Source organism: Canis aureus, chromosome 23 (genome assembly GCF_053574225.1).
Source record: "Canis aureus isolate CA01 chromosome 23, VMU_Caureus_v.1.0, whole genome shotgun sequence".
NCBI classification, from domain to species: Eukaryota; Metazoa; Chordata; class Mammalia; order Carnivora; family Canidae; genus Canis; species Canis aureus.
The window spans coordinates 20,897,080-20,969,168 of record NC_135633.1 but is presented as its reverse complement, the minus strand read 5'-3'; the positions used below and the strand labels follow the sequence as shown (position 1 = coordinate 20,969,168).

Sequence of the window (72,089 nt, the reverse complement as noted above, 5' to 3'; positions counted from 1 at the left end):
ATATGTGTGCATTAAGTTATACATATTTGTTATTATTATAGATAACTAAAATGTATCATGTAGAAAATAATTACTGTGTTTATAGAAATTATTTACATTTAATTCTCACAGCAAATGGATAAACTGGATACTTATATCCTCATCTGATAGATGTGGAAACTAAGGCTTATACATTTAATTTCTTACTCAAGATGATCTATATATTAATTCATAGAGCTCAGATTCAAAACAAGATGTCTGTCCTCAAAACTTATGCTATCATCATCATCATCATCATCATTACCATCATTTCTATTATATACATAAGGGCATTGTCAGCGAGGTCCACTAAGATGTTTGATATGTGAATCAGAACTTTGAAAAAAAAAGCCTCAGTTGCTTACAGAGATTTAGAATTCATCAACAATTGAAAGATAGTTGAAGTCAGAAGAGATAAGGTCATTCAGAGAGAATGTGGAGACTCAGAAAGTGAAAAGAGGAAAATGTCAATTAAATGATGAGCAGAAGGAAAAAGAAGATAAAGGAAGAGATGTGGGGGGGCGGGGAAGGAGTAAGAGAAGGCAAGGGAGAAAACATCTTTAAGAGAATCTATAAAAAAATAAAAAATAAAAATAATAAAAAAAAAGAGAAAAAGAGCATCTATAGTTTTAATTATGACTGAGGGGTCAAGTAAGCTAAACAAAAGCTCAATTAATATGTTTGGTCATCGAAAGCGCCCTTTGAGGGCAGCCCTGTTGGCGCAGTGGTTTAGCGCCGCCTGCAGCCCAGGGCGTGATCCTGGAGACCTTGGATCGAGTCCCACGTCTGGCTCTCTGCATGGAGCCTGCTTCTCCCTCTGCCTGTGTCTCTGCCTCTCTCTCTCTGTCTCTATGAATAAATAAATAAAATCTTAAAAAAAAAAGAATTCCTATCCTAACAGGTAGGAAAATATTCTTCAAAAAAAAAAAAAGCTCCCTTTGAATGGTACAGAGTAGATTCATTGAAAAGATGAAAAACACATTATATGGAGATGCTTAGAGTGAAGGGGAATATGACAAATATATTTATTCTTTATTAGCAGGAAAAGCAATGTAGCAGATAGGAAAGATAAAGGGGAAAAAGAAGTTATAATTGTTAGAGAAATAACCAGAGAAGTAGTATGTGGAGTTGAGCACAAGGGAATACCCTTATAATAGTGAAGACAACTCTTTTTTTTTTTTTTTTTTTTTAAGACAATTCTTCCCTATGAAGAAAGGATGGATTACTTCAGGTTTGTAGGCATGTGTGTTTGGAGAGGTGCGTGGTTGAACTTATTTATGTTGAGGCTTTTAATTTCTCTGGTATGATCAGAAAGACAAAATCCTGAGAGTGATGAGATGGAACTGGGTTGGGTTAGGGTAGGGACTAGAAAAGAATAATGTTTCCTCAGCTAGAGAAGGGATATCGGAAAGACACAAGGAAAAAATAAAGAGAGGAGGCCAGTGTTTGCAGAAGAAACTTTTGTATTTGTTGTAATTATTCTCTAGTTAATCTTAGTGGCTGGAATATATATGAGGCAAAATCAAATATTAAATGACTTCAAGTTCAGGAAGTTAGATTTGAAAGAACCAAATTGTTTCCATACAAATTTTAGGATTATTTGTTCTGGCTCTGTCAGAATGTCGATGGTATTTTGATAGGAATTTCATTGAATGTGGAGATTGCTCTGGATAGCATAGAGATTCTTCACGATATTTATTCTTCCAATCCATAAGTATGGAATGTTTTTCCATTTCTTTTTGTCTTCCTCAAATTCTTTCATAAGTGTTCTGTAGTTTTTAGAGTACAGATCCTTTTCCTCTTTGGTTAGGTTGATTCCTAGGTATCTTATGGTTTGTGGTGCAATTGTAAATGGGATCGATTCCTTAATTTCTCTTTCTCCTGTCTTCTTGTTAGTGTATAGAAATGCAACTGATTTCTATGCATTGATTTTATATCCTGCTACATTTCTGAATTCCTATATGAGTTCTAGCAATTTTGGGGTGGAGTCCTTTGGGCTTTCCACATAAAGTATGTCTCAGTGAAGAGTGAGAGTTTGACTTCTTTGTTAATTTGAATATCTTTTATTTCTTTTTGTTGTCTGGTTGCTGAGGCTAGGACTTCTAGTGCTATGTTGAACAGCAATGGTGAGAGTGGACATCCCTGTTGTATTCCTGACTTAGGGGAAAAATCTGTCAGTTCTTTCCCATTGAGAATGATATTCACTGTGGCTTTTTGTAGATGACTTTTATGGTATTGAGGTATGTTCCCTCTATCCCTATACTGTGGAGAGTTTTAATCAAGAAAGGATGCTGTAAAAAAAAGGAAAGGATGCTGTATTTTGTCAAATGCTTTCTCTGCATCAATCTGGAGGATCATATGGTTCTTGTTCTTTCTTTTATTAATGCTATATGCAAATCACACTGAATGATTTGTGAATGTTGAACCACCCTTGCAGCCCAGGATTAGATCCCACTTGGTTTTGGTACATAATTCTTTTAATGTACATTAATAATTCTTTAATGTAATGTACTATTGGCTAGTATCCTGATGAGAACTTTGGCATCCATATTCATCAGGGATATTCGTTTATAATTCTCCTTTTTGATCGGGTCTTTGTCTTTGTCGGGTTTGGGGATCAAGATAATGCTGGCCCCATAGAACAAGTTTGGAAATTTCCTTTCCATTTCTAGTTTTTGAAACAGCTTCAGGGCCTGAGTGGCTCAGTGATTGAGCATCTGCCTTCAGCTCAGGGTGTCATCCTGGACCTTGGAATTGAGTCTTACATAGGGCTCTCTGCAGGAAGCCTGCTTCTCCCTCTGCCTGTCTCTGACTCTCTCTGTGTCTCTCATGAATAAATAAATAAATAAATCTTAAAAAAGAAATAGCTTCAGAATAATAGATATTATTTCTTCTTAAAATGTTTGGTAGAACTCCCTGGGAAGCCATCTGGCCATGGACTCTTGTTTTTTTTGGGAGGTTTTTGATGACTGCTTCAATTTCCTTGCTGGTTGACAGTCTGTTCAGGTTTTCTATTTCTTCCTGTTTCAGCTTTAGTAGTTTATATGTTTCCAGGAATGCATCCATTTCTTCCAACTTGCATTTTTCACAGAGCTGGAATAAATAATCCTAAAATTTGTATGGAACCAGAAAAGACCCTGAATAGCCAGAGGAACGCTGAAAAAGAAAACCAAAGCTGGTGGCATCACAATTCCAGACTTCATGCTCTACTACAAACCTGTAATCATGAAGACAATATGGTACTGACACAAAAAACAAATAGATCAATGAAACAGAATAGAGAACCTAGAAATGAACCCTCAACTCTGTGGCCAACTAATCTTCGGCAAAGCAGGAAAGACTATCAATGGAAAAAAGACAGTCTCTTTAACAAATGGTGCTGGGAAAATTAGACAGCAATATGCAGAAGAATGAAACTGGACCTTTAAACTGTACACAAAGATAAACTCAAAATGGATGAAGGACCTAAACATGAGATGAGAATCCATCAAAATCCTAAAGGAGAACATAGGTAGCAACCTCTCTGACCTCAGCTGCTGCAACTTCTTGCTAGACACATTTTCAAAAGCAAGGGAAACAAAAGCAAAAATAAACTATTGGAACTTCATCAAGATTAAAAGCTATTGCAAAGCAAAGGAAACAGTCTACAAAACCAAAATTCAACCTACAGAATGGGAAGAAGATATTTGCAAATGACATATCAGATAAAGGGCTAGTATCCAAGATGTATAAAGAAGTGATCAAACTCAACACCCAAAAACAAATATTCTAGTTAAGAAATGGGCAGAAGACACGAACAGACATTTCTCCAAAGTAGACACACACGACCAAAAGACACATGAAAAAATGCTCCCCATTACTTGGCATCAGGGAACTACAAATCAAAATTACAGTGAGATACCACCTCACAGCAATCAGAATGGCTAAAATTAACATGACAGGAAACAAGAAATGTTGACAAGGATGTGGAGAAAGGGGAACCCTCTTACACTTGGTGGGAATGCAAGCTAGTGCAGCCACTCTGGAGAACAGTATGGAGTTTCCTCAAGCAGTTATAAATAGAGCTACCCTGTAATCCAGCAATTGCACTATTAGGTATTTACCCCAAAGAGACAAATGTAGTGATCCAAAGGGGGCACCTGCACCCCAATGTTCATGGCAGCAATGTCCACCATAGCCAAATTGTGGATAGAGCCAAAATGGCTATTGACAGAGGAATGGATAAAGATGTGAGATATGTATATATATACAAATATAAATGGAATATTACTTAGTCATCAGAAAGGACAAATACTTATCATTTGCATCAATGTGGATAGAACTGGAGGGTATTATGCTGAGTGAAATAGTTCAATTGGAGAAAGACAATTATCATAAGGTTTCACTCATTTGTGGAATATAAGAAACTGTGCAGAATATCATAGGGGAAGGGAGGGAAAACTGAATGAGAAATCACCAGAGAGGGAGGAAAACCATGAAAGACTCTTAACTACAGGAAACAAACTAAAGGTTGCTGGAGGGGAGGTGGGTGAGGGTTGGGGTAATTTGGTGATGGGCACTAAGTTGGGCACATAATGTGATGAGCACTGGATGTTATACATAACTGATAAATTATTGAATACTACATATGAAACTAAGTATGTACTGTATTTTGGTTAACTGAATTTAAATTAAAAAAAAAAGAGTAGAACCAAATAAAAAACCAAACAGAAAAGAGTTTTGAGGAGTGTCAAACTGCCAGTAATCCTAACCAACTAACTTACCAACTAATTAGAATGTAGTCAAGAAAAGTGTCATATTTGATGAGTAGCAAGTTAGGAAGATTTAGAAAAGGCAGTTTCAGTAGAGTCATGGTAAAAATTGAAAAATGGTAAAGTGGTAAAAAGGGAAAAATGGATGAAAAATTTCAGCATGAATATATTTGATAATGAAAGAAGACAGAGTGATTGGAACATTTGACACGTAATGAAAAAAATGTAGTCAGTGGCTAGAAAGGGTAGCAGCACTAAAGAAAGTCTCTGTGTGTGTGTGCGTGCATGCGCACATGCACATGCATATATTTTAATATAGAGGATAATATATTTGAAGTAAAATAAATGGAGGAAAAAAGGTAAATATAACAAAAGAATGCCAACTTGTATTGATATCTCTGAATGACAACAAATAAGCTTCCTGCTTTTGCTATTAATTCTTTAAAAGTAGTGTGGACTTATTGAAGACTACATCAGAAACTAAGGATGTACTATATGTTGTCTAATTGAATTTAAACTAAAAAAATGAAAAAATAAAAGTAAAGTGGACTTATTCTTCAACTATGTGGTCATTTAATCTTCAACAAAGCAGAAAAGAATATCCAATGGGGAAAAAGACAGTCTCTCTACAAATGTTGGAAAAAGTGGACGGCAACATGCAGAAGAATGAAAACTGGACCATTTTCTTTCACCATACAAAAAATACATTTGAAATGAATTGATGACCTAAATTAAGAACTGAAACCATGAGAAACTTAGAGGAGAACACCATCAGTAAACTTTTTGACATCAGCCATAGCAACGTCTTAGTAGATATGCCTCCTGAGACAAGAGAAGCAAAAGCAAAAATAAACTAGTGTGACTTCATAAAAATAAAAAGCTTCTACACAGCAAGGAAAACAATCAACAAAACTAAAAGGCAACCTATGTAATAGGAGAAGATATTTGCAAATTACATATCTGATAAAGGGTTAGTATCCAAAAATCTATAAAGAACTTATGAAACTTAACATCCAAATAATCCAGTTGAAAAGTGGGCAGAAGACATGAATAGACATTTTTCCGGTAGAGGCATACAGATGTCCAACAGACACATGAAAAGATGCCCAACATCACTCATCATCAGGGAAATACAAATCAACACTACAATGAGATATTAGCTCACACCAGTCAGAATGACTAAAATCAACAACACAAGAAACAACAGATGTTGGTGAGGATGTGGGGAAAGGAGAACCCTCCTGCACTGTTGGTGAGAATCCAAACTGGTGCAGCTACTCTGGAAAACAGAATGCAAGTTCCTCAAAAGTTAAAAATAGAACTACCCTATGACCTAGCAGTGCCATTACTAGGTATTTACCCAAAGAATACAAAAATAATAATTCAAAGGGATACATGTACTCAAATATTTATAGCAGCATTATCTACAACAGCCAGACTATAAAACAGCCCAAGTGTCCATCGACAGATGAATGGGTAAAGAAGATATATATAAGAAGATTATACACACACACACACACACACACACACACACCATGGGATATTACTCAGCTATCAAAAAGAGTTAAATATTGCCATTTGCAACAACATGGATGGGGCTATAGAAGTCAGTCAGAGAAAGACAAATACCAGATGATCTCACTCACATGTGGCATGTAAGAAACAAAACAAATGAGTATAGGGAAAGAAAAGAAAGAGAGAGAGAGGCAAACTAAGAAACAGACTCAACTACAGGGAACAAACTGATGGTTCCTAAAGGGGATATGGATGGGGGTGGATTAAATAGGTGATAGGGATTAAGGAGTGCACTTGTGATGAGCACCAGGTGTTGTATGGAAGTTTTGAAATGGTAAATTTACACCTGAAACTAATATTACACTGTATATTAACTAATTGGAATTTAAATAGAAAGTTAAAAAAATTAAAGTAATGTGGATTTCCTGAGGAATTTGATTCTAGAATATGACTTGATGATTATTTGTTGAATGAATAGAGCAATGAATAATACCTATTTTCTTTATGGCTAGTGGATTTGGTGTCATAGTTTCTTCTTATTCCAAGACCAAAACAGAATTCTTTTATTTACTCTTAAAGTTTTATATTTTGTCTTTGTTTTTTTTGACAATTACTCCATCTGTAATATATTTTATCTATATTATGAGGTAGTGATGTAAATTTTATTTTTATGAAAGAACAGTAAAATACAGATATTTATTTAATAATCTTTCCTTTCTCAACTGAATTGAAATACCAACATAGTTATTTATTATGTACTCTTATCCATTAATATGACTTATGATTTTAATGAGATTCTTGATATAGAACCATCCTTGCATTCATGAAATACAACCCACTTTGTAATGATGTATTATTTTCTTAATGTGGTATTGTTTTCACTCATTAATATTTTTCAACAATAACAGTATTTGTAATTATTTTCTATAAATTCAGTCTTTATAGATTTGGGATGGTTTCCTTTTAAAAAATATGCAAGGATAATTAAGTAAAATTTCTGTAATGGATGGTTTTGTTTTTGTTTGGGTGAAGTGGAGAGAGATTGTATGCCATTTGATTTTTAGTCCTCTTTTGTCTTACAGATACCCTAAATTTTCTGCTTTTACTTCTTTATCCTTTTCCTAATTCCCAAGGTTGCTTCTCTCCTAGAAATCATGCCTTTCCAAGACTGTTACTTTGAATCACACGCATTTTTAAACTCTTTCCTGTGGTAAGTGCTCTGATCTTTCAGGTTTGTGTGTGTGTGTGTGTGTGTGTGTGGGGGGGGTGTTTCTATTGAAAAAGGACTTTCTCTTTCACGTGAGGATTATAGATCAGTCTTGATTTTTCTATTAGCATCTCTTTTCTTTTTTCCACTCAATTTTCATTGAACTGTTATAGCTTTCTGAAAATATTTATATTAGGAATATGAGAAATAGTTTTCTGGGATCTGGTGGGATTTTTTCCTCCCTAATTCAGGTAATTTAAAGCTTAGGCATTGTCTGTCTTCTAGTTATAAGTTTGTGATTTTTATATAGTTTAATTATTTTTATTGTTTTTATTTATTTCCATCAAAAGATATGTTATGAGATTGAAATTTACACAGCCATCATTTAGCTTCACATTGTCACATTTCTTAAACATATAACTTGATGTTTTTTAATCAATTTTGAAAAATTCTCAACTATTACCTCTTAAATATTCCTTTCAACCTATTTTCTCTTTTCTCTCCCTCTGAGACTTCACTTATACTTGGTGGACTTTTTTCCCACATATTCCACATGTGTCATTTTTATTTCTTATCTTTTGTCTTTCTATCCTTCGATCTGGATATTTTCTTCTGTTCACCTTCCTGTTCACTGGTCCTATCTTGTCCACATCTAATATGCTGTTAAACCATCTTTTGTCTTCTCATTTTAGTAATTTTATTTTTTAGATTTAAAAATTCTTTATTTTTTCAAAATGTTTTTAATTCTCTGATTAAATTATTTAACCTCTTATCTAATATAAATATTTTTTTAACTGACAGTATTTGAAAGATTATATCTGATAACACAAATATTTGGATTTCCCATGTTGGCTCATGTTATTTATCTCCCTCATTCTCTCCGTATCCTTCACTTTCTTCCTTTCTTCTTCACTTCTCCCTCTCCCTTTATCTTCATCTTTTCTTTTAAGAAGTAGTTCCAGTTTTCATATTTTATTTTGCTTAGTCTAGCACATTGTGCATGGAATTTAAAAAGCTAATTTGAGATTCTGAATATGTTACTTTCTCCAAGAGACAGTTTATTTTGCTTTTGTCAGGGATCTAGGAAAAGAGAAGACGTCTTATGCAAATCAGATTGCGTTGATTAAATGAGATGGTTCATTTATTTCCATTTCACTCTCCATTCTAAAGGTATAGCTCTTCATGTATCCCAAGTAAAATGTGGGAGTATTTATTGGTTCACATTTGGTAAGCCTTAAGCTCTGATTTTTACTTCCCTCACCCCCACTATTTTAAGACTGCTGAAAAATTTTCCTCAACTTTTCAGCTCTTCAGGCCCCAGTTTCTGTTGAGTTTATCAGACTCTTAGCTACTTCTTTAGAATCCACAAATGCTTCATGGGAAAAAATAATGCTGACTGTCAGCTCCACCATACTGTGCTTCTTCTTGCCCAAGATTTTTGTCTCATGGATTTATAATTGTTTTCAGTGGAAATGTTGGTCTAAAATAGGTATCCAACAATTATTAGAATTGGAAAACCAACTAGGGGTGGTGGAAGGGGAGGTGGGCAGGGGGTGGGGTTGACTGGGTGACAGGCACTGAGGTGGGCACTTGACGGGATGAGCACTGGGTGTTATTCTATGTTGACAAATTGAACACCAATCAAAATAAATTTATAGTAAAAAAGAATTGGAAATCTATATTTGTGTTTTTATATTCCTCAATTGATGTTATTATTTGCCTCTTATCCCTTAAAGTTCAAAAATACCTATGTTCCTTGGTAAAACTACATAGGTATCATATATTTCTCATTAATATACTTCTATTTGTCATTTGTTATTATATTTGCAATTTTTGCATCCATAATTGAAGGTGAAATTTTTGTCACTGTATATGTTCTCTTTACCAGACTTTTGCATTTGAATTTGACATGTATTATAAAATAAAATAGAAAATATAGAGCTGAATTAGATATTTGATAGTTATGTTTTTAATATCATTTTTCCTAAGCTCAGAATTTGCCGATGTTTTGTGGATCCATATTTTTGTAGAGAATATGATTCTATGCTATATTAGATTTTATCTTAGTACCTTTGGTGGGAATGCCTATTGCAAAGAAACTTTATTTTTATTTTTAGATGTGGGCGAGAAAGTATGTATCCAGGGCACCTTGGTGGCTCAGTTGGTTAATTATCTGCCTTCAGCTCAGGTCATGATCCCAGGGTCCTGGGATAGAGCCCTGCATCCAGCTTCTTCCTCAGTGAGGAGACTGCATCTCCCTCTTCTCATTGCTGGTGCTCTCTGTCACTATCTTTGTCTCTGTCTCTGTCTCTCATATAAATAAGTAAAATCTTTTTTTTTTTTTAAGAGAGCATGTAGCCCTCATAACTGAGGATGGGTGTGACAATGATAAGGACTATGTGGAAAGCTGTAAAGAAACATCTTGAGTGTCTGGATAGAACCTCACGTGATTTTAGGTAAATAAAATCTATACATTGTCATTGTTTTTATAAGTATTTTGTAGAAACTCTTTTTTGTAAGCATGCTGGGTTTATTTTTACTTACAAATAACACATTCTAATAATAATTTGATATCAAAAGTGGGGTTTTGAAAGTAGCAGTAAAATATAGAATTAACTGAGTCAAGTAGATGGGGTGGAGGAAAGAAAGAACTCACTCTTATTGCTAAGTTAGGATTTTTTTTTTAAATTTAGCTATTAGTATAACTACTTTGCCTCATGTATCTGGGGATTATATTCTAAGTCTATTTACTGAGGCTACTAAATTATGGGAAATGTTAGAAAAATACACTATGTTGAATTGTGTTGGTAACATTTTATAATTTTCATGAAGATCTTTTCTCTCCTCCTCTGTTCTTTTCTTCTTCCCTTCCTCCCCCCTCCTCTTTCTTCTTCTCCTTCTCCTCCACTTTCTCCTTCTCTTTTTCTTCTTCTTCTCTTCATTCTCCTCTTCCTCTTTCTATTCTTTTTAAGATTTTGAATCCAGAAATTTTAAAGAAATAATATAAAATCTTAAACCACAGTTAATTCATTTAGGTAATATATTGTGGTTCAATTATCTTAAAAGAGTGCTCTTTTCTAAGACAACATAATTATACTTCCCAAATGTTATTTTTAAAAATAAACTTATATATTAAAGCATAACAGATCTGCAGAGAAGTACACAACTTATATGTGTATGGCCCAGTGAATTTTCATATCATAAGCATAGCCATGTGATCAGCATCCATCTTAAGAAAGAAAATTATCAGCATCCTTGAAAGTCATTCCTTGTCTTTTCTCATCCCTACACACCTTTAAGGTAACTACTTTATGAGATAGTTTATTTTCTTTAAAGCATATACAAAGATAAAAGGGAAGAAAACATTAAAGACAATCTGGTAGTTGGTACACATAACTCTATGCTAGTTGCCAGAACTTGACCTAGACTGAATTAATTTCTCCTTACCTCACCTCCACTGCTAAAATGAGAGGTCCTTTTTTTTTTTTAAATATATTTATTTATTTATTTATTTATTTATTTATTTATTTATTTATGAGAGACACAGACACAGAGGGGGGCTGCTGAGACACAGGCAGAGGGAGAAGCAGGCTTCATGCAGAAAGCCCAATGTGGGACTCAATCCCGGGACTCCAGGATCACTACCTGAGCTGGAGGCAGATGCTTAACCACAGAGCCACCCAGGCCTCCCTAAAATGAAAAGTCCTAATCTGGCTGAATATCAACTTTTGGCAGCAGTCTTGGTTAAATATGTTTTGACTTTCCTTTTTTTTTTTTTTTTTTAATTTGAGCAAGGCAGTAACACTGGAAGCTTTTTGTAATCATCTTAAGATCATAAGTGGGGAACCCTGGGTGGCGCAGCGGTTTGGCCCAGGGCGCGATCCTGGAGACCCGGGATCGGATCCCAGGTCGGGCTCCCGGTGCATGGAGCCTGCTTCTCTCTCTCTGCCTGTGTCTCTGCCTCTCTCTCTCTCTCTCTCTCTCTCTGTGACTATCATAAATAAATAAAAATTTAAAAAAGAAAAAAAGATCATAAGTGGAGTCTTTCTCAAGATAAGGGTGACACTTAGAATAACAGAATTCACATCGGGCTCCTGGTGCATGGAGCCTGCTTCTCCCTCTGCCTGTGTCTCTGCCTCTCTCTCTCTCTCTGTGACTATCATAAATAAATAAAAAAAAAATTAAAAAAAAATGAAAGAAAGAAAACTCAGGCTTCTTGTCATATTAAACCACTGGATAAATAATATTCTGAATCTAGCCCTTATCAGTTACAAAAGCAATAGATTTCAAAAAGTTTGAGATGGATTTTGTTACTTGAAACTGTCAACATCCTATTTTTTTTTATCCCCTATATAATTTAAATATTAAGAATTATCTATAAGCACCTGGGTGACTTAGTTAAATGTCTGCCTTCCACTCAGGTCTTGACCTCAGGGTCCTGGGATACAGCCCCATGTGGTGGACTCACTGCTCAGCAGGGAATCTGCTTCTCCTCTCCCTCTGCCCTTCCCCTCCCCAGTTTGTGCTCTTTTTTTCTCTCAAATAAATAAATAATAAAATAGTTATCTATTCCTTGATGTTTATATAGAATACATCTGTAAAACTATATGTGCCAGAGCCTTATCAATTATGAATATTTAAAAGCCAGTATAGTATTTCCTATGGTTTTCAGTCTCTTTATATTATTGCTTTTAAAAAAATTGGTAACTCAGAACTTTTTAAATATTGTTTTTTTGTGGGATGCCTGGGTGGCTTAGTGGTTGAGCATCTGCCTTCAGCTCAGGGCGAGATCCTGGGGTTCTACGATCGAGTCCCACATTGGGCTCCCTGTGAGGAGTCTGCTTTTTCCCTCTGCCTATGTCTCTGCCTTCTCTCTGTGTCTCTCATAAATAAATAAATAAAATCTTTAAAAAATTGTTTTTTGCCTCTAGAAATTCAACATTTTTTCTAAATGAGTACATATATTCTCTTATAATTTTTAAACCACTCTCTATTAACAGATATATGAGCTGTTCTTGTTATGTTTTTTTTCTACTTTACCAAGCTCTTAGAATCCAATATCAGTAATTAATTAGCAATTTGATATCATTGAAGCAAAGACACTTCTAAGGAAAACAGGAAGGATATTGGGACAAACATAAGGTAGGCTTTAAATAAATATTCATCTAGAGTATTTGGAGTTTATTTAATTGGATATAGGAAACCATTTACTTTGGAGGAGTCATCAGTGGAGTACAAGATGTATTTGATTCTAGGGTGTGAAAACAAGTTAGAAGGGTATTGAAGTGATACAAGCAGAATTGAATGACATACTAGACTAGCCAGAATGATAATGGCAATGAAAAGTTAGAGATTTGAGAGATGACTAAAAAGATGAACTTGATGATTGATCAACTTGAGGGAACAAGAGGATAAAAGAAGTCAAAGCTGATTTTATATTTTTTTGGTCATGATGCGTAGGTAAAAATGGCAGTGGTATTTCCAGGAATGGGGTCCCTTAAGTTAATAATTATTTATGGAGTAAAATTAAATTCCAAATATGTTGATTTTGAGGCAGAAGCAAAACATTCTATTGCAAATATTGCAGTGATGTGCATGGAGCTAGACTATGTTAAGTGAAATAAGTCGGTTTGAGAAAGACAAATAACATATGACTCATATGTGGAATTTAAGAAACAAAACAGAGGAACATAGGAGAAGGGGAAATAAAAAGAGAGAGAGAAGTAAATCATAAAACACTCTTAAATATAGAGAACAAACTGAGGGTCGATGGAGACAGGTGGGCAGGGAATGGGCTAAATGGACGATGGGCATTAAGGAAGGCACTTGTGATGTGCAGTATGTGTTATATATAAGTGACGAATCACTAAATTCTATACCTGAAACCAATTTTACCATATATGTTAACTAACTAGGATTTATATAAAAACTTGAAAAAAATATCCAGAAGAAAATTGAAAATGTAGAATTCAAGCTTAGAAATAGTGGTCAGTTGTCAGATAACCTTTGAGGCAGTCTAGATATAAGTGATAGTTGAGCCAAAGGACTTAAATCAGATCCGTAAAGAATAATATATAAAGAAGAAGAGCAGCAAACCAACTTTCAGGAATTCTAAGATATTGCAGATATTTGCACTCATGCTGCTTAGCCTCCTGTCCACTTGATTCCACACTACGGAAAGGTAGCATATTTGTTTCTTTTCTGTGTAATACGATTAGCCTCTGCCTTACATTTTCCCAAATCTTAATTCAGTGGTGCATTCCATTTATGCCTTGTTCTGTGGACTCAGACAGAGTCTGGTTCCAGACTGTCTCTCTAAAAATAGAATCTGTACTCCTATTCAGAAGGACAATATCAGATTTGGGTTCTAGAATTAGATTACCTGGGACTGAATCGTGATTCAATAATTTACTAGCTCTGTAGCCTTGAAAGTTTTTTATATATATTCACTTAACCTTAGAACCCATATTTATAAAATGGGACTAGTAGTAGTCTACCTCTTTAAGTCTCTTCTGAGGGGTAAGTAAGTTAATAAATATTAAATGCTTATAAGGGTGCCTGAAGCATGTTAAGTGGCATGTATGTAAGCTTTTTAGTCTGTGTTGTTATTATTATGATTACATTAATGGTGGTGGTAGTAGTAGTAGTCATAGTATGCTCTGCTACCCAATGTACAAGATCTTATACATGATACCTAGGTTCCTTTATCTCTTACTAAATATTCTACATTATACATATAATCTAGTAATCTGAGTGCTAATGATAAATTTAGGGCAACCATATAGTCAGCAGTAGCACCAGAATCAAATTGACTTTTGTACCATGTTTGCCCTGCTAGCAGATCTGCTACATGCCCCTTAAATCTGGTTGGTTGTTCTACTTGAATTTTGAATACTCTCTTTTATTACAAATATCCTCCTTAAACTTAAAAAGTGTAGCTGGGGCCTTACTACAAGGCTTAGTTCTTTTCAGTTTATTTTCTAACTAAAAGTGGTGTGAAAACCTTCACTTCAGCTTATTTTAGGACCATGCCATTTATGAACATGTTTGGAATTGAGGATAATTTCCTTTGTCTCTTGAGCATTGCACCAAGATTTCTCTGTGCCAAGTTCATCTACATGATCGGATTTTTCAGTGCTATAGCTGGAATTATGACTGAAATAAGATTGAAGATGTAAAAGCTCAGATGCTAGAACAAAACTCTAGGGCTTTAGATTCCAATTCTGACAATTGATATCTGAGTGACTAGTAGTTACTGAGCATGTCTACCCTTAATTCCCCCAGCTGTAAAATAGAGATTGAAAATACTTCCTCAAAGGAGAGAAAATGAGTGAAAACATCAGTGAGGGTGACAAAACATGAGAGACACCTAGCTCTGGGAAATGAGCAAGGGGTAGTGGAAGGGGAGGTGGGCAGGGATTGGGGTGACTGGGTGATGGGCACTGAGGGAGCGCTTGACAGGATGAACACTGGATGTTATGGTGTATGTTGGCAAATTGAACTCCAATACAAAAAAAATTAAAAAAAAGAAAATATTTCCTCATAGGAATATTATGATGATTAAATAAGCTAACACAGATAAAGCATTTAGAACTGTGCCAGACATGTAGTAAGCACTCAGTAAGTGTTAGTCATTATCATCAGGCACAGCTGAGACTCCCTGGTTGAAGAAGGCAGCCTTCTTCATTTTGCCTTTATCAAGTCTCCATCTCAGGAGACTTTTCTTAGTATAGGTTCCTGAAAGCACAGCCTAAGAAAAGAACTTTGGCGCAGATAGCTTATTTGACAAGTGATTCCAGAAGTGGTGTAAGGAAGCAGTAAGACAAGATACAATTAAACACCAATGAAGTTGGATTGATGAAGTTGTTACTCTAGGCCAGGCATTCTCTATGGGGACAAAACAGATGCCAAAGTTCTTAGAAGAGAGAAATCTTAAATATACCAATGGTTTGTAGCCCTCTAGAGAGTTGCAGTATATAAATAGATGCACAATATACCTGTGCTGTTAAAATTTCATGAGGATTGATGATTAAGAAAACAATTCTGAAAAAGCTGCTTAGGGGATATAATAGTAATAGTAATAGTAATAGTAATAGTAATAGTAATAGTAATAATCAATAGTAACAAACATGGTATAGACAATGGGGACTTAACTCCCTAGAGCTCAACGTGTAAGAAGCATACAGAGTGCCTCCCAAAAATATTTGGTGCCTTTATTCATTAGTTTCCATTGCCCTCTGGTGAAAGATTGCCCCTGGGCATTGACTTGGTCATACTTCCAACATCTTGGGGAGAATGCCAAAAGACAGGCAGGAGGTCCTTAAAGTAGAATGTCAGCAGTGCCAAGCAAGTCAGAATTGTCCACTTCAGCTGACATGGAGGTCAGAGATAAGCTGAGATTGGGTGTTATGGAGCTGTAAAATTCACTAATATCCAGTTCAGAAGTTCAAGCTCCTGCTTAGTACTGGCTTTTTGTTGTTGTTGTTGTTGATGATGTTGAACAGGGCACTGGACACTCAAGTATCGTTATGTTACATTTATGAATGTCAAATTTTTTCATGTACCTTTTCCTCTTTGTCATGTGACATATTTGTACCAGGGACAGGATTATGATCCATGGATATAAATTTTTATTCTCTTTGTTTATCCTGTTTGGATTGATACTTAAGAAGCCTCTTTAAAAATACTATTGAAAAAACCAAGAACTGGTAGGTACAACTTATCTGTTGATCCTCTAGCCATATTTGAACCTCCTACTCTATTATAAACAAATTTGTCATTGATCTCTATGTTTTGATTTTGAATTACAAAAGCAAAAGTGTTTTTTATTGATTAAACAAGCTCACCTCATTCTCAGACTGCTAATCCAGGTAAATAGAAAATATTTATTGAGAAGAAAAAAATTAAATTGAACCAAAGACAATTCCTCTGAAAACTTAATAGTAATTTAGCAATATGTAAATACATTGACATCAAATTGGTTGAGAAGCCATATCGAGTATGATACTCAGCCTTACTGAATGGATCAAGCAAGGAAAAAGTGCGCTTAAAAACTATGTAATAACGATATGCACCTTAATACTAACTGGCACACCTACTGGGAAGCATCTGAGAGCTGTTAGTCTAACAAGGTGCACTGTTTATTATTGCACTCGTTTATAAAGTTTGTGAAAATTGAACATTCAGAATGCATGTGTTTTCTTTCTGATAACAGGTAAACAGGAATAAACATCAATGGGAGAAGGAAACCAAACTACCGTGGCTGAATTTATCTTGCTGGGTCTTTCACAGGATCCAAAGATCCAGATCTTGCTGTTCTGTGTTTTCCTGATCATTTACCTCCTCTCTATGTTTGGAAACCTGCTCATAATAATCCTTATTCAGACTGACTCTCGACTTCACACTCCCATGTACTTCTTCCTCAAAAACTTGTCCTTTGCTGACCTCTGTTTCTCTACAAGCATTGTGCCTCAGATGTTGGTCCACTTCCTTGTAAAAAGGAAAAGCATTTCCTTTGCTGGATGCTCACTACAGATCATTGTCTTCCTTCTTGCAGGGTGTACAGAGTGTGCACTTCTGGCAGTGATGTCTTATGACCGCTATGTGGCTGTCTGCAAGCCCCTGCATTATTCCACTGTCATGACCCAAAAAGTTTGTGTCCAGTTTGCTATAGTGTCTTGGGTCAGTGGGGCATTTGTATGTTCAGTGGACAGTGCATTTACACTGTGTCTCCCTTACCAGGGACAGAATGTAATTAGTCATTATTTTTGTGAACCTCCTGCACTCCTGAAGCTGGCTTCAGCAGACACCTACAAGGCTGAGATGGCCCTCTTTTCAATGGGTGTCATTATCCTCTTAGCACCTCTCTCCCTCATCCTTGTCTCCTACTGGCATATTATCTCCACAGTGATTCAGATGCAGTCTGTAGAAGGGAGGCTCAAGGTCTTCTCTACTTGTGGCTCCCATCTCACTGTTGTGGTTCTCTACTATGGGTCTGGGATATTTGCCTATATGAGACCGAATTCCAAGACAATGAATGAAAAGGATCAGGTCATCTCTGTGTTCTATTCAGTTATGACTTCCATGTTGAACCCCATCATTTACAGCTTGAGGAACAAGGATGTGAAGGGGGCTCTCAGGAACCTGGTTAGAAGATAGTCTACCTTCAGAGACAGTGATTTTTGATATTTTTCTTAAGTACTTGGAAGATTGTGATTGACAACAATATCTCTACTATCTTTATCCTTTCTTGCTCTCACTTTATATGCCTCAGTTGATTTTCTTCTCCACAAATATTCATTAAATGCCTATTCTGTGCAAGCACTGTCTCCAGAACATCACAATATGAGTAAAACTTTGTGCCTCCCTTAAAAGGTTTCATTACCTCTGGGACAAGAGACAGCCATGCTCTGTCCTAAGGGGAGGTTGCACTCTTTCATTGTCCAATGGTCTCTTTCTGCCATTTAGTCCCTGGGGGAAATATTTTCCTAGCAGAGTACACTCACCCTTAAAATGTTGGACCAAGAAAAAAAACTGATTGATCTCCCTGAACCTATTTCTAGCATCCTTTACCCACTAAATGAGCTGGGAAGTCCAAGTTGTCACCTATGGGCTTGCTGAGGTTCTGTTTCCACATCCTGACTCAATCAACGGTAACTGTTAAAAGGCCAGCATTCAAGTCAGACATAAGGTATCTTATGGGATCTGTGGAATTCTACCCATAGATGGACTACCTCCAGTTGCCTTATTTCTAATTAAGTGATGGAACACTATAGTGTTTCTGTAACTCTCAAGTCCTTGCTCCAATGAATTTAACTGTACTGCATCATTACTCTTTCTAAAGCATTCATTTCTTCTTTCTCTTTTCTCTGTCCTCCATTTTTTGGTGGATGATTTTATGCATAGCATGTGCAGGTGTGAAAGAGTAGGCAAGTATGTACAATTGTCTGTGTGGATAAGTTGTCTGTGACAAGTAAGCTTGACCATGTAGAATTCTTTACCAATAGTATTGAATCTGGTTGCTTCTCCGCCCTTTGCTAAGTACTACTTTATCTTAGGCCAATTTCATATGTCAATTAATTGTTTTCCATACCCTCCTCATCTCTGTAGCTGTCTGCAATCTCTCATACCAATCAGTTTGAGAGTGCTTTCAAATTTATCATTCTTTGTTTTAGAGGAAGTGGAGAGGATAGATAAATTCAACCTCAGAAAATAAAATTAAATGTTTCCTTTTCGGATTATGTATGGAATAATTCAAGAGGTATTAAAAAACAAATAAATCACATGTATTTCCTCCTCCAGGAATAAGACTGGCCAACATTTCAATTTTATCCTCTCAGAATTCTCTCTCTCTCTCTCTCTCTTTCTTTCTCAAGAGGGCATGCAGTGGTGATAAGATTATACAAATTTATATTGCTTCATGTACATGAGGAACTTTAACATCTCATTGCTTTGAATGGTGTTTCTTTTTCCTTATGTATTTCACCAACCCCTAGTGAAAGGAATCTGAATAAAATTGCTACAAATCTTCTTCTTAGTGGATATGGACCTATAGAAGGCTGTCAGCCCAAGAAGCTTGGAGGACAATAGCATAATATTTAAATCAATTATAGAAACTTTTGGGTTTGTTGATAGGAATAAGAACTCCAAAACATTATTATACGATTTGGTACTGAAAGTGATTGGTATGAACAACCACCGAAATATTTTTGGATAGGAAAAATTAATCACTTAATTGGGGTGAGATTGGCAAATGGGGGGTAGATGTAAAGAAGGGAAAGAGAGAAAAGAGAAAGTAAAAGGCATAAGGCCAAGATCAAGATATTAATAAGTTTGGTTTCTCTTGAGTCCTCTCTACTTGGTTTGCATATGGCTGCCTTCTCTCTGTGTCCTCACAGGGCCTTTCTTCCATGTGCATGTACCCCAAAAGTCTCTTTGTGTGTCTAAATTTCCTTTTCTAATAAAGATGCCACTCAGATTAGACTAGGGCCCACCATGAGCAAATTTAACTTAATCACCTCTTTAAAAGCCCTATCTCTTTTAGCTGGTCACATAGGACTCCTCCTTACCAGTTTACCTGCCCCCCAACTCCCTGCCGTTGGGAGGTCACCTAAACCTACCAGGAAGTTCTATTGGCCTGAGTCACCTTTATCAAGAGTCTTAGCTAATTCTCTCCTATAGGATTCATATATGGCTAAGTGGAGTCATGCTTAATCCTATTTTGTTAAGTTCTGGGAGCATGGAATGCTGTCTCTTCTCTTCAACTAGGGAAACTATGCCAATCCGTAATTGACCTTTAGATTTTTTAATTTGTGAAGAAAGTACTTGTTCTAACATTCATCAAATTCCAAATGAGACACATGAAGTTCTCCAGTAGTACTTTTGAAGTTCTTGTCCCTTAAGGTGAGGGGAAGCACCTTATTTTCTCATGGATGGAAGAGTAAACGACTACCCTGAAAAATATCTTCAGGATATTCTTCTCCACCAGCTTCCAACTAACTCTCTTTCATACCCTAGAAAGGCTTAAGATTTAATGACTATAAATCATTTACTGATCACCTCCATGTAAGTAAGTCCTCCCTAATGTTTAGAATTTGGACGTACATGGCAAATATGGTCTTATTTTTTATTTCAAATAATATTTCTATTCCATTGCATTAGTGTAGATGCAGTATCTACCTGAAGTTCCAGGAAATTCAGTCAAGTAGTACAATTTAAAAACAATAATATACCATGTTATATTTACTTATTCTCCATTAGACTCATCATTCAACCATTTTTTATTTTTCTATTTTTTATTGGAGTTCAATTTGCCAACATAGAGCATAACACCCAGTGCTCATCCCATCAAGTTCCCCCCTCAGTGCCCATCACCCAGTCACCCCCACCACCCACCCACCTCCCTTTCCACCACCGCTTGTTCATTTCCCAGAGTTAGGAGTCTCTCATGTTCTGTCTCCCTCTCTGATATTTCCCACTCATTTTCTCTCCTTTCCCCTTTATTCCCTTTCACTATTTTTTATATTCCCCAAATGAATGAGACCATATAATGTTTGTCCTTCTCTGATTGGCTTATTTCACTCAGCATAATACCCTCCAGTTCCATCCACGTCAAAGCAAATGGTGGGTATTTGTCGTTTCTAATGGCTGAGTAATATTCCATTGTATACATAGACCACATCTTCTTTATCCATTCATCTTTCGATGGACACCGAGTCTCCTTCCACAGTTTGGCTATTGTGGACATTGCTGCTATAAACATCAGGATGCAGGTGTCCCAGTGTTTCACTGCATCTGTATCTTTGGGGTAAATCCCCAGCAGTGCAATTGCTGGGTTGTAGGGCAGATCTATTTTTAACTCTTTGAGGAACCTCCACACAGTTTTCCAGAGTGGCTGCACCAGTTGACATTCCGACCAACAGTGCAAGAGGGTTCCCCTTTCTCCGCATCCTCTCCAACATTTGTTGTTTCCTGCCTTGTTAATTTTCCCCATTCTCACTGGTGTGAGGTGGTATCTCATTTTTAAAATCTCTTCATCATTTTTACATTCTAGTAAACTTAAGACTATACCTCTGAATACTCATTTATCTTAAATATTATTGTCTTATGATATAGCAATTAGGGCAATGCCCTCTACATATCCTTTGACCCTTATCATTTCAGAGCAGCTTGACTTCCAAGAGCCATTATCTGCATCTTTTGCATTGGGACTTTCTTTGGCTGGTATGTCAATTCATGCATAGAGGGCCGGAATGGCCCAGGGAATTAATGTTCCCTGCAGCAAACAGGCCTTAATTGATGATTGATGAGAGTTGGTGTACAAATCACCCAGATCCCTCACACCTTAGGAGTGATATGCCTCTGAGACACTTGTTATACTCTCATTCTCAGAGTTCCCAAGGAGAATTAAGATCCTGTTGCCCACAGTAACTTGATGACAGAACCTTTATTTGCTCTTTTGCTTTTCTGTTCCACTTCACCATCCTACTAATTTTTCTTGAAATCACTTCCTAAATAAACTCTTTTTCACTCACATCTTTGCTCAGGTTCAACTTCTGAGGGATCTCATTGTTTATAATTATGTTTTCCTTGCTACAAATTGTCTCAAATGCATACTATCTGCCTAATCCATTGATGTTCATTGAAAAATGTGTCCTTTGGGGATCTGAGTGAGGGAGGTAGAAATGGAGGGAGGGAGAAACTGGGGAAAGCTCTGACTTGGACTAGCTTCTGTACCATTAGGTGATATTTTTCCATTTTTCTGGTTCAGGGAGTCTTTTTTAGTCAGGAATTAGTTGTAAATAAAACTTAGTCTAAATTCTTTGGATATGTCAAATTTTAAGTTTCCAAATTTAAAGTAAAACTTATTTTTAAATATATTCTTTGTTAAATTATACAGTTGGTGGACATTTCATCTAAATATTGTTCTAAAACCTTTGTTATCTCTAGTTTACTGACCTGAAGTCAATTTTAAAAAATACTTATATTTTCATGGATATTTATTTATTTATTTATTTAATGACTTACTTAGTGATATCCAGATCAAATATTTAACAACAATTACAGAAGGTAAAGGTATTATGTAGAGATGAAATTGGATTATAGATCATTGTTACTATTTACTGTTATTTTAAAATTTTACATTTTTACTATTCAAGTATAGTTGACATACAATGTCAGTTGACATACAATGTCTTTTTTATGGCAAAAAAGAGGCTATTTAGAGATATGGTTTAAAAATGAAAGAAAAACATAGTAATCCAACAATTCTATAGATTACTCAGTATTCACCACAATACGTATATTCACCATCTGTTACCATAAAATGTTATTAAAATATTATTGACTATATTCTCTATGCTATACTTTTCATCTCCCGGACTTATTTTACAACTGAAAGTCTGTACCTCTTAATTTCTTTACCTATTCCCTGTGTACCCCCCCAACTCCCAACTCCTCTGAATCAGTTTGTTCTCTGTATTTATGTTTCTGTTTTTTTGTTTGTTCATCTGTTTTGATTTTTAGATTCCATATACAGATCATAGGGTATTTGTCTTGTTCTTGTCTGACATATTTCACTTAGCAGAATACCCTCTAGGTCTATCCATGTTGTTGCAAATGGCAAGATATCATTCCTTTTTATGGCTGAATAATATTTTATTTTATATATGTCAAATATTTTTTATCCATTCATTTATGGATGGACACTTGGATTGCTTCTATTATCTTAGCTATTATAAATAGTGTTGCAATAAAAAAGAAACATATATGTCTGTTCAGGTTAGTGTTTTCATTTATTTGGATCAATAACCCTACTGGAATTACTGGATCATATGATATTTCTATTTTTAATTTTTTGAGAAACCTCCATACTGTTTTCCATAGTGGTTGTACCCATTTTCATTCCCACCAATAGTGCATGAGGGTTCTCTTTCTCCACATCCTCACCAATTACTTGTTATTTCTTGTCATTTTGATACTGGACCTTTTTTTTTAATTTTTATTTATTTATTTATGATAGTCACAGAGAGAGAGGCAGAGACACAGGCAGAGGGAGAAGCAGGCTCCATGCACTGGGAGCCCGATGTGGGATTTGATCCCGGGTCTCCAGGATCGCGCCCTGGGCCAAAGGCAAGCGCCAAACCGCTGGGCCACCCAGGGATCCCTGATACTGGACCTTTTGACAAATGTGAGGTGATATCTTTTTGTGGTATTTTTCTGATAATTTGTGATAATAACCATCTTTTCATGTGTCTGTTGGCTCTCTGTATGTCTTCTTGTGAAAAATGTCAAACACAGCTGGAGGTATCATAATCCTAGACTTCAAGATATACTACAAAGATGTAGTAACCAAAGCAGTATGGTTCTGGCACAAAAATAAACACATAGATCAATGAAACAGAATAGAGAGCTTAGAAATAAACCCATGTGATTAATCTATGACAAATGAGGCATGAATATACAATGGGGAAAAGATAATCTTTTCATTTAATGGTGCTGGGAAAACTGGGTAGCTATATGCAAAAGAATGAAACTGGACCACTTTCTTTTACCAAACACAGAAATACACTCAAAATGGATTAGAGACTTAAATGTGAGACCTGGCCATAAAACTCTTAAAACATAGGCACTAATCTCTTGGACATCAGCCTGAGCAACATATTTATGGATATGTCTCCTCAGGCAAAGGAAACAAAAGCAAAAATAGATATTGGGACTACAAAATAAAAAGCTTCTTCACCGTGGCAGAAACTATCAACAAAACAAAAAGGTAACCTGGTGAATAGGAGAAGATACTTGCAGATGATATATTCAATAGGGGGTAATATAAAATATATATAAAGAACTTATACAGCTCAAGAGCAAAAAAGCAAACAATCCAATTAAAAAGTGGGTAGAAACCTGAATAGACATTTTTTCATGGATCATTTAGTTGGAATTTGAGAGCAGCTGTGATAGAAATTTTCATTCATTCACTCATTTATTAATTTAGTAAACATTTATTGAGTACCAACCATGTGCAGTTACCATGCTAGAAGCTAGAAATGTGATTGGGAATAAAACAGGCTTAGTTCTTGTCCTTCTGAACTTTATATGCTAATGTAGTATGCTACCAGATTAACCCTGAGCTCAGAAGGAAAAAGAAACTACTCATGTTAGTATGGAACAGAAAAAGCTTTAGTCTTTTTGCACCAAAGAAGGAGGAATATTGGGATTTAGTGAGTTTAAAACACACCCAGTAAGACAAAATAATACATACTACTGGATTTTTCAAAGAGGTCTTTGGTGATTTGGGACCAAGTATATCAATTCAGCTCATGTAGGGTACTTGGCAGGAGATGACACATGGGCAGAGGAGTATAATGAAGAACTGAAGTGTGCCATGAAGTGAAACCTGAGCCATAAGAAACACGTATACTTGATACAGCAGCATCTCTTTCCTTTCAGACTACACCAGAATGGAGAGGATTCTTGTTAGCCTGGGAATCACCTATTGAAAATGTTGATTGGCTCCACCAATGGAAACAGCATGGGTGTCCAAACCACCCCATACAGGGAAGCAGTTAAGGACAACTCCCTAAATAAGAAATATGCACTGAACAGCTAATGAGTGAGAAATACAATTTTGTTGGGTTATGCTACTATTATTTCTGGGTTCTCTGATTGAGTTATGATACTGTTATTTCTGGGATTTCTGATGTAGCAGGTGGCAAGTCTTATCTTCACATACAGTGAATGAGCAATTGAAAGTAGAAGTATATCCAGTTATTATAAATGCTTTTTGAAAAAATTATGGCAAAAAAGAGGCTATTTAGAGATTTGGTTTAAAAAAAAAGAAAAAACAAAGTATTGTTTGTTTGAAAAGAGAAATCTTTATCATATTTGGAGGCTGACTAATGTTGGAGGGGGAACTTTTTTTTCTGTATATTTTTTATTGGAGTTCGATTTGCCAACATATAGCCTAACACCCAGTGCTCATCCTGTCAAGAGCCCCCCTCAGTACCTGTCACCCAGTCACCCCATCCCCCACCCACCTCCCCTTCCACCACCCCTTGTTAATTTCCCAGAGTTAAGAGTCTCTCATGTGCTGTCACAGAGGGAGAACTTATAACACAAGAAGAGCATACAAATGACAGAGCAAACAGACAGAAAATGACCATGAGAAATAGAATATTGGTAATAACTATAAGGCCAATTTCATAAAAGAAACTGTGGGACTGTCCTACAACTGATAAAAAACCAACTTAAGAACTGGGGACAGAGCAATGACCATGAAAAGAATCCTTGCTTCCTGGTCTATCCAGTCAGCAATTTAGAAATGGGCCATCAGTGCCTCCTTAAGAATCCTGGAGTATCTGGACTCATTTAGTGAGAGAACAGAGTAGGAAACCCAGGCCAGGAAACATGCCCAAGAGGACTCATTAACATCCTGTTTCCAGGACCAGCATTTCCAAGGGAGACCATTTCAGCTGAGCAGTAAGTCCCTGGGAATGTAGGAGTGGAATAAAGTAGAGAGAGTGGGGTCACGGGATAAGGAGCCAGAACAGCCTCCCCAAGGACAGGCACAGCAAGGTCTCCCTTGGGTAGCTCTTCCCATATCTACTTCCTCCAGATTCCTGCTGCTTTCATCTTTGCTCCAGACCCCAGCAAGAGTAAATGACAGTCTGAGCATCTGGACCCAAGCACTGAGTCTGACAACTTCTCCAGAAGAGCTGGATGGGTTCTCACCTGGAGAACTGAGTGATGGAAGCAGTTTCTCCTAATTCTCCACAGCTGTGAGAACAGGAAACCCATCTCTGAAGGAAGAGCTCCACAGAAACTGCCCAAGGACTGTATTTGTCCTCTGTCTCTATTACATCTCCAGACAAGACCTCTAGAGGAACAGAAGGACCAGAAGCGGCCCTGACGCCTGCCTTGGTCAGACTCCTCAGACTCTTAACTCAACTTGGCAAAATTTAAACCAGTTGGAAACTGCTGGAAAAGCTCACTCTTTCCCCATTTCTATAGGACAATCTTTGACTCTCCACCCCCAGGGCAGTTTGCATGGTTGGGCAGCTCGGCTTCTCACTACCTGAGGTAAAGACTTTCTCTCTCTTTCAGGGAAGTAAGTATCCTCTAGACATGTTGAGTTGAGAAACAGGGCCCAAAGCAGACCCTAAGAACTTAAGCTACTTTGTCTTCCAGGTTCTATGTACTCTGTCCTAATGCCCCGTAGTCTTGGTTTCTAAACATGAAGAAAAATGAATGAAAATGAAGAAAGACATGCTACATCCCAGGTCTGAGTGTCTGCTTCCTGGTGGGAGTATCAGTACCTGTCCTTAGAGCCCAGGCTTTGCTGGCCTCTGATAGGGGACTTTTGCACCTCTCAGGTAATAAATGCCTCCAAATCAAAGGGCCAGCTAAAAAGCCAGATGCCTGTCGTATGCTCTAAAACTTTTCCACCATTAAAGTCCTGTGAACCCAGAAGAGACCAGTAAAAGAACCAGTGAAATGTCCTAATATAGAAGCCACAATATAGGAGAAAGACTTACAGAATGATTTGCTTCCCTTACAGATTCTTTGATGCATGGTCAAAATTGGACTATCGGGCTAGTTCCCATGATGCATGACCTTGATAGTTGTTAATCCCAGGTCCCTGTTTCTTCTGACATTTCTCTGGGGGTGGGTGCCTACCCTAATGGCAGCTTTCCAGAAGAGCAGTTCATCCTCCTTATCTCTGTGGCCCTTCAATCCAGTGTAGATATTCTGTCCCAGCAGGAGGAAGAGCAGGGATCTGGGTCAGGTGCAAGAGAAGGAGGGTAGACTTATTGAGCCTGATTACAACATGTAGCACATGCTCTTTTGCTGCCAGCGCCTTTCAGTCATTTCTCCCAAAGACAAACATTCTGATCGTCCTGGGCACGGCCTCCTCTTCACAGAGTTTTGAATCCTCCCAGGCTTGCATGTTTTCATAACCTATAATAAAACACCTACGTTGTCACTGAGCCTAAAGTTTTAGCTCATAAAAGCAACACCACATCAAACACACCAAACCCTCGACTCAGTCTAGAATCCCTTCTGCACATGGAGAGTGTGGAGGTTATTGGTCCAGAGGGATGACTGAGGTGGACATAGTTTAGCTCTTCCTGTGAGGCTTACATCTACAACCTTGAGTGCTACAAACAAATGTAGACCTAAGGTATATGGACCATGAAGTGGAAGTGCTTTGTGAAGTCACACTTCTGTACGTGCTTTAGGATTTTATATTCAGAACAGGTCTCTTAGGACACTAACTGGGGATTTAAATCATGAGACAACCATTATACTTAAAACATAGTTACAAAAGTAACCAAGGGCTTGGGTTCCAGGATATTGCTTTCTATTGAGAGAGAGATGATTTAATCATTCTGGAATGATGCATATCGAGACTTGATGTCCTGCATGATATTTTCATGTAGTGACCTCTTAATATTTAGCTATTGCTGTGATGTTTGCTCTCCATTCAGATGGTTCTTTCCTCAAGATACAATTAAAAGTGTCAGAACCTGAGAGATAAAGAGGTCAAGTCCATGTCCAGTAGGAAAGACATCGCCTCACTGGATTCACTTTGGCCATCATCAGGAGCCTGTGATGTTACAAACGAGGGGCCACCTTAGCCAACATTCACTGAGAATGTGTTTGCTTCTAGGGAACTAAAGAAACAACACGGAATGGAGTACTGGAACTCCACCTTGGGCAGTGGCTTTATATTGATGGGGATTCTGAATGACAGTGGGTCTCCTGAACTGCTCTGTGCCACAATCACTGTCCTATACATGTTGGCTCTGACCAGCAATGGCCTGCTGCTCTTGGTCATCACAGTGGATTCCCGGCTCCATGTGCCCATGTACTTCCTGCTCGGCCAGCTCTCACTCATGGACCTCCTCTTCACATCTGTTGTCACTCCCAAGGCCCTCGTGGATTTTCTGCAGAGTGAAAACACGATCTCCTTTGGAGGCTGTGCCCTTCAGATGTTTCTGGCATTGACGCTGGGTGGTGCAGAGGACTTGCTGCTGGCCTTCATGGCCTATGACAGATATGTGGCCATATGTCATCCTCTGAACTACATGGTTTTCATGAGGCCAAGGGTCTGCTCACTCATGGTGGCCACGGCCTGGATCCTGGCATTTCTGAGTGCTCTAGGCCATACCTTGTATACCATGCACTACCCTTTCTGTAAAGTTCGGAAGATCAGGCACCTGCTCTGTGAGATCCCTCCTTTGCTGAAGTTGGCCTGTGCAGATACCTCCCGATATGAACTCTTGGTGTATGTGACAGGAGTGACTTTCCTTTTGATGCCTCTTTCTGCCATTGTTGCCTCCTATGCACTAATTCTGTGTACTGTGCTTCACATGCCCTCAAATGAGGGGAAGCAGAAAGCCCTAGTCACCTGCTCCTCCCACCTGACAGTCGTTGGGATGTTCTATGGAGCTGCCACATTCATGTATGTCCTGCCCAGTTCCCTCCACAACCCCAGGCAGGACAACATCATCTCTCTTTTCTACACGGTTGTCACTCCAGCACTGAACCCCCTTATCTATAGCCTGAGGAATCAGGAGGTCATGGGAGCCTTGAGAAGGGTCCTGGGAAAATATATGTTGCCAACACACTGTACCTTCTAAAGAGGATTCATGGCTTGTCTCTCACCATTTCTTTTCCCAATCAAAAATTGTACACAACTGGTCTTTATGTGGTACTCTGTTCAAGTAGATAGAAACACTTAAATAATTTCTATTTCAATATAGTTGTGAGCATTGACACCTTAAGCTGTACTCACATGGGACACACCACCTTGACCTTGTAAAAGGAACTAGATGTTCATATTGTAAAAGATACTAGAAGAAGTAAAGCATGAACTGAGTATCATAGACTCACTTCATGGTAGGGCATCATCCTGACATGATTACCAAGTAAGTCGACATGGTTAGGGGACCAAGTTTCAGTTTCAATATCATGCAGCAGTGAGAAACAGCATTAGTTTTAGGGTGACCAAGTTCAGTAACCTCTAAATAACAGAGGAGGACTGCTCTTTTCGGCAATTAAAGTTAGAAATAAATACCCTCATAAGATAAAGTGGCCTTCTTTATTAGGTTTTTCAAGCAATTATTTAGAAATAGTAATAGTTTTGTAACTGCATTTGTACTCAAGACTTTAGAAGTAGTCCATATTGAATAAAGATAATACCTATTTTGAGATAGTGAATAATGAAAATAGTGCATTGTTATAGTGTTTAAAAATAAACAAGAGATGAATAATATAGAATGTGAAGGTACCAGATTTGATTCAATATAGACACAGTAACAGAGACATCTGTTGCATAGACTACTTGAATTAAAAAAATGTGATTTAAAAAATGTGATTTTACATGTGTAAGGATATATTTGAAACATCAAAACAGTTGCAAGAAGCTCATATTCTTTTTTTTATTGGAGTTCAATTTGCCAACATAGAGCATAAAACCCAGTGCTCATCCCATCAAGTGCCCACCTCAGTGCCCATCACCCAGTCACCCCCACCACCCACCCACCTCCCTTTCCACCACCCCTTGTTCGTTTCCCAGAGTTAGGAGTCTCTCATGTTCTGTCTCCCTCTCTGATATTTCCCACTCATTTTCTCTCCTTTCCCCTTTATTCCCTTTCACTATTTTTTATATTCCCCAAATGAATGAGGCCATATAATGTTTGTCCTTCTCTGATTGACTTATTTCATTCAGCATAATACCCTCCAGGTCCATCCACGTCAAAGCAAATGGTGGGTATTTGTTGTTTCTAATGGCTGAGTAATATTCCATTGTATACATATACCACATCTTTTTTTAAATTTTTATTTAAATTTTTATTTTTTGTCTCTTTTTTAAATAATAAATTCATTTTTTATTTGTGTTCAATTTGCCAACATACAGAATAACACCCAGTGCTCATCCCATCAAGTGTCCCCCTCTGTGCCCGTTACCCAGTCACCCCCACCACCCACCCTCCTCCCCTTCCACCACCCCCAGTTCGTTTCCCAGAGTTAGGAGTCTTAATGTTCTGTCTCCCTTTCTGATATTTCCTACCCATTTCTTCTCCCTTCCCTTCTATTCCTGTTCACTATTATTTATATTCCCCAAATGAATGAGAACATATAATGCTTGTTCCTCTCCGAATGACTTATTTAACTCAGCATAATACCCTCCAGTTCCATCCACATCGAAGCAAATGGTGGGTATTTGTTGTTTCTAATGGCTGAGTAATATTCCATTGTATACATAAACCACATCTTCTTTATCCATTCATCTTTTGATGGACACCGAGGCTATTCCACAGTTTGGCTATTGTGGACATTACTGCTATAAACATCGGGGTGCTGGTGTCCTGGTGTTTCACTGCATCTGTATCTTTTGGGTAAATCCCCAGCAGTGCAATTGCTGGGTCATAGGGCAGTTATATTGGGACTTCATCAAGATAAGAAGCTTCTGCACAGCAAAAGAAACAGTCAACAAAACTAAAAGACAACCTATAGAATGGGAGAAGATATATGCAAATGACGTATCAGATAAAGGGCTAGTATCCAAGATCCATAAAGAATTTATTAACTCAACAGCAAAAAAACAAACAATCTAATCATGAAATGGGCAAAAGACATGAACAGAAATCTCACAGAGGAAGACATAGACATGGCCAACAAACACATGAGAGAATGTTCTGCATCACTGGCCATCAGGGAAATACAAATCAAAACCACAATGAGATCCCACCTCACACCAGTGAGAATGGGGCAAATTAACAAGGCAGGAAACCACAAATGTTGGAGAGGATGTGGAGAAAGGGGAACCCTCCTGCACTGTTGGTGGGAATGTGAACTGGTGCAGCCACTCTGGAAAACTGTGTGGAGGTTCCTCAAAGAGTTAAAAATAGACCTTCCCTACGACCCAGCAATTGCACTGTTGGGGATTTCCCCCAAAGATACAGATGCAATGAAACGCCGGGACACCTGCACCCCGATGTTTCTAGCAGCAATGTCCACAATAGCCAAACTGTGGAAGGAGCCTCGGTGTCCATCAAAAGATGAATGGATAAAGAAGATGTGGTCTATGTATACAATGGTTATTAACCATTAGAAACGACAAATACCCACCATTTGCTTCGATGTGGATGGAACTGGAGGGTATTATGCTGAGTTAAATAAGTCATTCGGAGAAGGACAAAAATTATATGTTCTCATTCATTTGGGGAACATAAAAGTGAAAGCGAATAAAAGGGAAAGGAGAAAAAATGAGTGGCAAGTATCAGAAAGGGAGACAAAACAGGGAAGACTCCTAACTCTGGGAATCGAACTAGGGGTGGTGGAAGGGGAGGTGGGTGGGGGGGTGGCGGTGACTGGGTGACAGGCACTGAGGTGGGCACTTGATGGGATGAGCACTGGGTGTTATTCTGTATGTTGGCAAATTGAACACCAATAAAAAATAAATTTATAAAAAAAGAAAGAAATGGGGTCTTGAAATTGAAGAGGCCTAGGATGAGGGTGGGGGGTGAGAATAGGTTTGTGGGCCCCCCCTTACACGGCAACCAGAACTAACCTCCACCCTAGCTACCTACCCCCAGTGTATTCAGCCTCAGCTTCCTCACCAACACTTATAGAATGCCACCCAGGTCCAGGTTCCTGGATGGGAGGACCCCTGCTCCAAGCTACTTTCACTTGAGGGTATAGTAATTTGTGGTCACAAAGGGCATCTTGCTGACCACAGCCATTTGCTGCTTTTGCCATACCTCTGTCAGTAGTGGGGTACCTGGCCGACTGTACTCAGAGGGCATATAACCCATGGCCACATTCTTTTTTAGGAAGGGAGAGGGGCAGCCACAGGTCACTGTACCAATCACGGTGCCCTCCATATTCAGGATGGGGCTGTGTACCCACACAGGTGCCCCCTCGCATGTTAACCCCACATGTCTCTGCCGCACCTTGCCCTTCAGCTGGCCAGTGATGACCGAGTCTCCAGGGAAGTCCATGGCAGCTTGGTGGCGCTTCCCCAGTGTCCAACTAAGGCTGCCTTCCACAGGTGTGGTGTGCTCATCGATGTCACTCCCATACAGGCAGAGGCCTGCCTCTAGGCGCAGGCTGTCCCGAGCTGCCAGCCCTGCCAGCTTCACCTCTGGGTTTTCCAGCAGAGCTGCAGCTAGGTGGACTGCCGCTGCTGCTGGCACTGAGATTCCCACACCATTCTCTCCTGTGTGGCCATAGCGGGTCACGCTGCAGCCTGACACACCAAACACCTCCATCACAGCACTGGTTATGAAGGGCAATTTCTTCAGGTCATCTGCCACGCCAGCCTGCAACACCTGGGCCGCAGTGGGGCCTTGCAGGGCTAGCAAGGCATTATCCACTACCTCCAGGCTCACATCATTGCCCATGTTTTGAAGCTCCCTGACTTTGCCCTGAATGAGGGCCAAGTCCTTGTCCCAGCAGCCAGCGTTGGACAACACATACAGGTGCCCCTCAGAGGCGCTGGTCACAATCAAGTCATCTTTGATGCCTCCAGCCTTATTGGTAAACAGCAACTGTGTCCCCTGGTTTGGCCTTAGCTCTGCAATATCTCCAACCACTAGACTCTCCATCAGCTTCACCCGGTCACAACCAAGTATCTTGGTCTGCAACATGTGGGACACGTCAAAGAATGAGCAGTGCTGGAGTGTATGCAGGTGTGAATCAATGTGACTGTCCTGGTACTGTACAGGCAGACTCCAGCCTGCCAACGCCGCCATCTTCCTGCCATGAGCCGGGTGGAAGTCATAAAGAGGTGTCCTTCGGAGCACATCCTGCGGGTGGCTGGGTTCAGGGCCACCAGTGTCCTGACCTCCACCCTTCTCCCTCGCCCACCTCCAAAATCAGCACCATGCTCCAGCACCCTCTACCCCACCTGTGCCCAACTGAGCCTCTTGTTTGTTCTTTAAACATTTGATATAATTCCCCTGGGAAGCCATCTGGCCCTGGACTTTTGTGTCTTGGGAGGTTTTTGATGACTGCTTCAATTTCCTCCCTGGTTATTGGTCTGTTCAGGTTTTCTATTTCTTCCTGTTCCAGTTTTGGTAGTTTGTGGCTTTCCAGGAATGCGTCCATTTCTTATAGATTGCCTGATTTATTGGCGTATAGCTGTTCATAATATGTTTTTAAAATCGTTTGTATTTCCTTGGTGTTGGTGGTGATCTCTCCTTTCTCATTCATGATTTCATTAATTTGAGTCTTCTCTCTCTTCTTTTTAATAAGGTTAAATAATGGTTTATCTATCTTATTAATTCTTTCAAAGAACCAACTCCTGGTTTTGTTGATCTGTTCCACAGTTCTGGTCTCGATTTCGTTCAGTTCTGCTTGAGTCTTAATTAACTCTCTTCTTCTGCTGGGTGTAGGATCTATTTGCTGTTTTTTCTCCAGTTCCTTTAGGTGCAAGGTTAGCTTGTGTATTTGAGTTTTTTTTCCAATTTTTTGAGGGATGCTTGTATTGTGATGTATTTCCCTCTCAGGACTGCTTTTTATGTATCCCAAAGATTTTAAATGGTTGTATCTTCATTCTCATTAGTTTCCATGAATCTTTTTAATTCTTTTCTAATTTCCTGGTTGACCCTTTCATCTTTTAACAGGATGGTCTTTAACCTCCACATGTTTGAATTTCTTCCAAACTTCTTCTTGTGATTTAGTTCTAGTTTCAAAGCATTATGATCTGAAAATATGCAGGGGACAATCCCAATCTTTTGGTATCAGTTAACACCTGATTTGTGACCCAGTATGTGGTCTATTCTGGAGAAAGTTCCATGTGCACTTGAGAAGAATGTGAATTCAGTTGCATTTGGATGTAAAGTTCTGTAAACATCTGTGAAATCCATCTGGTCCATTTAAGCTCTTGTTTCTTTGGAGATGTTGTGCTTAGAAGACCTGTCGATTGTAGAAAGTGCTATATTCAAGTCACGAAGTGTGTTATTTTCTAAGTATGTCTTAACTTTGATTATTAATTGATTGATATAGTTGGCAGCTCCCACATTCAGGGCATAAATATTCATGATTGTTAGGTCCTCTTGTTGGATAGACCCTTTAAGTATGATAGAGTGTCCCTCTTCATCTTTTACTACAGTCTCTGGGATAAATTTTAATTTATCTGATATGAGGATTACTACCCCTGCTTTCTTTTGAGGACCATTTGAATGGTAAATGGTTCTCCAACCCTTGATTTTCAGGCTGTAGGTGTCCTTAGGTGTAAAATGAGTCTCTTGTAGACAGCAAATAGATGGGTCTTGCTTTTTTATCCAGTCTGAAACCCCGAGCCTTTTGATGGGGTCATTAAGCCCATTCATGTTCAGAGTTACTATTGAAAGATATGAATTTAGTGTCATCATGATATCTATTCAGTCCCCATTTTTGTGGATTGTTTCCTTGGACTTCCTCTTTCTTTTACAGAGTCCTCCTTAATATTTCTTGCAGAGCTGGTTTGGTGGTCACATATTCTTTCAGTTTCTGCCTATCTTGGAAGCTATTTACCTCTCCTTCTATTCTGAATGAGAGCCTTCCTGGATAGAGTATTCTTGGCTGCATGTTCTTCTCATTTAGGACCCTGAATATATCCTGCCAGCCCTTTCTGGCCTGCCAGGTCTCTATGGAGAGGTCTGCTGTCATCCTAATGCATCTCCCCATAAAAGTTAGGAATTTCTTGTCTCTTGCTGCTTTAAGGATCTTCTCATTTTTCAATTTGCAAGTTTCACTATTAAATGTCGAGGTGTTGAGTGGTTTTTATTGATTTTAGCGGGGGGGAATCTCTCTATCTCCTGGACCTGAATGTCTGGTTCCCTTCCCAAGTTAGGGAAATTCTCAGCTATTATCAGTTCGAATACACTTTCTGGTTCTCTGTCCCTTTCGGTGCCCTCTGGAACCCCAATTAAACGTAGAGTTTTCCTTCTGAGACTGTCATTTATTTCCCTTAACCTTTCCTCATGGTCTTTTAATTGCTTTTTTCTTTTTTCCTCAGCTTCCTTCCTTGCCATGAACTTGTCTTCTATGTCACTCACTCTTTCTTCTACCTCATTAACTATTGTCTTTAGGACCTCCAGTTTGTATTGCATCTCATTTAATTGATTTTAATTACGGCCTGATTAGATCTAAATTCTGCAGTCATGAAGTTTCTTGAATCTTTTATGCTCTTTTCCAGAACCACCAGTAGCTTTACAATTGTGTTTCTGAATTGGCTTTCTGACATTGAATTGTAATCCAAAATCTGTAAATCTGTGGCAGAGAGTACTGTTTCTGATTCTTTCTTTTGTGGTAAGTTCTTCTTTCTAGTCATTTTGCTCAGTGCAGCGTGCCTAAAAACACGTTGTACTGGAAAAAGGAAGAAAGAAAAGAAAAAGCAAAGAGAAAACAAAAACAAAAACAAAACAAGGATGGGTATCCTCTGGTTCTATATACGGTAAGTCCCTCAACTTCCCCTGGAGCTTTCCAGCACTGCTTGGTCAAGAACTTGCTCTTCCCCTGTCCTTCCAGCTGGTCCTCTGGGGGAGGGGCCTGCTGTACTGACTCAGGTGTGTTCACCTTGGGGAGCTGCCCCCCCCACCCCCGCCAGGTGCCTGGCTCAGTGGGAGCTGTTTACCCCATGAGGCCTCTGTTCCCTGGTGCCCCCCGATCCATCCCAGGCACAGGGTTACACCAGGAGGGACAACACCTATGGCAGTGGCCAGCTCTCCGCCCTGAAGTCAGCTCCCCCAGTAAGCACCCACAGTGTCCCAGTCCACACTGGCCTGGATGCTCTGAGGGTGAGGGTGGAGGTGGGGCACTGATCTGCACAACTTGGGGGCACCCAGTGGCAGGAGCGACCTCGCTGTCCTGTGCCCTCCCGGCCCCGCCTGCCCCAGGGGAGCGCAGGATCCTGGGGTGTGTCCCCTGCGCCCTGGGGTCCGGGGCCTGAGCTCCTGGAATCATGCTCCGGGCCCGCGGCTCCAGAAGGCAGCAGCCCCCAGCCCCCTCCCCGGAGCCCCCGCCTGAGCTGCTCCCGAGGCCCCGCCGGGCGCTCCAGCCCTTTACCCGCTGGGCCCGCGGTGTGGGGCGCTCTCCCCCGGGGGCGCTTCCTCTGTTAGTGACCCCGGGGACCTGGGGGCTCCTCTGCCCCTCCTGCGGTTCTGCCCGAGTTCCCTGCGAGCGCCTTTCCCTCTGGGAAGAATCTGGTGTGGATTTTTAAAGTTCCTGCTTCTCCGAGGCTGGGCTTTCCTGTCCCGGAGGCTCTCTCCACCCGGCCTTAGCTGGCTCCTCGCGGGGGCCCCTCCCCCACAGGATTCTTTTTTATTTTATTTTTTTTTCTCCATCTTCCTACCTTGTTAGAAGACCAAACTCTTCTCACTGTAGCGTTCCAGCTGCTCTCTCTTCAAATCTCAGGCCAAATTCGAAGGTTTTTTCAGGATGATTTGAAAGTTATCTAGGTAAGTTGGTGGGGCCAGGTGACTTGGGGACCCTAATACTCTGCTATCTTGCCCTCTCAAATGAACAGTTTTGGCCAATTTAGTAAACATCAAAGAGATGTAGCAGATATTTTCCTTATATTACTTATTTTATCCTAATGATTTTTTGTAGCCCTTTAGAGATGAAGATTATGAACAATTTGATAGTAATGTGTGTGTTAACCTTTGTTTTCAGTTTCCTTTTAAAAACCTGACAGGATTTGTTGGCTAGGGAAGTGTTTACACAGTTGGTGTAAATCCATCTTTTTCCTTTGTATTCTTCAGAAGATCATATCCTTATAATTCTCAATCTTAATTCAGAATATATTTACATATATTTCTTTTAGTTTTCCTTAATAATTTCATAAGTGATACTTAAGTTTTTAATTTTTTGCAACTTATTTTGGTACATGAAGTATGGTGAGGCTTTAAGTTAATTGTGCTTCCAAATAGCTGATTTTCCTATTAGCATTCTTAATAATCCTGAAATGTTATTAATTTATTGTTATTATTACTTTTACAATTGTTTGGCTATATACTATCTTCTTACAACAAGAAAGAGTATCTCTAGGCTAGTTCTGTAGTTGGAGTGGTCTATTAAGACTTTCCTCTAAAAAAAAAAAGACATTTCTCTCTCATTTTTCCTCATCAACTTTTTTTTTTTTTAGTTTTATTATCTATTTAATCTTCCTGGGTAACTTTCGAATCATTAGCTTTATGTCCCCAAAATTCCATCGGTATATTCATTGCAACTGTATTTAACTCAAATCGATTGGAGATTTTGACTTTTTTGCAATATAGTCTTACCATGCCATTACATCACCCTAATACAACCTGTGGCTCTCTGAAAATACCATTTCAAAACACCTTCACTCTCAGCTTAGGACTTTGTATCATACATCCTTAAGAAAAGAGGAGTCTTACAGGAGTTCCTCATCTTTCCACTAACAAATTACCAGCACATCTGCACACAGCTTTTAGTTTTTTAAAAAAGCTTGTTTGAGGACAAACATTCCTGTTGTGCTTTTGATACCTAGCTCTCTTACTACTTGAAGAAATTGGTCTTGGAATTACTTGTTCTCCTCTGGATCATCTCTATCTCTATTGGAACATTTGTTAGAGGTTACAGACATGCACTAAGGTGCATGCCTACCCCCTAGCCCCTGCATTACAGTTGTGATTGTCAACAAAGCAAAGGTTTATGACTCAGCTTTTTGACAAAAAAAGTTGGTACATTTTATAAAATGGTAAATGTGAATTTTAATATCATTACCTATGAGGACCAATGAGCATGAAAGGGCTTAGAGATTAAACACTACATTCCAATGGTATACAATAAATTTTTATAATCCTCATACTTCAAACATTTGAAAACAATTTTGTGAGAATACTTCCAACAGGACTAACTAAACAGGATTTGTCATTAATGTTCTTATTCTCCAGCTCTTTGTGTGTCTTTCCCGAGATGACTTTCTGTCTTGAATTGTGCTTCCTTCTTAACTTGCCTAAATCATCCTGCTCACTTTTCCAAACTCATTTTTCCCTCTTTAAATGCTAAGTAGGAAGACTTGCAATTCAAGGCCTCAGGCGATATGTCATTCATTTTGAATTAAAATTTAAAGAGCATGTATTTTACAGCTTAATAAAATGAAAAAAATAGAATAAAATTGGGAATGCAAAATGGTTCAGTCATGGTGGAAAACAGTTTGCCGGTTTCTTATAAACTTAAGATACGTGTATACAACTGAGCAGGTTCACTCTGAGGTATTTACCACAGTGAACAGTCAATTTATACTCATTCGAAAATCTTTCCATGGATGTTTATAATGTTTTTTATGATTCACGGGTGGAAACATCACAAATGTCCTTCAACTGATGAATGGATAAGAAATTATGATACATCCATACAACTGGATACTACTCAAATAAATGGGAATGGTAAAAATCAACTGCAATGTAGGAATATGGTTAAATCTCAAGCATATTATGCTAAGTGGAAGTAGCTAGACTCAAAATGTATGGTACCATTTTCCTGACACTGTGGAAAAGGCCAGACACTGGTGACAGTCAACAGATCTGACAGTGGCAGGGCTTAGGTGAGTGCTTAGTGAGAATTTAGGGGTTGATGAAATTTGATACTTGGATTTGATAGTGATTACATAATATACAAATTTGTCAAAATTTGCAGAACCGTGTACTAAAAAGGTGAATTTTACTGCATGCAAATTTTACCTCAATAAAAATGTTTAAAATAGGAAATGATATCTGTGTAAACGAATGAGGCTTTTAATATTCTGCTTCCATAGCTTTCTTTTAGCACACACAGAAAAATTCTATTTCCATCAAATTATTTTTTTTTAAACTTTTTATTGAAGTTCAATTTGCCAACATGTAGCATAACACCCAGTGCTCATCCCGCCAAGTGTCCCGCTCAGTGCCCATCACCCAGTCACCCCAACCCCCCGCCCACCTCCCCTTCCACTACCTCTTGTTCATTTATCAGAGTTAGGTGTCTCTCATGTTTTGTCACCCTCAATGATATTTTCACTCCTCTCCCTTTATTCCCTTTCACCTATTTTTATATTCCCCAAATGAATGAGAACACATAATGTTTGTCCTTTTCCGATTGATTTGTTTCACTCAGCCTAATACCCTCCAGGTCCCTCCACGTCGATGCAAAAGGTGGGTATTTGTCGCATCAAATTATTTTTGTCAAGATTTTAGTTTTACTATTTTAATATATTGGATACTAACCCTTTATCAAATATGTCACTTGCAAATACCTTCTCCCATTCCGTTGGTTGCTTTTTAGTTCTGTTGGTTGTTCACTTTGCTGTGCAGAAGCTTTTATTTTGATGAAGCCCAATAGTTTATTTTTGCTTTTGTTTCCCTTGCCTCAGGAGACATATCTAGAAACAAACTGCCCCAGCTGATGTCAAAGTTGTTACTGCCTCTGTTCTTCTCTAGGATTTTTATGGTTCCTGTCTCACATTCAGGTCTATAATCCACTCAGAATTTATTTTTGTGTATGGTGTAAGAAGTGATCCAGTTTCATTCTTTTGCATGTTGTCCAGTTTTCCCAACACCATTTATGGAAGAGACTGTCTTTTTTCCATTGGATATTCTTTTTTGCTTGTTAAAGATTAATTTACCATATAGTTGTGGGTCCATTTCTGTTGTGGTTCTGTTCTGTTGATCTTTGTGTCTATGTGTGTGCTTGTAGCATACTGTTTTGGTCATTACAGCTTTGTAATATAACTTATAGTCCAGAAGTGTGATGCCTCCAGCGTTGCTTTTCTTTTTCAAGACTGTTTTGCCTATTTATTGCTTTTTGTGGTTCGATACCAATTTTGAGATTATTTGTTCTAGCTCTGTGAAAAATGTTGCTAGTATTTTGATAGGGATTGCATGAAATATGTAGGTTGCTTTGGGTAGTATAGACATTTTAACAGTATTTGTTCTTCTAATCCATGAGCATGGAATGCCTTTGCATCTTTGTGTGATCTTCATTTGCTTCCAAAAGCATTTTAAAATGCAAAAATATATATTTCAATTAATGAAGTTTACCAATTTATTTAGTAAATCAATTCCTTTCTTTACCATGCACCCTGTGTTATATAATTCCCTAGGCATGATGTTTTTCTTGCTGAAATTACAGATTTTATTGGGTGAATCTTTGGCAATACATTTTTTATTGTTGGTTATTAATTTGTCTTCCCTCTTTTTTGTTAAGGTTTTATTTATACATGAGAGACACACACAGACACACACACACACACAGAGAAAGAGAGAGAGAGAGAGGGAGGCAGAGCCATAGGAAAGGGAGAAGTAGGCTCTCTGCAGGAGTCCGCTGTGGGAGTCGATTCCGGATCCCGGGATCATGCCCTGAGTCAAAGGCAAGCGCTCAACCTCTGAGCCACCCAAGTGTCCCACAAGTAAAGATTTTAATTGACAATGACATTCTGCAGTTTCTTTTTTTTATTTTAATAAATTTATTTTTTATTGGCGTTCAATTTGTCAACATACAGAATAACACCCAGTGCTCATCCTGTCAAGTGCCCACCTCAGTGCCTGCCACCCAGTCACCCCATCCCCCGCCCACCTCCCCTTCCACCACCCCTAGTTCGTTTCCCAGAGTTAGGAGTCTTTCATGTTGTCTCCCTTTCTGATATTTCCCACTTATTTTTTTTCTCCTTTCCCCTTTATTCACTTTCATTATTTTTTATATCCCCCAAATGAACATTCTGCAGTTTCAATACTGTGTGTATTTATTTTTCTTTTTTCTTTTTTGGCTCAATGATTACAACCTGATTCACTCTCTATTGAAGTATCACTGAGTCAGACAACAGTAACACCAAGTCTCACATGCCATGCACAGGCCGAATAGAAAGCCAAGGTAAATGAAGGGAAGATTCCATAACTATAAGCTCCATAGGACACATCTTAAGGACTGAAAATAATGTCCAGGTAGGGAGGATCACAAAGGAAGTGGTGGGGGTGGTAGGTGGGGAAAGATCTAGAAGGAGTATCCTACACTGACACAAAACCCACCTTAAGATCTTGGGACTGAGCAATGACCATGAAAAGAAGCCTTGCTTCTTGGTCTATGCAGTCAGCAATTTAGAAATGGGCCATCAGTGCCTCGTTAGGGTAGCATAGAATCCTGGAGTTTCTGGGCTCATTTAGTGAGAGAACAAAGAAGGGATACCAGGCCAGGAAACATGCCCAAGAGGACTCATTAACATCCTGTTTCCAGGACTAGCATTTCCAAGGGAGACCATTTCAGCTGAGCAGTAGGTCCCTGGGAATGTAGAAGTGGAATAAAGTAGAGAGAGTGGGGTCACGGGATAAGGAGCCAAGCTTCCCCAAGGACAGGCACAGCAAGGTCTCCCTTGGGTAGCTTTTCCCAGATCTACTTCCTCCAGATTCCTACTGCTTTCATCTTTGCTCCAGACCCCAGCAAGAGTAAATGACAGTCTGAGCATCTGGACCCAAGCACTGAGTCTGACAACTTCTCCAGAAGAGCTGGATGGGTTCTCACCTGGAGAACTGAGTGATGGCAGCAGTTTCTCCTAATTCTCCACAGCTGTGAGAACAGGAAACCCATCTCTGAAGGAAGAGCTCCACGGAAACTGCCCAAGGACTGTATTTGTCCTCTGTCTCTATTACATCTCCAGACAAGACCTCTAGAGGAACAGAAGGACCAGAAGCGGCCCTGACGCCTGCCTTGGTCAGACTCCTCAGACTCTTAACTCAACTTGGCAAAATTTAAACCAGTTGGAAACTGCTGGAAAAGCTCACTCTTTCCCCATTTCTATAGGACAATCTTTGACTCTCCACCCCAGGGCAGTTTTCATGGTTGGGCAGCTCGGCTTCTCACTACCTGAGGTAAAAACTTTGTCTCTCTTTCAGGGAAGTATGCATCCTCTGACATGTTGAGTTGAGAAACGGGGCTCAAAGAAGACTCTAAGAACTTAAGCTACTCTGTCTTCAAAGGTTCTCTGTACTCTGTCCTAAGGCCCCATAGTCTTGTTTTTCTAAACATGAAGAAAAATGAATGAAAATGAAGAAAGAGTCTATGCTACATCCCAGGTCTGAGTGTCTGCTTCCTGGTGGGAGTATCAGTACCTGTCCTTAGAGCCCAGGCTTTGCCAGCCTCTGATAGGGGACTTTTGCACCTCTCTGGTAATAAATGCCTCCAAATCAAAGGCCATCTAAAAATCAATGATCTGCCTGTCATATGCTCTAAAACTTTTCCACCATTAAAGTCCTGTGAACCTGGAAGAGACCACTAAAAGAACCAGTGAGGTGACTAAAAATAGAAGCCACAATATAGGGGAAAGACTTAGAGAAAGATATGTTTCCCTTACAGTTTCTTTGGCGCACAGTCAGAATTGGAGTATTGGGCTAGTTCCCATGATGCATGACCTTGATAGTTGTTAATCCCAGGTCCCTGTATCTTCTGCCTTTTCTCTGGGGGGTGGGTGCCATACCCTAACGGCTGCATTCCAGAAGAAGAGATCCTTATCCCTGTGGCACTTCAGTACAGTGTAGATATTCTGTCCCAGCAGGAGGGAGAGCAGGGATCTGGGTCAGGTGCAAGAGAAGGAGGGTAGACTTATTGAGCCTGATTACAACATGTAGCACATGCTCTTTTGATGCCAAAACCTTCCAATCATTTCTCCCAAAGTCAAACATTCTGGTCTTTCTGGGCAGGGCCTCCTCTTCAGAGTTTTGAATCCTCCCAGGCTTGCATGTTTTCATAACCTATAATAAAACACCTACGTTGTCACTGAGCCTAAAGTTTTAGCTCATAAAAGCAACACCACATCAAATACACCAAACCCTTGTCTCAGTCTAGAATCTCTTCTGCACATGGAGAGTGTGGAGGTTATTGGTCCAGAGGGATGACTGAGGTGGACATACTTTAACTCTTCCTGTGAGGCTTACATCTACAGCCTTGAGTGCTACAAACAAATGTGGACATAAGGTATATGGACCATGAAGTGGAAGTGCTTTGTTGAAGTCACACTTCTGTACCTGCTTTAAGATTTTCTATTCAGAACAGGTCTCTTAGGGCACTGGGGATTTAAATCATGAGACAAATATTATACTTAAAACATAGGTAAAAAAATAACTAAGTGCGTGGGTTCCAGGACATTGCTTTCTATTGAGAGAGAGATGATTTAATCATTCTGAAAAGATGCATATTGAGACTTGATGTCCTGCATGATATTTTCATGTAGTGACCTCTTAATATTTAGCTATTGCTGTGATGATTGCTCTCCATTCGGATGGTTCTTTCCTCAAGATACAACTAAAAGTATCAGAACCTGAGAGATCAAGAGGTCAAATCCATGTCCAGTGGGAAAGACATCACCTCATTGGATTCACATTGGCCATCATCAGGAGCCTGTGATGTTACAAACGAGGGGCCACCTTAGCCAACATTCACTGAGAATGTGTTTGCTTCTAGGCAACTGAAGAAACAACACAGAATGGAGTACTGGAACTCCACCTTGGGCAGTGGCTTTATATTGATGGGGATTCTGAATGACAGTGGGTCTCCTGAACTGCTCTGTGCCACAATCACTGTCCTATACATGTTGGCTCTGACCAGCAATGGCCTGCTGCTCTTGGTCATCACAGTGGATTCCCGGCTCCATGTGCCCATGTACTTCCTGCTCGGCCAGCTCTCACTCATGGACCTCCTCTTCCCATCTGTTTTCACTCCCAAGACCCTCATGGATTTTCTGCAGAGTGAAAACATGATATCCTTTGGAGGCTGTGCCCTTCAGATGTTTCTGGTATTGACACTGGGTGGTGCAGAGGACTTGCTGCTGGCCTTCATGGCCTATGACAGATATGTAGCCATATGTCATCCTCTGAACTACATGGTTTTCATGAGGCCAAGGGTCTGCTGGCTCATGGTGGCCACAGCCTGGATCCTGGCATTTCTGAGTGCTCTAGGCCATACCTTGGATACCATGCACTACCCTTTCTGTAAAGTTCGGAAGATCAGGCACCTGCTCTGTGAGATCCCTCCTTTGCTGAAGTTGGCCTGTGCAGATACCTCCCGATATGAACTCTTGGTGTATGTGACGGGAGTGACTTTCCTTTTGATGCCTCTTTCTGCCATTGTTGCCTCCTATGCACTAATTCTGTGTACTGTGCTTCACATGCCCTCTACTGAAGGGAAGCAGAAAGCCCTAGTCACCTGCTCCTCCCACCTGACAGTCGTTGTGATGTACTATGGAGCTGCCACATTCATGTATGTCCTGCCCAGTTCCCTCCACAACCCCAGGCAGGACAACATCATCTCTCTTTTCTACACGGTTGTCACTCCAGCACTGAACCCCCTTATCTATAGCCTGAGGAATCAGGAGGTCATGGGAGCCTTGAGAAGGGTCCTGGGAAAATATATGTTGCCAACACACTGTACCTTCTAAAGAGGATTCATGGCTTGTCTCTCACCATTTCTTTTCCCAATCAAAAGTTGTACACAACTGGTCTTTATGTGGTACTCTGTTCAAGTAGATAGAAACACTTAAATAATTTCTATTTCAATATAGTTGTGAGCATTGACACCTTAAGCTGTACTCACACGGGACACACCACCCTGACCTTGTAAAAGGAACTAGATGTTCATATTGTAAAAGATACTAGAAGAAGTAAAGCATGAAATGAGTATCATAGACTCACTTCATGGTAGGGCATCATCCTGACATGATTACCAAGTAAGTAGACATGGTTAGTAGACCAAGTTTCAGTTTCAATATCATGCAGCAGTGAGAAACAGCATTAGTTTTAGGGTGACCAAGTTCAGTAACCTCTAAATAACAGAGGAGGACTGCTCTCTTAGGTGATTAAAGTTAGAAATAAATATCCTCATAAGATAAAGTGGCCTTTTTTATTAGGTTTTTCAAGCAATTATTTAGAAATAGTAATAGTTTTATAAGTGCATTTGTACTCAAGACTAAGAAGTAGTCGATATTGAATAGATAAAGATAATACCTATGTTGAGATAGTGAATAAGGAAAATGGTGCATCATTATACTGTTTAAAAATAAACAAGAGATGAATAATATAGAATATGAAGGTATCAGATTTGATACAACATACACATACAGTTACAGAGACATCTGTTGCATTTATGCTTGAATTAAAAAATGTGAAAGTTCTAAATGTGAGACAAGATTCCATCAAAATCCTAGAGAAGAACACAGGCAACACCCTTTTTGAACTCGGCCATAGTAACTTCTTGCAAGATACATCCATGAAGGCAAAAGAAACAAAAGCAAAAATGAACTATTGGGACTTCATCAAGATAAGAAGCTTTTGCACAGCAAAGGATACAGTCAACAAAACTAAAAGACAACCTACAGAATGGGAGAAGATATTTGCAAATGACGTATCAGATAAAGGGCTAGTTTCCAAGATCTATAAAGAACTTATTAAACTCAACACCAAAGAAACAAACAATCCAATCATGAAATGGGCAAAAGAAATGAAGAGAAATCTCACAGAGGAAGACATAGACATGGCCAACATGCACATGAGAAAATGCTCTGCATCACTTGCCATCGGGGAAATACAAATCAAAACCACAAGGAGATACCACCTCACACCAGTGAGAATGGGGCAAATTAACAAGGCAGGAATCAACAAATGTTGGAGAGGATTCGGAGAAAAGGGAACCCTCTTACACTGTTGGTGGGAATGTGAACTGGTGCAGCCACTCTGGAAAACTGTGTGGAGGTTCATCAAACAGTTAAAAATAGACCTTCCCTACGACCCAGCAATTGCACTGTTGGGGATTTACCCCAAAGATACAAATGCAATGAAACGCCGGGACACCTGCACCCCGATGTTTATAGCAGCAATGGCCACGATAGCCAAACTGTGGAAGGAGCCTCGGTGTCCATCGAAAGATGAATGGATAAAGAAGATGTGGTTTATGTATACAATGGAATATTACTCAGCTATTAGAAATGACAAATACCCACCATTTGCTTCAACGTGGATGGAACTGGAGGGTATTATGCTGAGTGAAGTAAGTCAGTCGGAGAAGGACAAACATTATATGTTCTCATTCATTTGGGGAATATAAATAATAGTGAAAGGGAATATAAGGGAAGGGAGAAGAAATGTGTGGGAAATATCAGAAAGGGAGACAGAACGTAAAGACTGCTAACTCTGGGAAACGAACTGGGGGTGGTAGAGGGGGAGGAGGGCGGGGGGTGGGAAGGAGTGGGTGACGGGCACTGGGGGTTATTCTGTATGTTAGTAAATTGAACACCAATAAAAAATAAATTAAAAAAAAATCTTCTGTAAAACAGACAATTGCTTACATTGAGTTTTAGTCCCCCAAATTTTCTTATGTGAGGGTCTGATTTTAGGTCAAATTTCTAGGAGTGAAATTACTGAGAAATGGCAAAGATACTATTTAAAATTACTGTTGCAGTTATATGGTTTCATTCATATGGGGAATATACAAAATAGTGAAAGGGATTATGGGGGAAAGGAGGGAAAATGAGTGGGAAAAATCAGAGAGGATGACAGAACATGAGAGACTCCTAACTCTGGGAAATGAAAAAGGGGTAATGGAAAGGGAGGTGGGCGGGGGTTGGGGTGACTGGGTGACAGGCACTGAGTGGGGGGCACTTGGCGGGATGAGCACTGGGTGATATGTTATATGTTGGATAAATCGATCTCCAATAAAAATATATTGTACTGCTAGGTATTTATTCAGAGAAACAGAGAGATTTGAAGGGGCACGTACACCCCAATATTTATAGCATCAAGAACCAGTATGGCCTAAATATGGAAAAAAACCAGATATCCATCAATAGATGAATGGAAAAAGAAGAAGTTATATACCCACACACAGTGGTGTATTACTTGGCCATTAAAAACAATGAAATCCAAAAAATAAAAATAAAAAAAAAAAAGAATGAAATCTTGCCATTTGCAACTATGTGGGCGGAACTAGAGGGTATTATGCTAAGCAAAATAAGTCAATCAGAGAAAGACAATTATAGGATTTCTCTCATATGTGGAATTTAATGAACAGATGAACATAGGGGAAGGGAGGAAAAAATAAAAACAGAGAGAGAGGCAAATCATAAGACTTTCTTAACTATGGCAAACAAACAGGGTTGCTAGAGAGGAGGTGGGTGGGTGGATGGGGTAACTGGTGATAAACATTAAGGAAGGAATTTGTTGGAATGAGAGGGTGTTAATATGCAACTGATGAATCCCTAAATTCTACACTGAAACTAATAATACACTGTATGTTAACTAACTTGAATCTAAATAAATTTTTAAGCTATATGGTTATAAAATGCTTATAAAAGAATAATTCAGTAACATTAAAAATATATATACAAAACCCCCAACTAACCAAACAAAAATAAATAAAAAAGAAGTAAAATTAGAAAGGAAAAATATTACTGTTGCAAAGAGTCAAACTGCTTTTCAGGAAGTTAGAAACACTTTGAATTCTGTCTGGTATTAAGCAGAAGTACCTGCCTCACTATAGTCTTCCTAGTGCTGTCTTTTCAAATGAACTGTTTTTGCCAATCTAGTAAACATCAAAGAGATGTAGCAGATGTTTTCCTTTATATTACTTATTTTATCCTAATGATTTTTTGTAGCTCTTTAGAGGTGAAGATTTTTTTATAATAAATTTATTTTTTTGGATCCCAGGGCGGCGCAGCGGTTTGGCTCCTGCCTTTGGCCCAGGGCGCGATCCTGGAAACCCGGGATTGAATCCCACATCGGGGTCCCGGTGCATGGAGTCTGCTTCTCCCTCTGCCTGTGTCTCTGCCTCTCTCTCTGTCTCTTTCTCTGTGTGACTATCATAAATAAATAAAAATTAAAAAAAATAAATTTATTTTTATTGGTGTTCAATTTGCCAACATACAGAATAACACCCAGTGCTCATCCCGTCAAGTGCCACCCTCAGTGCCCATCACCCAGTCACCCCCACCCCCCGCCCTCATCCCCTTGCACCACTCCCAGTTCATTTCCCAGAGTTAGGAGTCTTTATGTTCTGTCTCCCTTTCTGATATTTCCCACACATTTAACCCACTTCCCTTATGTTCCCTTACACTATTATTTATATTCCCCAAATGAATGAGAACATATAATGTTTGTCCTTCTCCATTGACTCATGTCACTAAGCATAATACCCTCCAGTTCCATCCACGTTGAGGCAAATGGAGGGTATTTGTCATTTCTAATGGCTGAGGAATAACCATTGTATACATAGACCACATCTTTATATCCATTCATCTTTTGATAGACACCGAGGCTCCTTCCACAGTTTGGCTATTGTGGACATTGCTGCTATAAACATCGGGGTGCAGGTGTCCCAGAGTTTCATTGCATATGAATCTTTGGGGTAAATCCCCAACAGTGCAATTGCTGGGTCATAGGGAAGGTCTATTTTTAACTCTTTGAAGAACCTCCACACAGTATTCCAGAGTGGCTGCACCAGTTCACATTCCCACCAACAGTGTAAGAGGGTTCCCTTTTCTCCACATTCTCTCCAACATTTGTGGTTTCCTGCCTTGTTAATTTTCCCCATTCTCACTGGTGTGAGGTGGTATCTAGTGGTTTTCATTTGTATTTCCCCGATGGCAAGTGATGCAGAGCATTTTCTTTTTTTTTTTTTTTTTTTTTTTTTAAATTTTTTTTATTTATTTATGATAGTCACAGAGAGAGAGAGAGAGAGAGAGAGAGGGGCAGAGACACAGGCAGAGGGAGAAGCAGGCTCCATGCACCGGGAGCCCGACGTGGGATTCGATCCCGGGTCTCCAGGATCGCGCCCTGGGCCAAAGGCAGGCGCTAAACCGCTGCGCCACCCAGGGATCCCCGATGCAGAGCATTTTCTCATGTGCATGTTGGCCATGTCTATGTCTTCCTCTGTGAGATTTCTCTTCATGTCTTTTGCCCATTTCATGATTGGATTGTTTCTTTCTTTGGCTTTGAGTTTAATAAGATCTTTATAGATCTTGGAAACTAGCCACTTATCTGATACGTCATTTGCAAATATCTTCTCCCATTCTGTAGGTTGTCTTTTAGTTTTGTTGACTGTATCCTTTGCTGTGCAAAAGCTTCTTATCTTGATGAAGTCCCAATAGTTCATTTTTGCTTTTGTTTCTTTTGCCTTCATGGATGTATCTTGCAAGAAGTTACTGTGGCAGAGTTCAAAAATGGTGTTGCCTGTGTTCTCCTCTAGGATTTTGATGGAATCATGTCTCACATTTAGATCTTTCATCCATTTTGAGTTTATCTTTAAGTATGGTGAAAGAGAGTGGTCTAGTTTCAATCTTCTGCATGTGGATGTCCAATTTTCCCAGCACCATTTATTGAAGAGAGTGTCTTTCTTCCAATGGATAGTCTTTCCTCCTTTATCGAATATTAGTTGACCATAAAGTTCAGGGTCCACTTCTGGGTTCTCTATTCTGTTCCATTGATCTATGTGTCTGTTTTTGTGCCAGTACCACACTGTCTTGATGACCACAGCTTTGTAGTACAACCTGAAATCTGGCATTGTGATGCCCCCAGCTATGGTTTTCTTTTTTAAAATTCCCCTGGCTATTCGGGGTCTTTTCTGATTTCACACAAATCTTAAAATAATTTGTTCTAACTCTCTGAAGAATGTCCATGGTATTTTGATAGAGATTGCATTAAACGTGTAAATTGCCCTGGGTAACATTGACATTTTCACAATATTAATTCTGCCAATCCATGAGCATGGAATAGTTTTCCATCTCTTTTTATCTTCCTCAATATCTTTCAGAAGTGTTCTGTAGTTTCTAGGGTATAGATCCCTTACTTCGTTGGTTAGGTTTATTCCTAGGTATCTTATGCTTTTGGGTGCAATTGTAAATGGGATTGACTCCTTAATTTCTCTTTCTTCAGTCTCATTGTTAGTGTACAGAAATACCACTGACTTCTGGGCATTAATTTTGTATCCTGCCACACTGCCGAATCGCTATATGAGTTCTAGCAATCTTGGGGTGGAGGCTTTTGGGTTTTCTGTGTAGAGTATCATGTCATTGGCGAAGAGGGAGAGTTTGACTTCTTCTTTGCCAATTCGAATGCCTTTAATGTCTTTTTGTTGTCTGATTGCTGAGGCTAGGACTTCCAGTAGTATGTCGAATAGCAGTGGTGAGAATGGACATCACTGTCTTGTTCCTGATCTTAGGGGATAGGCTCCCAGTGCTTCCGCATTGAGAATGATATTTGCTGTGGGCTTTTTGTAGATGGCTTTTAAGATGTTGAGGAATGTTCCTTCTATTCCTACACTCTGAAGTGTTTTGATCAAGAATGGATGCTGTATTTTGTCAAATGCTTTCTCTGCATCTAATGAGAGGATCATATGGTTCTTGGTTTTTCTCTTGCTGATATGAAGAATCACATTGATTGTTTTACGAGTGTTGAACCAGCCTTGCATCCCAGGGATAAATCCTACTTGGTCATGTTGTGCTAACCTTTAGTATATTGTTGTATCCTATTGGCTAGTATCGTGTTGAGAATTTTTGTATCCATATTTATCAGGGATATTGGTCTATAATTCTGCTTTTTGGTGGGGTCTTTGTCTGGTTTTGGAATTAGGGTGATGCTGGCCTCATAGAACGAGTTTGGAAGTACTCCATCTCTTTCTATCTTTCCAAACAGCTTTAGTAGAATAGGTATGGTTTCTTCTTTAAACGTTTGATAGCATTCCCCAGGGAAGCCATCTAGGCCTGGACTTTTGTGTCTTGGGAGGTTTTTGATGACTGCTTCAATTTCTTCCCTGGTTATTGGCCTGTTCAGGTTTTCTATTTCTTCCTGTTCCAGTTTTGGTAGTTTGTGGTTTTCCAGAAATGCGTCCATTTCTTCTAGATTGCCTAACTTATTGGCGTATAGCTGTTCATAATATGTTTTTAAAATCATTTGTATTTCCTTGGTGTCGGTAGTGATCTCTCCTTTCGCATTCACGGTTTTATTAATTTGAGTCTCCTCTCTCTTCTTTTTAATCAGGCTGGCTAATGGTTTATCTATCTTATTAATTCTTTCAAAGAACCAACTCCTGGTTTTGTTCATCTGTTTTACTGTTCTTCTGGTCTCTATTTCATTGAGTTCTGCTCGAATCTTTATTAATTCTCTTATTCTGCTGGGTTTAGGATCTATTTGCTTTTTTTTCTCTAGCTTCTTTAGGTGCAAGGTTAGCTTTTGTATTTGAGTTCTTTCCAGTTTTTGGATGATGCTTTTATTGCATGTATTTCCCCCTCAGGACTGTTTTTGCTGTATCCCAAAGATTTTGAATGATTGTATCTTCATTCTCATTAGTTTCTATGAATCTTTTTAATTCTACTCTAATTTCCTGGTTGACCCTTTCATCTTTTAGCAGGATGGTCCTTAACCTCCACGTGTTTGAAATCCTTCCAAGCTTCTTTTTGTGATTTAGTTCTAATTTAAAAGCATTATCATCTGAAAATATGCAGGGGACGATCCCAGTCTTTTGGTACCATTTAAGACATGATTTGTGACCCAGTATGTGGTCTCTTCTGGAGAAAGTTCCATGTGCACTTGAGAAGAATGTGTATTCAGTTTCGTTTGGATGTAATGTTCTGTAAATATCTGTGAAATCCATCTGGTCCAGTGTATCATTTAAAGCTCTTGTTTCTTTGGAGATGTTGCGCTTAGAAGACCTGTCGATTGTAAAGCGCTACATTGAAGTCATCAAGTATAAGTGTATTATTATCTAAGTATGTCTTAACTTTGGTTATTAATTGATTGATATACTTGGCAGCTCCCACATTCGGGGCATAAATATTCATGATTGTTAAGTCCTCTTGTTGGATAGAATCTTTAAGTATGAGATAGTGTCCCTCTTCAACTCTCACTGCAGTCTTCGGGATAAACTTTAGTTTATCTGATATAAGGATGGCTACCTCTGCTTTCTTTTGAGGACAATTTGAATGATAAATGGTTCTCCAATCTTTTATTTTCAGGCTGTAGGTGTCCTTCTGTCTAAAATGAGTCGATAAACCATTAGCCAGCCTGATTAAAAAGGAGAGAAGACTCAAATTGATAAAATCGTGAATGAGAAAGGAGAGATCACTACCAACACCAAGGAAATACAAACGATTTTAAAAACATATTATGAACAGCTATACACCAATAAATTAGGCAATCTAGAAGAAATGGACGCATTCGTGGAAAGCCACAAACTACCAAAACTGGAACAGGAAGAAATAGAAAACCTGAACAGGACAATAACCTGGGAGGAAATTGAAGCAGTCATAAAAAACCTCCCAAGACACAAAAGTCCAGGCCCAGATGGCTTCCCAGGGGAATTCTATCAAATGTTTAAAGAGGAAACCATACCTATTCTACTAAAGCTGTTTGGAAAGATAGAAAGAGATGGAGTACTTCCAAACTCATTCTATGAAGCCAGCATCACGTTAATTCCAAAACCAGACAAAAACCCCACCAAAAAAGGAGAATTACAGACCAATATCCCTGATGAACATGGATGCAAGCATTCTCAACAAGATACTAGACAATAGGATACAACAGTACATTAAGAAAATTATTCAGCATGACCAAGTAGGATTTATCCCTGGGACACAAGGCTGGTTCAACACTCATAAAACAATTATGTGATTCATCATATCAGCAAGAGAAAATCCAAGAACCATATGATCCTCTCATTAGATGCAGAGAAAGCATTTGACAAAATACAGCATCGATTCCTGATCAAAACGCTTCAGAGTGTAGGGATAGAAGGAACATTCCTCAACATATTAAAGGCCATCTACGAAAAGCCCATAGCAAATATCATCTCAATGGGGAAGCACTGGGAGCCTTTCCCCTAAGATCAAGACAGGGATGTCCACTCTCACCACTGCTATTCAACATAGTACTGGAAGTCCTAGCCTCAGCAATCAGACAACAAAAAGACATTAAAGACATTCGAATTGGCAAAGAAGAAGTCAAACTCTCCCTCTTTGCCGATGACATGATACTGTACAACGAAAACCCAAAAGCCTCCACCCCAAGATTGCTAGACTTATACAGCAATTTGGGAGCATGGCAGGATACAAAATCAATGCCCAGAAATCAGTGGCATTTCTATACATTAACAATGAGACTGAAGAAAGAGAAATTAAGGAGTCAATTCCTTTTACAATTGCACCCAAAAGCATAAGATACCTAGGAATAAACCTAGCCAAAGAGGTAAAGGATCTATACCCTAAAAAATATAGAACACTTATGAAAGAAATTGAGGAAGACTAAAAGAGATGGAAAAATATTCCATGCTCATGGATTGGCAGAATTAATATTGTGAAAATGTCAATGTTACCCAGAGCCGTTTACACGTTTAATGCAATCTATCAAAACACCATGGACTTTCTTCAGAGAGTTAGAACAAATTATTTTAAGATTTGTGTGGAATCAGAAAAGACCCCAAATAGCCAGGGGAATTTTATTTTATTTTATTTTATTTTATTTTATTTTATTTATTATTATTTTTATTTTTTTAGCCAGGGGAATTTTAAAAAAGAAAACCATAGCTGGGAGCATCACAATGCCAGATTTCAGGTTGTACTACAAAGCTGTGGTCATCAAGACAGTGTGGTACTGGCACAAAAACAGACACATAGATCAATGGAACAGAATAGAGAACCCAGAAGTGGACCCTGAACTTTATGGTCAACTAATATTCGATAAAGGAGGAAAGACTATCCATTGGAAGAAAGACACTCTCTTCAATAAATGGTGCTGGGAAAATTGGACATCCACATGCAGAAGATTGAAACTAGACCACTCTCTTTCACCATACACAAAGATAAACTCAAAATGGATGAAAGATCTAAATGTGAGACATGATTCCATCAGAATCCTAGAGGAGAACACAGGCAACACTGTTTTGGAACTTGGCCACGGTAATTTCTTGAAGATACATCCATGAAGGCAAAAGAAACAAAAGCAAAAATGAACTATTGGGGCTTCATCAAGATAAGAAGCTTTTGCACAGCAAAGGATACAGTCAACAAAACTCAAAGACAACCTACAGAATGGGAGAAGATATTTGCAAATGACGTATCAGATAAAGGGCTAGTTTCCAAGATCTATAAAGAACTTATTAAACTCAAAGCCAAAGAAAGAAACAATCCAATCATGAAATGGGCAAAAGACATGAAGAGAAATCTCACAGAGGAAGACATAGACATGGCCAACATGCACATGAGAAAATGCTCTGCATCACTGGCCATCAGGGAAATACAAATCAAAACCACAATGAGATACCACCTCACACCAGTGAGAATGGGAAAAATTAACAAGGCTGGAAACCACAAATGTTGGAGAGGATGCGGAGAAAAGGGAACCCTCTTACACCGTTGGTGGGAATGTGAACTGGTGCAGCCACTCTGGAAAACTGTGTGGAGGTTCCTCAAAGAGTTAAAAATAGACCTGCCCTATGACCCAGCAATTGCACTGTTGGGGATTTACCCCAAAGAACAGATTCAATGAAACGCTGGGACACCTGCACCCTGATGTTTCCAGCAGCATTGTCCATAATAGGCAAACTGTGGAAGGAGCCTCGGTGTCCATCGAAAGATGAATGGATAAAGAAGATGTGCTCTATGTATGCAATGGAATATTACTCAGCCATTAGAGTAATACCCGCCATTTGCTTTGACATGGATGGTATTGGAGGGTATTATGCTGAGTGAAGTAAGTCAATCAGAGAAGGACAAAGATTATATGTTCTCTTTCATTTGGGGAATATAAATAATAGTGAAAGGGAATATACGGGAAGGGAGAAGAAATGTGTGGGAAATATCAGAAAGGGAGACAGAACATAAAGACTCCTAACTCTAAGAAACGAAAGAGGGGTGGTGGAAGCAGCGGAGGGCGGGGGGTGGGGGTGACTGGGTGATGGGCACTGAGGGTGGCACTTGACGGGATGAGCACAGGGTGGTATTCTGTATGTTGGTAAACTGATCACCAATAAAAAATAAATTTATTATAAAAAAAAGTAAAAAATAAAATGAGCCTCTTGTAGACAGCAGATAGATGGGTCTTGCCTTTTTATCTAGTCTGAAACCCTGTGTCTTTTAATGGGGTCATTAAGCCCTTTCACGTTTAGAGTTACTATTGAAAGTTATGAATTTATTGTCATCATGATACCTATGCAATCCCTATATTTGTGGATTTTTCCCTTGGACTTCCTCTATTATAGAATCCCCCCTAATATTTCTTGCAGAGCTGGCTTTGTGGTCACATATTCTTTCAGTTTCTGCCCTTCTTGGAAGCTCTTTATCTCCTCTTCTATACAAATGAGAGCCTTGCTCAATAAAGTATTCTTGGTTGTATGTTCTTCTCATTTAGAACCCTGAATATATCCTGCTAGCCCTTTCTGGTCTGCCAGTTCTCGGTTGAGAGGTCTCCTGTTAATCTAATATTTCTCCCCATAAATGTTAGAGATTTCTTGTCTCTCCGCAAGTAAAGATTATAGTTGACATTGAAATTCTGCAGGTTCAAAACTGTGTGTATTTATTTTTCTTTTTTCTTTTTTGGCTCAATGCTTACAACCTGATTCACTCTCTTTTGAAGTAATACTAGCAGACGACAGTAATACAAAGACTCAAGCCATCCAGCAGCAAACCTAGAAAGCCAAGGCAAATGAAGGGAATATTCCATAACAATAGGCTCCACAGGGCACAACCACACAGGGTGGGGTGGTTGGTGGGGAAAGATCAAGAAGGAGTATCTTACACTGTCACAAAACCCACCTTAAGATCTTGGGACTGAGCAATGACCATGAAAAGAAGCCTTGCTTCTTGGTCTATGCAGTCAGCAATTTAGAAATCGCTGTCAGTGCCTCCTTAGGGTAGCATAGAATCCTGGAGTGTCTGGGCTCATTTAGTGAGAGAACAGAGCAGGGATACCAGGCCAGGAAACATGCCCAAGAGGACTCATTAACATCCTGTTTCCAGGACCAGCATTTGCAGGGGAGACCATTTCACCTGAGCAGTAAGTCCCTGGGAATGTAGAAGTGAAATAAAGTAGAGAGAGTGGGGTCATGGGAGAAGAAGCAAGAACAGCCTCCCCAGGGACAGGCACAGCAAGGTCTCCCTCGGGTAGCTCTTCCCATATCTACTTCCTCCAGATTCCTGCTGCTTTCATCTTTGCTCCAGACCCCAGCAAGAGTAAATGACAGTCTGAGCATCTGGACCCAAGCACTGAGTCTGACAACTTCTCCAGAAGAGCTGGATGGGTTCTCACCTGGAGAACTGAGTGATGGAAGCAGTTTCTCCTAATTCTCCACAGCTGTGAGAACAGGAAACCCATCTCTGAAGGAAGAGCTCCACGGAAACTGCCCAAGGACTGTATTTGTCCTCTGTCTCTATTACATCCCCAGACAAGACCTCTAGAGGACCAGAAGGACCAGATGCCGCCCTGACGCCTGCCTTGGTCAGACTCCTCAGACTCTTAACTCAACTTGGCAAAATTTAAACCAGTTGGAAACTGCTGGAAAAGCTCACTCTTTCCCCATTTCTTTTTTTCTTTCTTTCCCTATTTCTACAGGACAATCTTGACCCTCAACCCCCAGGGCAGTTTGCATGGTTGGGCAACTCAGCTTCTCATTACCTGAGGTAAAAACTTTGTCTCTCTTTCAGGGAAGTATGCATCCTCTAGATACATTGAGTTGAGAAACAGGGCCCAAAGCAGACCCTAAGAACTTAAGCTACTCTGTCTTCCAGGTTCTCTGCACTCTGTCCTAAGGCCCCATAGTCCTGTTTTTCTAAATATGAAGAAAAATGAATGAAAATGAAGAAAGAGTCTATGCTACATCCCAGGTCTGAGTGTCTGCTTCCTGGTGGGAGTATCAGTACCTGTCCTTAGAGCACAGGCTTTGCCGGCCTCTGCTAGAGGACTATTGAACCTCTCTGGTAATAAATGCCTCCAAATCAAGGGCCATCTAAAAATCAATGATCTGTCTGTCATATGCTCTAAAACCTTTCCACCATTAAAATCCTGTAAGCCCAGAAGAGACCAGTAAAAGAACCAGTGAAATATCCTAATTAGAAGCCACAATGTAGGGAAAGACTTAGAGATATGTTTCCCTTACAGATTCTTTGATGCATGGTCAGAATTGGACTATCGCCTAGTTCCCATGATGTATGACCTTGATAGTTGTTAATCCCAGGTTCCTGTCTCTTCTAACTTTTCTCTGGGGGTGGGTGAAATACACTAACGGTTGCTCTCCAGAACAGGAGTTTATCCTCTTTATCTCTGTGGCTCTTCAATCCAGTGTAGATATTCTGTCCCAGCAGGAGGGAGAACAAGGATCTGGGTCAGGTGCAGGAGAAGGAGGGTAGGCTTATTGAGCCTGATTACAACATGTAGCGCATGCTCTTTTGCTGCCAGCACCTTTCAATCATTTCTCCCAAAGACAAACATTCTGGTCTTTCTGGGCAGGGCCTCCTCTTCAGAGTTTTGAGTTCTCCCAGGCTTGCATGTTTTCATAACCTGTAATAAAACACCTATGTTGACTTGAGCCTAAAGGTTTAGCTCATAAAAGCAACACCACATCAAACACACCAAACCCTCGTCTCAGTCTAGAATCCCTTCTGCACATGGAGAGCGTGGTGGTTACTGGTCCAGAGGGATGACTGAGGTGGACATAGTTTAGCTCTTCCTGTGACGCTTACATCTACAGCCTTGAGTGCTACAAACAAATGTAGACCTAAGGTATATGGACAATGAAGTGGAAGTGCTTTGTTGAAGTCACAGTTCTGTACCTGCTTTAGGATTTTCTATTCAGAACAGGTCTGTTAGGACACTAACTGGGGATTTAAATCATGAGACAATCATTATACTTAAAACATAGGTACAAAAATAACCAAGGGCTTGGGTGCCAGGATATTGCTTTCTATTGAGAGAGAGATGATTTAATCATTCTGGAAAGATGCATATTGAGGCTTGATGTCCTGCATGATATTTTCTTGTAGTGACCTCTTAATATTTAGCCATTGCTGTGATGATTGCTCTCCATTTGGATGCTTCCTTCATCAAGATACAATTAAAAGTGTTAGAACCTGAGAGATCAAGAGGTCAAATCCATGTCCAGTAGGAAAGACATCATCTCACTGGATTCACATTGGCCATCATCAGGAGCCTGTGATGTTACAAACGAGGGGCCACCTTAGCCAACATTCACTGAGAATGTGTTTGCTTCTAGGCAACTGAAGAAACAACACAGAATGGAGTCCTGGAACTCCACCTTGGGCAGTGGCTTTATATTGATGGGGATTCTGAATGACAGTGGGTCTCCTGAACTGCTCTGTGCCACAATCACTGTCCTATACATGTTGGCTCTGACCAGCAATGGCCTGCTGCTCTTGGTCATCACAGTGGATTCCCGGCTCCATGTGCCCATGTACTTCCTGCTCGGCCAGCTCTCACTCATGGACCTCCTCTTCACATCTGTTGTCACTCCCAAGGCCCTCGTGGATTTTCTGCAGAGTGAAAACATGATATCCTTTGGAGGCTGTACCCTTCAGATGTTTCTGGCATTGGCGCTGGGTAGTGCAGAGGACTTGCTGCTGGCCTTCATGGCCTATGACAGATATGTGGCCATATGTCATCCTCTGAACTACATGGTTTTCATGAGGCCAAGGGTCTGCTGGCTCATGGTGGCCACGGCCTGGATCCTGGCATTTCTGAATGCTCTAGGCCATACCTTGTATACCATGCACTACCCTTTCTGTAAAGTTCGGAAGATCAGGCACCTGCTCTGTGAGATTCCTCCTTTGCTGAAGTTGGCCTGTGCAGATACCTCCCGATATGAACTCTTGGTGTATGTGACAGGAGTGACTTTCCTTTTGATGCCTCTTTCTGCCATTGTTGCCTCCTATGCACTAATCCTTTGTACTGTGCTTCACATGCCCTCAAATGAGGGGAAGCAGAAAGCCCTAGTCACCTGCTCCTCCCATCTGACAGTGGTTGTGATGTACTATGGAGCTGCCACGTTCATGTATGTCCTGCCCAGTTCCCTCCACAGCCCCAGGCAGGACAACATCATCTCTCTTTTCTACACGGTTGTCACTCCAGCGTTGAACCCCCTTATCTATAGCCTGAGGAATCAGGAGGTCATGGGGGCCTTGAGAAGGGTCCTGGGAAAATATATGTTGCCAACACACTGTACCTTCTAAAGAGGATTCATGGCTTGTCCCTCACCATTTCTTTTCCCAATCAAAAGTTGTACACAACTGGTCTTTATGTGGTACTCTGTTCAAGTAGATTCAAACACTTAAATAATTTCTATTTCAATATAGTTGTGAGCATTGACACCTTAAGCTGTACTCACACGGGACACACCATCCTGACCTTTTAAAAGGAACTAGATGTCCATATTGTAAAAGATACTAGAAGAAGTAAAGCATGAACTGAGTATCATAGACTCACTTCATGGTAGGGCATCATCCTGACATGATTAGGAAGTAGACGTGGTTAGGGGACCAAGTTTCAGTTTCAATATCATGCAGCAGTGAGAAACAGCATTAATTTTAGGGTGACCAAGTTCAGTAACCTCTAAATAACAGAGGAGGACTGCTCTCTTAGACAATTATAGTTAGAAATAAATATCCTCATAAGATAAAATGACCTTTTTTATTAGTTTTTTCAAGCAATTATTTAGAAATAGTAGTAGTTTTGTAACTGCATTTGTACTCAAGACTTAAGAAGTAGTCCATATTGAAAAGATAAATAAAGGTAATACCTATGTTGAGATAGCAAATAAGGAAAATGGGGCATTGTTATACTGTTTAAAAATAAAAAGGAGAGGGCAGCCCTGAGGCCTGGCTGATTAACGCTGCCTTTGGCCCGGGACGTGATCCTGGCGACCCGGGATCGAGTCCCATGTCAGGCTCCCTGCGTGGAGCCTGCATCTCTTTCTGACTGGGTCTCTGTCTGTCTGTCTGTCTCTCTTTCCTCTATATCTGTCTCTCTTGAATGAATAAATAAATTCTTTAAAAAAATAAAAATATAGATGAATATATAGAATGTGAAAGTACCATATTTGATACCATGTAGACATACAGTAACAGAGACATCTGTTGCATACAATACTTGAATAAAAAAATGTGACTTTAAATGTGTAGAGACATGTTTGAAACATCAAAACAGTTGCAAGAAGCTCATATTCTTAAAATGAGCATATGTATGTCTGTGTCTATAGGAAAGGTAAGATAATATATATAATTGACTTTCTAGCTAGCTTAAGTATGCTTTATTTTGTCATTTGATATTGATGTGGAAGGTTAGTAACATAAATTGGGAACTGAAATCTGTTCAGTTAAGAAGTTCCAAAATCCCCTGGCTCAAATAGATGGAATTTTGTTTTTTTGAGGATAGTGCTTTGTGAAAACTCAGAAATGTTTTTTTTCTTTATAGGAATAATGCTAAATTGCCAAATCTACAAAGCTAATCATAGGAGCTAAAGCTAATTTTTAAAACTAAACCAAGTCATAATAAAAAGAGAACATTCAAAAACTTAGAATGAAGGTAAAATTAAAGTTGTCCTTTCAGTTTTTTTGTTATCCATATGTGTATTTTACTTAATTGTTATATACACAATGATTAATGTCCTGTTTTCTTTTTGTCTGTAATATAAAATTTAGTGAACCTTATTTCTTGCTAAGAGGGGACATTGTAGTATAGGGGTAGGGACTGAGTGGCAGAGAGGGATGAGCTAGATTATATGAGTGTGACTCTCCACTCTCCCTTTGTCTGTGTATCTTGGGATATTAAATTAAATCTGTGCCTCAGTTTGCTTATCTTAAAAGTGGTGATAATAAGAGGACTCAGGATGATCTCATATGTTTTTAGGATGATTGAGTAAGATAATATTAGGCACTGAGACCAGAGCCTGGAAAATAGTGCTTAAAACAAGAAATAGTAAGTAGTTTTGAAAGAACTTAATTTTAAATGACTACATAATAATATTCCATTATATAAATAAATCTTCTGTAAAATGGGCAATTGACTACATTGAGTTTTAGTCCCCCAAATTTTCTTATGTGAGGGTCTGATTTTAAGTCAAATTTCTAGGAGTGAAATTACTGAGAAATGGCAAAGATACTATTTAAATTACTGTTGCAGTTATACGGTTTCATTCATATGGGGAATATACAAAATAGTGAAAGCGAATATGGGGGAAAGGAGGGAAAATGAGTGGGAAAAATCAGAAAGGATGACAGAACATGAGAGACTCCTAACTCGGGGAAATGAACAAGGGGTAGTGGAAAGGGAGGTGGGTGGGGGGTTGGGGTGACGGCATGACAGGCACTGAGGGGGGCACTTGATGGGATGAGCACTATAACTGGGTGTTATGCTATATGTTGGCAAATCGAACTCCAATAAAAAACAAAAAACAAAAAAAACCCCAACCAACCAAACAAAAATAAATAAAAATGAAGTAAAATTGGAAGGGGTAAAAATTACTGTTGCAAAGAATCAAACTGCTTTTCAGGAAGTTAGAAACACTTTGCATTCTGTCTGGTATTATGCAGAAGTACCTGCCTCACTATAGTCTTTCTAGTGCTGTCTTATCAAATGAACTGTTTTTGCCAATCTAGTAAACATCAAAGAGATGTAGCAGATGTTTTCCTTTATATTACCTATTTTATCCTAATGATTTTTTGTAGCTCTTTAGAGGTGAAGATTATGAACAATTTGATAGTAATGTGTGTGATAACCTTTGTTTTCAGTTTCTTTTTAAATACCTGACAGGATTTGTTGACTAGGGAATTGTTTAACAGTTGGTGTAAATCCATCTTTTTTCCTTTGTATTCTTCAGAAGATCATACTCTTATAATTCTCATTCTTAATTCAGAATATATTTACATATATTTCCTTTAGATTTCCTTAATAATTTCATAAGTGATATTTAAGTTTTTAATTTTTGTGCAATTTATTTTGGTACATGAGGTATGGTGAGGCTTTAAGTTAATTGTGCTTCCAAATAGCTGATTTTCCTATTAGCATTCTTAATAATCCTGAAATGTTATTAATTTATTGTTATTATTACTTTTACAATTGTTTGGCTATATACTATCTTCTTATAAATATAACAATAAAGAGTAACTCTAGGCTAGTTCTCTAGTTGTGGCAGTCTATTAAGACATTACTCTCTCATTTTTCCTCATCAACTTTTTTTTTAAAGTTTTATTATCTATTTAATCTTCCTGGGTAACTTTCGAATCATTAGCTATATGTCCCCAAAATTCCATTGGTATATTCATTGCAACTATATTTAACTCAAATCGATTGGAGATTTTGACTTTTTTACAATATAGTCTTACCATGCCATTACATCACCCTAATACAACCTGTGGTTCTCTGAAAATACCATTTCAAAACACCTCACTCCCAGGTTAAGGCTTTGTACCATACATCCTTGAGAAAGGAGGAGTCATACAGGAGTTCCTCATCTTTCCACTAACAAATTTACCAGCACATCTGCACACAGCTTTTGTTTTTTTATTTTTTTATTTTTATTTTTTAAATAATAAATTTATTTTTTATTGGTGTTCAATTTGCCAAGATACAGAATAACACCCAGTGCTCTTCCCATCAAGTGCCCCCCTCAGTGCCCGTCACCCATTCACCCCACTCCCCACCCTCCTCCCCTTCCACCACCCCTAGTTTGTTTCCCAGAGTTAGGAGTCTTCATGTTCTGTCTCCCTTTCTGATATTTCCTACCCATTTCTTCTCCCTTCCCCTCTATTCCCTTTCACTATTATTTAGGCTGTGTGAAATAAGCTTTTGGTTTTTTAAAAAAGCCTGTTTGAGGACAAACATTCCTGTTGTGCTTTTGATACCTAGCTCTCTTACTACTCGAAGAAATTGGTCTTGGAATTACTTGTTCTCCTCTGGATCATCTCCATCTCTATTGGAACATTTGCTATAGGTTACAGACATGCACTAAGGTGCATGCCTGCCCCCTAGCCCCTGCATTACAGTTGTGATTGTCAACAAAGCAAAGGTTTATGACTCAGCTCTTTGACAAAAAAAGTTGATACATTTTATAAAATGGTAAATGTGAATTTTAATATCATTACCTATGAGGACCAATGAGCATGAAAGGGCTTAGAGACTAAACACTACATTCCAATGGTATACAATAAATTTTTATAATACTCATATCTCAAACATTTTAAAACAATTTTGTGAGAATACTTCCAACAGTGCTAACTAAACAGGATTTGTCATTAATGTTCTTATTCTCCAGCTCTATGTGTGTCTTTCCCGAGATGACTTTCTGTCTTGAATTGTGCTTCCTTCTTAACTTGCCTTAATCATCCTGCTCACTTTTCCAAACTCATTTTTTTCTCCCTTTAAATGCTATCTAGGAAGACTGCAATTCAAGGCTTCAGGCGATATGTCATTCATCTTGAATTAAAATTTAAAGAGCATGTATTTTACAGCTTAATAAAATGAAAAAATAGGATAAAATTGGGAATGCAAAATGGTTCAGTCATGGTGGAAAACAGTTTGCCGGTTTCTTATAAACTTAAGCATACATGTATACAATTGAGCAGGTTCACTCTGAGGTATTTACCACAGTGAACAGACCTGTTTATACTCATTCGAAAATCTTTCCATGGATGTCTATAATGTTTTTTTATGATTCACGGGTGGAAACATCACAAATGTCCTTCAACTGATGAATGGATAAGAAATTATGATACATCCGTACAACTGGATACTACTCAAATAAATGGGAATGGTGAGAATCAACTGCAATGTAGGAATATGGTTAAATCTCAAGCATATTATGCTAAGTGGAAGTAGCTAGACTCAAAATGTATGGTACCATTTTCCTGACACTGTGGAAAAGGCCAGACACTGGTGACAGTCAACAGATCTGACAGTGGCAGGGCTTAGGTGAGTGCTTAGTGAGAATTTAGGGGTTGATGAAATTTGATACTTGGATTTGATAGTGGTTACATAATATACAAATTTGTCAAAATTTGCAGAACTGTGTACTAAAAAGGTGAATTTTACTGCATGCAAATTTTACCTCAATAAAATGTTTAAAATTGGAAATGATATCTGTGTAAATGAATGAGGCTTTTCATATTCTGCTTCCGTAGCTTTCTTTAAGCACCCACAGAAAAATGCCACTTCCATCAAATTATTTTTGTCAAGATTTTTGTTTTACTATTTTAATGTATTGGATACTAACCCTTTATCAAATATGTCACTTGCAAATACCTTCTCCCATTCCATAGGTTGCTTTTCAGTTCGGTTGATTGTTCACTTTGCTGTGCAGAAGCTTTTACTTTGATGAAGCCCAATAGTTTATTTTTGCTTTTGTTTCCCTTGCCTCAGGAGACATATCTAGAAACAAATTGCCCCAGCTGATGTCAAAGTTGTTACTGCCTCTGTTCTTCTCTAGGATTTTTATGGTTTCCCATCTCACATTCAGGTGTTTAATCCACTCAGAATTTATTTTTGTGTATGGTGTAAGAAGTGATCCAGTTTCATTCTTAGGCATGTTGCTGTCCAGTTTTCCCAACACCATTTATGCAAGAGACTGTCTTTTTTCCATTGGATATTCTTTTTTGCTTGTTAAAGATTAATTTACCATATAGTTGTGGGTCCATTTCTGGAGTTACTATTCTGTTCTGTTGATCTTTGTGTTTATATGTGTGCTTGTAGCATAGTGTTTTGGTCATTACAGCTTTGTAATATATCTTGAAGTCCAAAAGTGTGATGCCTCCAGCGTTGCTTTTCTTTTTCAAGACCGTTTTGCCTATTTATTGCCTTTTGTGGTTCCATACCAATTTTGGGATTATTTGTTCTAGTTCTGTGAAAAATGTTGGTATTTTGATAGGGATTGCATGAAATGTGTAGGTTGCTTTGGGTAGTATAGACATTTTAACAGTATTTGTTCTTCTAATCCATGAGCATGGAATGCCTTTGCATCTTTGTGTGATCTTCATTTGCTTCCAAAGCATTTTAAAATGCAAAAATATATATTTCAATTAATGAAGTTTACCAATTCATTTAGTAAATCAATTTCTTTGTATACCATGCACCCTGTATTGTATAATTCCCTAGGCATCATGTTTTTCTCACTGAAATTGCAGATTTTATTGGGTGAATCATTGGCAATACATTTTTTATTGTTTGTTTTTAACTTGTCTTCCCTCTTTTTTGTTAAGATTTTATTTATTCATGAGAGACACACACACACACACACACACACACACAGAGAGACAGAGAGAGAGAGAAAAGCAGAGCCATAGGCAGAGGGAGAAGCAGGATCTCTGCAGGAGCCGGATGTGGGAGTCGATTCCGGAACCCGGGATCATGCCCTGAGGTGAAGGCAAACGCTCAATCTCTGAGCCACCCAAGTGTCCCACAAGTAAAGATTTTAAGAGACATTGACATCCTGCCAGTTCAATACTGTGTGTATTTATTTTTTATTTTTTATTTTTTTGCTCAATGCTTACACCCTGATTCACTATCTTTTGAGTATCACTGGCAGACAACAGTAACACCAATATACACATTCCATGCACAGGCCAACTTAGAAAGCCAAGATAAATGAAGGGAAGATTTCATAACTATAGGCTTCACAGGACACAGACTTAATGACTGGAAATAATAGTCTAGATAGGGAGGATCATAAAGGAAGTGGTGGGGTTGGAGGGTGGGGAAAGATATAGAAGGAGTATCTTACACTGACACAAAACCCACCTTAAGATCTGGGTGCAGAGCAATGACCATGAAAAGAAGCCTTGCTTCTTGGTCTATGCAGTCAGCAATTTAGAAATAGGCCATCGCACTGGGGGTTATTCTGTATGTTAGTAAATTGAACACCAATAAAAAATAAATAAAAAAAAAAAGATAGAAATAGGCCATCAGTGCCCCTTAGGGTAGCATAGAATCCTGGAGTTTCTGGGCTCATTTAGTGAGAGAACAGAGCAGGGATACCAGGCCAGGAAACATGCCCAAGAGGACTCATTAACATCCTGTTTCCAGGACCAGCATTTGCAGGGGAGACCATTTCGCTGAGAAGATAAGTCCCTGGGAATGTAGGAGTGGAATAAAGTAGAGAGGGTGGGGTCACGGGATAAGGAGCCATAACAGCCTCCCCAGGGACAGGCACAGCAAGGTCTCCCTTGGATAGCTCTTCCCATATCTACTTCCTCCAGATTCCTGCTGCTTTCATCTTTGCTCCAGACCCCAGCAAGAGTAAATGACAGTCTGAGCATCTGGACCCAAGCACTGAGTCTGACAACTTCTCCAGAAGAGCTGGATGGGTTCTCACCTGGAGAACTGAGTGATGGAAGCAGTTTCTCCTAATTCTCCACAGCTGTGAGAACAGGAAACCCATCTCTGAAGGAAGAGCTCCACGGAAACTGCCCAAGGACTGTATTTGTCCTCTGTCTCTATTACATTTCCAGACAAGACCTCTAGAGGACCAGAAGGACCAGATGCCGCCCTGACACCTGCCTTTGTCAGACTCCTCAGACTCTTAACTCAACTTGGCAAAATTTAAACCAGTTGGAAACTGCTGGAAAAGCTCACTCTTTCCCCATTTCTTTTTTTTCTTTCTTTCCCCATTTCTACAGGACAATCTTGACCCTCAACCCCCAGGGCAGTTTGCATGGTTGGGCAACTCAGCTTCTCATTACCTGAGGTAAAAACTTTGTCTCTCTTTCAGGGAAGTATGCATCCTCTAGATACATTGAGTTGAGAAACAGGGCCCAAAGCAGACCCTAAGAACTTAAGCTACTCTGTCTTCCAGGTTCTCTGTACTCTGTCCTAAGGCCCCATAGTCTTGTTTTTCTAAATATGAAGAAAAATGAATGAAAATGAAGAAAGAGTCTATGCTACATCCCAGGTCTGAGTGTCTGCTTCCTGGTGGGAGTATCAGTATTTGTCCTTAGAGCACAGGCTTTGCCGGCCTCTGCTAGAGGACTATTGAACCTCTCTGGTAATAAATGCCTCCAAATCAAAGGGCCATCTAAAATCAATGATCTGCCTGTCATATGCTCTAAAACTTTTCTACCATTAAGTCCTGTGAACCAAGAAGAGACCAGTTAAAGAACCAGTGAAGTGTCCAAAAATAGAAGCCACACTATAGGGGAAAGACTTAGAGAAAGAAATGTTTCCCTTACAGTTTCTTTGGCGCACGGTCAGAATTGGACTATTGGGCTAGTTCCCATGATGCATGACCTTGATAGTTGTTAATCCCAGGTCCCTGTTTCTTCTGACATTTCTCTGGGGGTGGGTGTCATACACTAACGGCTGCTTTCCAGAACAGGAGTTCATCCTCCTTATCCCTGTGGCTCTTCAATCCAGTGTAGATATTCTGTCCCAGCAGGAGGAAGAGCAGGGATCTGGGTCAGGTGCAAGAGAAGGAGGGTAGACTTATTGAGCCTGATTACAACATCTAGCACATGCTCTTTTGCTGCCAGCGCCTTTCAGTCATTTCTCCCAAAGACAAACATTCTGGTCTTTCTGGGCAGGGCCTCCTCTTTATAGAGTTTGAGTCCTCCCAGGCTTGCGTGTTTTCATAACCTGTAATAAAACACCTATGTTGTCATTGAGCCTAAAGGTCTAGCTCATAAAAGCAACACCACATCAAACACACCAAACTCTCGTCTCATTCTAGAATCCCTTCTGCACATGGAGAGCGTGGAGGTTATTGGTCCAGAGGGATGACTGAGGTGGACATAGTTTAGCTCTTCCTGTGAGGCTTACATCTACAGCCTTGAGTGCTACAAACAAATGTGGACTAAGGTATATGGACAATGAAGTGGAAGTGCTTTGTTGAAGTCACAGTTCTGTACCTGCTTTAGGATTTTCTATTCAGAACAGGTCTGTTAGGACACTAACTGGGGATTTAAATCATGAGACAATCATTATACTTAAAACATAGGTACAAAAATAACCAAGGGCTTGGGTGCCAGGATATTGCTTTCTATTGAGAGAGAGATTACTTAATCATTCTGGAAAGATGCATATTGAGGTTTGATGTCCTGCATGATATTTTTTTGTAGTGACCTCTTAATATTTAGCCATTGCTGTGATGATTGCTCTCCATTCGGATGGTTCTTTCCTCAAGATACAATTAAAAGTATCAGAACCTGAGAGATCAAGAGGTCAAATCCATGTCCAGTGGGAAAGACATCACCTCATTGGATTCACATTGGCCATCATCAGGAGCCTGTGATGTTACAAACGAGGGGCCACCTTAGCCAACATTCACTGAGAATGTGTTTGCTTCTAGGCAACTGAAGAAACAACACAGAATGGAGTCCTGGAACTCCACCTTGGGCAGTGGCTTTATATTGATGGGGATTCTGAATGACAGTGGGTCTCCTGAACTGCTCTGTGCCACAATCACTGTCCTATACATGTTGGCTCTGACCAGCAATGGCCTGCTGCTCTTGGTCATCACAGTGGATTCCCGGCTCCATGTGCCCATGTACTTCCTGCTCGGCCAGCTCTCACTCATGGACCTCCTCTTCACATCTGTTGTCACTCCCAAGGCCCTCGTGGATTTTCTGCAGAGTGAATACACGATCTCCTTTGGAGGCTGTGCCCTTCAGATGTTTCTGGCATTGACGCTGGGTGGTGCAGAGGACTTGCTGCTGGCCTTCATGGCCTATGACAGATACGTGGCCATATGTCATCCTCTGAACTACATGGTCTTCATGAGGCCAAGGGTCTGCTGGCTCATGGTGGCCACGGCCTGGATCCTGGGATCCCTAAGTGCCTTTGTTTATACCACATATACCATGCACTACCCTTTCTGTAAAGTTCGGAAGATCAGGCACCTGCTCTGTGAGATCCCACCTTTACTGAAGTTGGCCTGTGCAGATACCTCCCGATATGAACTCTTGGTGTATGTGATGGGTGTGACCTTCCTTATGCCCCCTCTCTTTACTATCATTTCTTCATATACACTAATTCTGTGTACTGTGCTTCACATGCCCTCAAATGAAGGGAAGCAGAAAGCCCTAGTCACCTGCTCCTCCCACCTGACAGTCGTTGGGATGTTCTATGGAGCTGCCACGTTCATGTATGTCCTGCCCAGTTCCCTCCACAACCCCAGGCAGGACAACATCATCTCTCTTTTCTACACGGTTGTCACTCCAGCGTTGAACCCCCTTATCTATAGCCTGCGAAATAAGGAGGTCATGGGGGCTTTGAAGAGAGTCCTGGCAAAATACATGGCCTGACACACTCCATAATCTAGGGAGTTTATGGCTGGCCTTCAAAATTTCTCTTAAAGTCGTAAGATTTCTGGTAAAAGCCTGGTGAAAACACCATATTGCAGAGAGTACCTTTTAATAGTAAAAGGAATGTAAGGAATGTAATTTGACTTGGCAAATGAATTTGTGTGTCTGTTTTACCATTTTATTTTTTAAAGTATAGTTGACTTGGAATATTATGTTAGTTTCAGGTGTGCAACATTGTGGTTTGACAGAGCTATACTTTCTGCTATGGTCACTACAAATGTAGCTACTGTCTGTTACCATACAACACTATTATAACATCATGGACTATATTTGCCTTTTATCCCCACTCTACCTTTTAATCTGACGATTTATTTAGTTTATAACTGACATCTGTATCTCCTACTGCCCTTAAACCATTTTCACCATCCTTCCATCCCCATCCGTGCTCTGGTAACCGCCAGTTATTCTTTGTATTTATGGTCTGCTCCTGTTGTTTGTTTGTTCTTTGGTTTTGTTTTTTAAATTATACATATAAGTGAAATAATAATGGTATTTGTCTTTTGCTGACTGATTTCACTTAGCCTTATTATGCCTTAAGGTCCATCCATGTTTTCATAAATGACAAGATTTCATTTTTTTAATGGCTGATTAATATGGTAGTGTATATACCTATATCACATCTTCTTTATCCAGTGAAGTACTTGGGTTGCTTTCATATCTTGGCTATTGTAAATAATGCAGCAATAAATACAGGGACATTTAAAACTTTATGAATTAGTGTTTTCATTTTCTTTGACTAAGTACCAAGTAGTGCAACTACTGGATCATATGATATTTCTATTTTAAGTTTTTGAGGAATCTCCATACTGTTTCCACAGTGTCTGCACCCATTTACATTCCCACCAACATTGCACAAGGGATTCTTTTTCTCTACATCCTCATCAATATTTATTCCTTTCTTTTTGGTTCTAGCTATTCTGATGTATTTAAGGTGGTATTTTATTATCAAATGCTCTTTTAAATCTTTTTTCCATCAGATAATTTATTTAGAAAAATGCTTCACACTCCTTTTAAAATTTGCTATTATCCCATGTAGCTACTGAGTTAAATGAGGCTAGGGGCTTTTAGCAATTTTGGACATGACCTCTGACTGGGGAGTCCATACTGGACCAACATATGAACCAAAAAAAGAAAAGTTTCAAGTAAGACACTTAAGCAAGGCCATTATCAGGGGAGCAGACCTTGAGATTTACACAAATTTTAGACTATTGACCATGTTCAAAGATCATATAAGCAGCCTAATTAATGCCCAAACTACTAGTAGTTTATATCTTTTTATAGTATGTTATCGCTTCCTTTTTCCAAACAGCCATTAGAAAACACCTGGGCCCTCCAACAGGTGTTTTTGTTTGTCTTTGTTTTTAACATGGAGATTTTTTATACTGCCTAAAAGCCAAATATTACTGAAATAAATGAAATAGAAAGGGCATCTCATTAGCAAGGTCCATGGGAAACAACTGTGCTTATTCCTTGGCAATAAACAAACAAAACAAACAAAAAGAACTGGTTTCTGTCTTGACATGTCCCTACAATTGCAAAAGGCTCATATGCCTGGTAAGTGTGGATGTGTGAGACTATGGATATGTGTTTGTGCTGAAAATGATGGCATAACATCTCAATTAATTTTCCAGGGACTTAAATATGCTGTACTACCACCATTTGTTTGTAAGTCTGGAAATACTTAAAACCAGCAAGTTGTTTTGAAGCTTCAAAATGACATGGTTCATCTGAGTGGCACTATTTTGGGGAATATTGTCCTTTTTTGAAAATTTGCTAATGCTTTCTTTAAAAAAAAGTACTGTTTCATCTGTAACACTAGGAGGTTTTTTTAAAAAAATTAATAAAATTAGGAATACTAAAAAAGACAAAACTAAAATCTCATCCAGATTTAACCTCCACAACATTTTGATGCATTTTATTTCATTTTTAATACATGCGTGCATTTTACTGAGTTGATATGTGTGTGTAAAATAGAGAATTTTAAAAAATATTTTATTTATTTGTTCATGAGAGACACACACACACAGAGGCAGAGACATAGGCAGAGGGAGAAGCAGGCTCCATGCAGGGAGCCTGATGTAGGACTCGATCTGGGGACTCCAGGATCACGCCCTGGGCCGAAGGCAGATGCCCTACTGCTGAGCCACCAGCATCCTGAGAATTTTTTCACTTACTAATACATAGTGAATTTCCCCCCTGCATTATATAGCAGCTCTATAGAGCAGTGACAGAGAATCTGGGGTCAATTGTCAGAGTAACAAGATTTGAATTCAATACACCCCACTTATATAACTTTGAACTTATTTCTTAACCTCTCTGTACCTGTCTGCACATCTCTAAACTGTAAATTGGCAGTAATAGACCTACTTCATAGGCATTGTGAGGATTAAATAAATTAGCAAATATGAACATAGGACATTTAGAATTGCATCTGGCATATAATGAGTATTTAATAAATCTTAATTCTTACATGAATAAATAGCCTTGAAAATATTTTTATGGGATGACATAATATTACATATATGGATGCTTTGTAATACAATTGGCTATTTTATCACTGTTATACATTTAATTGTATGTGTGTCTGTGTGTAAAAACAGCTGTATTGATCTCTGGGTATGTGACTGATTTTTTCCTTTAGAATAAATTCTTGTGAGTGGAATTACTAAAACCAAAGTAAAAAATCTATTTAATATTGTTGATATAAAAAGATGAATTGATGTTTAATACTTAAACATTTTGCATTTTTACCAGCAAGATACATTACATTTTTTTTCATGTTTAGTTTAAT

The 72,089-nt window shown here is 39.1% G+C and overlaps 5 protein-coding genes and 1 pseudogene across 5 annotated transcripts; 5 read left to right on the top strand and 1 right to left on the bottom strand.

Annotated features, from left to right (window-relative positions):
• Nucleotides 1-16,695: 16,695 nt before the first annotated feature.
• On the top strand, nt 16,696-17,649 carry LOC144295309 (olfactory receptor 2D3-like). The gene has a single exon (XM_077867694.1). It carries the CDS (start codon nt 16,726-16,728, stop codon nt 17,647-17,649), a length of 924 nt encoding a protein of 307 aa, XP_077723820.1. The 5' UTR covers nt 16,696-16,725.
• Nucleotides 17,650-27,680: 10,031 nt separating this feature from the next.
• On the top strand, nt 27,681-29,627 carry OR2AG2 (olfactory receptor family 2 subfamily AG member 2). Its single transcript, XM_077867693.1, has one exon. It carries the CDS (start codon nt 27,681-27,683, stop codon nt 28,629-28,631), a length of 951 nt encoding a protein of 316 aa, XP_077723819.1. The 3' UTR covers nt 28,632-29,627.
• A 2,008-nt stretch (nt 29,628-31,635) lies between these two features.
• Nucleotides 31,636-37,591, bottom strand: LOC144295137 (aminomethyltransferase, mitochondrial pseudogene; annotated as a pseudogene).
• A 5,854-nt stretch (nt 37,592-43,445) lies between these two features.
• On the top strand, nt 43,446-44,493 carry LOC144295307 (olfactory receptor 2AG2-like). The gene has a single exon (XM_077867692.1). It carries the CDS (start codon nt 43,457-43,459, stop codon nt 44,405-44,407), a length of 951 nt encoding a protein of 316 aa, XP_077723818.1. The 5' UTR covers nt 43,446-43,456; the 3' UTR covers nt 44,408-44,493.
• A 13,741-nt stretch (nt 44,494-58,234) lies between these two features.
• LOC144295306 (olfactory receptor 2AG2-like) lies at nt 58,235-59,185 on the top strand. The gene has a single exon (XM_077867691.1). It carries the CDS (start codon nt 58,235-58,237, stop codon nt 59,183-59,185), a length of 951 nt encoding a protein of 316 aa, XP_077723817.1.
• A 9,120-nt stretch (nt 59,186-68,305) lies between these two features.
• LOC144295305 (olfactory receptor 2AG1-like) lies at nt 68,306-69,394 on the top strand. The gene has a single exon (XM_077867690.1). It carries the CDS (start codon nt 68,306-68,308, stop codon nt 69,236-69,238), a length of 933 nt encoding a protein of 310 aa, XP_077723816.1. The 3' UTR covers nt 69,239-69,394.
• Nucleotides 69,395-72,089: the final 2,695 nt, after the last annotated feature.

Coding starts and splice junctions, on each gene's coding strand:
- LOC144295309 (XM_077867694.1), top strand. CDS start 16,726: ATGGGAGAAGGAAACCAAACTACCGTGGCTGAATTTATCTTGCTGGGT.
- OR2AG2 (XM_077867693.1), top strand. CDS start 27,681: ATGGAGTACTGGAACTCCACCTTGGGCAGTGGCTTTATATTGATGGGG.
- LOC144295307 (XM_077867692.1), top strand. CDS start 43,457: ATGGAGTACTGGAACTCCACCTTGGGCAGTGGCTTTATATTGATGGGG.
- LOC144295306 (XM_077867691.1), top strand. CDS start 58,235: ATGGAGTCCTGGAACTCCACCTTGGGCAGTGGCTTTATATTGATGGGG.
- LOC144295305 (XM_077867690.1), top strand. CDS start 68,306: ATGGAGTCCTGGAACTCCACCTTGGGCAGTGGCTTTATATTGATGGGG.